Below are 72,089 nucleotides of genomic sequence, written 5' to 3' on the forward strand. Positions count from 1 at the left end.
AGGAGGAGAACGCAGGTATTTGGAATTCTGAAAACAACTCTGCTTATGAACTTCTATACACTTCCCTTACGTGAACTTTGGGGTTTGACTTTCCAAAACTTATTTTTACCTGCTTTTCAGAATATTGTTGCACTTCTGTTCTAAAAACAAATACTGGTAATGTCCTCAATGGATCATTCTTAAAAATAGCACTTCCTTGTACTTTAGTTTTCTTATATGGTTCTCTTGCAATTACAAAGAAAAGATTTCAGTAGGAATTTCATTTTGCTACGAGTTTTTGTTTTCTCTCTGCGGTTGTCATTTAAAAAAATATTAATTTGTTTATTAGAGAGAGAGAGAGAGCACAGCCAGGGAGAGAGGCAGGCTCCTGGTCGACAGGAAGGCTGTGGCGACGCTGGACCCCAGGACCCCGGGACATGACCTGAGCTGGGGGCAGTTGCTTAACCCACCGGGCCACCGAGGCGCCCCTGCTGTTGTCATGTTAAGCAGTACTTACTTCTATCTCTGGGATTTTTCTTGCGTTTTGAACTGTGGTCTGAGTTTTCCAAACAGAAGATGCATTCCTTTTTTATCTCAAGAAACATGTTAGCCTATTGCATGTAATGAAGAACAATTGCTAACTCTTATTAATATATGCCTGGACTAACTTTTGCTGAATCTGTTATAGGGTTGGCATTGGCACAGACCTTGAAGCTCTCAGGTCTTTTGGGACCTGGTGTGATGTAATAAATCAGCTGCGTGTTAGATAATATAAGGTACGTGGGAATGAAGTCCCCCAGCTCTTAATCGATTATTTATGGTGCCTGCTAGGTACAGAGGACAGTTTAATTCATTTAACCACGAGGCTCTTTTCCTGACTAGAAGATTTATTTTTAACACCTTTAAAAAGGGTGAAAATAGGTATCCAGTTGCTAATACCAAAATCACAATAGCCTACAGCAAGGGATATAAAGGTTTCTTCTCGAAGTTTATTTCCACTAACAAAATACTAAAAGTTTACCAAAGTAAATTCTTTAAATTTAAAGAAATACGATGAATAAATAATATAGTGATCCTTGGGGAAAAAAAACAGGAAACATTATGTGGCATTTTTTCATAGTTAAAATGCTTTCTGCCTTTTTTCAAGGCAGCTGGGAAGATGGTGGAAATGAGAGTGAGCGTGCCTACCAAAGACAGCCAACCGTCTTTCAAGAGAAGACCATGGTCCTGCTTGGAGAAACTGGCCAGGAGAAGCCCCCTTGACACGACAAAAGCATCAGTCTGGGCTTTCAGAGGCCCAAGGAGGCCAGGGAAGGCCGCCATATTGACAAAAAATGCCCATCCTGGAAATGTCTCCGTCTGAAGGTGGATCTGTCTGGCGTGGCCACCAAGATGACGATGCAGAAGACCACTGTCGTCCGGGGAGGCTACCTCCACTGTATCTGAAGGTACAGCCACAGGAACATGTCCCTGCACCCACCCCCTGCTTCAGGGATGCCCAGACCACTCAGGGACTGTCACAGGGGCAAGTGCTGGCCCTTGAGCAAGACTGTGTGCTTCCTTGTGCTCAAAGTCAAGAAGGCACTAAGAAGTGGTTCCAGAAGTTCTGAGATGAAGCTTCTGACCACACCTTCAAAGGAAATCAAGCTTTTTCCCATTAAAAAAAAAAAAAAAAGTTTTCCAAATGAAGCCCTTAAGATAGATTCGAGAGCTTCCAGGAGACATCCCCAACTTCTGTTCTCCGACCAATTTTATAACATTGGTTTCTGTGTTTGGTATTGCAGTCCACAATCCGGAAGGCAGAGAGGGTACAGTGAAAGTAGGGCATGGTAGGGAAGTGAATCTCTGCCTGCACGTAAATTAGCCCCAATTAAATTAGCCGTAAATTAGAAGTTCAATGTGGTCCTCTTGGCTTCTTTTCCAGCTAGCATGTTCCATTGACTGCACACACAATAGCCCCAAATCACAGCCTGATTAATAATCTCCACGTTGTATCTATTCAATCACGGATGGTAGCAGTACATAAAATGTCAACCATTCCTTGTTTTCGAGTACGCTGAATAATACAAATATTCTCATACTTGTGGTGATTAGTGACATCAGAAGAAAAACAGACACAGGTCCATCATTTAATCAAGAGTCCCAGAGCAGTACTTTAAGTTTTTTATTAACAAAGATTCTACGTTATTTAGTGTGTGCTATTGGTTTTCAATATTGGAAAAAAATATTACAATTGACTTCTACGTCTGCTATGTTAAATATAAGGAGTCTATCGAAAGTCTTCCCTAACCAACACATTTGAGCCATTATACTAAATTCTCAACAGCAGTCTTTTAGAAAAGAAAAGAGGACTATCTATTAAGGTAAGTGGAGAAAAAAAGAATAGCAAAAATAAAGAGGAAAGAAATATTATTTTCTATTTTTTCAATCTTTTTGTCATCAGAATATGTTCACAGCATTTTTTTTTTTTAATGATCTCGTTTGTTGAATTTGTCCCTGGGGTATATATCAGTTTGATCATGCCCCCACATTCCTCTCCACTCAACAGTTGGAGGTGAGGTCAATAATAATACTTACCAATCTGGCCAAATGTTAATGTAGGAACAATTGTAAGATTCAAGGTAGGGCAAGTCCAGTCTTTCTGTGGGATGTTTCTGATGGGACTAGCAGCAAGAATTCTCTCTTCTCTGTGGGCATCAGTACGAAGTGTATTTCCAAGAGTTTCCTCGGGGCCAAGTCTCCTATCATGTGAGAGAACCCGGGAAGTGGAGTGGAACGAGTCCTGGAGGACCAAGCCCCCAGTTCTAATCTGTAGAGCCTTGGAGATGCCTTGTTCCTACATCCCTTCATTTAATTCTCAGAGATATTCTAGATCCTTCCAATCTACCCCAGGTTTAGCTTTAACTATGTTGATTAGGATTTCCTTCACTTGGAACTGAAAATCTCTGCCTTAAGTTGCATGTTTTCAAGGGAATGTCAGAGGATACTGTAGCCGCTCGTTCTACAACCCTCTTTCCACTCTTCCTCAATGACTCCTCTCTACCAAATCTTATATTGAAATTGGGGATCTCCATTCCACGGGCTTATTTATACCTATGATGTGGGTGTTATTGGGATTCCCCATTTACCTTTATCGGCCTCTGCTATTCAACGATGTAATCTGTGAGTGTGTGGGCATGCACGTGTACTGTGTTTACTGTAAATTCTGGATCTCTCCAGTAGACCCAGGAGGATTAGTTTTCTCAACTTTTCTATGTGACTTCTCCTGTTCAATTTCCAAATCCGTGTGATAATCACTCATCTTTTTCCCTGGTAGATCTCCTAAATTCTTTTGCAACTAGGTTATAATGTTTAACTTACAAAGAAAATTAAGAGGTGTTCCCAAGTTTCCTCCCTTGAAGGAAAATTATTTTTCCATATAGTTGAAGCATGACTGACTTTTTAAAAAGTTACTTTAGCCCTGTGGAGAAAATCTTTATTTATAATATTCACTTTACATCTATATCTTTTCAAATATCTATATAAATACTACCTTATCTGCTACCACCTGAAATTTATAATTTATTCACAAAACATTTTTCATAACTTATGTCTTCTCTAGATTTGTATTTTTCCATGCTTTGTCTGCTTTTTTCCAAAAGCGAAAAAAGAAACAAACAAAACAAAACAAAACAAAAAAAACCAAAACACCAAAAACAAAAACAAACCATATGGAGTCTGAAGCTAATATACAATTAGACATAAAATTAAAGCAATACAAAAAGTAAAATATCCCCCAAATCTAAACATGTAGTTAAACCCTTAATATTCAGATGAATATCTTATCTTCAAAATTAAACTTTTATTCTGAGATCATTGTAGATTGATACGCAATTCTGAGAAATAACATGGGGAGATCGCTTGTGTCCTTGACCCAGTTTTCCCCAGTAGTAGCATCTTATAAAGCAAATGATCAAAGTGGCATTTCCAATCAGTGAAAAAAGAGACCTATTTAATATGTGGTGGTAAAGTAACTGGTTGATCAGAAAAAAAATAATAATATAGCTACGCTTTGTTTATTACTCAAAAATAAACTACATACAGAGCATATGGGACTGTAAAACTGTATTTCTAGAAGAACTAGAAGAAATATGGAGATGGGAAATGCCTGTCAAAAGTGAAATAAATGCCCCCAAATAAGACATAAGACTGAAGAATTTTCCTACATGGAAGATACAAACATCTTCAGCAGATCCTCTGTAAGTCCAGATCTCTGCAAGACTGAGAGCAAGGGGAAAAGGGGAAATTGATCCCATGCTGGAGGGAAAGAAACTAAATGCTCCATCTCCAGAGTAAGGAGTTACCGGGTCTTAGCCACATCCTCCTGTCCTTCTGTCCTGTGGGGTCTGCTGGGAAGTGTGCCCACCCAAGGGCAGCTTCGCCCCATCCAGGAGCCAGCAGGGCCCAGGGCCCAGCCACCCTGAGCGAAATCCCCTGGGGGGCTGCGTATCACACAGCTGCAGGGGGTTCCGTGCAGGTGTTAACCAGCCGACCCATCACCTGTACACTGCAATAAATAGCTTAGCACTACTAAATCCAGGAAATACAGAAGTGCGAGTGACACAAGTAAGAAGGAAAATGGAGTAGCTGGCCCCAGAAGGAAATAGCCTTTACTTGATGCCCTAAAACTACATGATCGGATTCTCAGAGAGGATGATTAAGAAAATACTGCTTCGAGGAATAATAAGTTGTTACGTGCAAGATTAGGAACGGTAATATCCTAATAATGATGTTACAGTAAAGGAGTAATCTAAGAACATGAACTTCATACCTGAAAACAACGGTATTGCCAGGATAAAAATAGCTCCAGGGAAAACTGAGAGAATTTAGGTATTAACTAACACCTAGAATTATAGTCTTTGAGAATAGTAGAGACCAAGGCCTCTCTGTAATATCTGTTTTTTCAACCACTGTACAAAATGCCCCCCGAAGCTCCTTCAAAAGTTAAAAAGAAAAAAAAAAAAAGGCTCTATCCTCAAATAGCACCAACACCTAAAAGAGGAGACGTGTGACTGAGATTTCATCCGAAGGGGTAGGCTGAGTAGCTCTAAAATTTATTTAATAGGAATATCAGAAGGAAAGGATGGAGAGAAAGACAATGAAAAACAAAATTTTTCCAACATTAAAAAAATAGCCCTGAATGCCAAGAGAAAATAATAAAGCAGAGCTTACACATTCAAATAAAAATGAAACAGACTATACATTCTCAGAACAACAACAACAACAAAAAACCCTATAGATTAAAAGTTCACAAAAATCTTAAATTTTTCCAACTAAACGCAGTTCCTGACCAAAGAGCAAAACTCTAGTACTGGACCTCTCCGTGACAAGAAGACAAAGGAGTCACGTGGTAAGAAGTCAACAGAGTGATGACGGCAATCTGAAATGCAAGAATATGTTTCTAGAGATTAGTCTCCTAGGAAATAATAAGACCGTAACAACCTGGTGTTTATGATATAAATTGGAGTATTTGTAAATTAATTATATATACCCTGTATGTGTAACACTCTCCAGGCTGATCAGTTTATAAAAGGCTTTTCAACCGCTGATGTGAAGAAAATACAACTTTTTAGCTTGTTAAGCAGCCATTGTGAGTAATGACCTTCCCCGAATTCATCCAGAACCCCTTCTCCCATCCCCTTGTCCAAATAACACACAGATCGTCACATCTCATTACTGTCACGTAGGGTAGCTGCTTTTAGTATGTATGATTGAGGAATTAGTAAGAACGGGGGCCTCTCCACTGTTCTGGAAACCTCACCCAATCAAGAGTTAGGCTTCAAGGTCACCGGGTCGGGGCAGCCGGCTCCACGGTAAGAGCATCCAAAAGGACTTTTGTCAAGATAAGGGTGGACGGAGATCCCTTGGTGGTCTCCCGCATTATCCTGATCAACTGGAAGTCCAGAGTGGCACCAGACAGATTTACTACTTAGGAAAAGAGGTAAATCACAGACGGCACACGTACCTTCTCTTTCAGGAAGACCTCCTTCAAACGATACAAACCTCCAGTTACAAAATACATCAGTTCTGGGGGCCTACCGTACAGCCTGGTGATTACAGTTAGTAATAGGGCGCTGCACATTTGACAGTTGCTGAGGGACCAGATCTCAAAAATTCTCATCACAAGAAAGAAATCGTAACATGTATGGGGATGCATGTTAACTAGACCTACTGTGGTGGTGATCTGATGATATATGGAAATATCAAATTCTTATGTTATGTAAACTAATATAATGTTAGTGTATATATATAACTAATACACTATTATATGTCTGTTATACGTCAACGAGAAAAAGATCTTCCCTACGCCCCAGGCTGCATCTCGGGAATGAGAATCGCCCAGTGAAACAGATACATCCGATTTCTGGTAAGAATCCCAACCGATGAAGTAATGACATATTTAAAAGACTTAGAAGGCAATTTGGGAAGACTGAGTTAAGGATTTATTATTATTATTGTTACAGGGTTTTTTTTTTTTATGGATTGTTGATTTTTTTTAACTTCTAGAGAGGACACCACCCCTACCCCAAGCAGGTGACATATGCCTCAATACTAGTAACGTGGCTTTTCCTTGGTATGAAAACCAACGACAAAGCCCGCACTGTCTGGACACTGCCCTATCACCCCCGCCTTCGCATCTTTCAGTGCTGCCCTCCAGAGGTCAGGGCACAATACGAACTAAAGAACAACGCCGTCAATATTGATGCTTATTCCCACCTGATTTTCTACCCTTTTTAGATGTGGTCTGTGTATACAATGGGATATCCCTCAGCTATTATACCCACCATGTGCTTCGACGTGGATGGACCTGGAGGGTATGATGCTGAGTGAAATAAGTCAATTGGAGAAGGACAAACATTATATGGTCTCATTGATTTGGGGAATATAAAAAGTAGTGAAAGGGAATAGAAGGGAAGGGAGAAGAAATGGGTAGGAAATATCAGAAAGGGAGACAGGACATGAGAGACTCCTAACTCTGGGAAACGAACTTGGGGTGGTGGAAGGGGAGGAGGGCGGGGGGTGGGGGTGAATGGGTGACGGGCACTGAGGGGGGCACTTGATGGGATGAGCACTGGGTGTTATGCTATATGTTAGCAAATTGAACACCAATAGAAAATAAATTCATAAAAAAAGAAACAGACAAACAAAAGATTCAGACACCTTCACACCTACACCCAGCTCTCTGCCGACACCTTCAGCTAATAATATGAGCATCCGACTTATTTCACATCAAAATATAAAACCCTTAATATAGCCTATTGAGATATGACATATTATATGATATTGATAAAATATTTAAATAGAATATATTTTTAAAAACTTTCTTATCTCTCTTGTGTTTCATATATATATATATATATACTTTTATTCTATGTAATCTTCTTAGAGTTGAATACAATTATTGCTAAGATAACTCAAAAACTTGGCCTAAGTCTTCCCTGAGGTCTCCTTGTAGCTCTATCAGGGATCAGACGGCGGATTACTCTGCAACAGACAACCTCGTCCATAACTCTTTTGCCCACTTGCCCAGCTGGAGTTGCTAATACCTAAATATTAGGTATTTAGGTATTAATAAATACCTAAACCGACTGGCAACCACCTTTCAGGCAGGTTATGTCACTTTCATTACATCATTATTTTGTAGATGAATTTTTTAAGTGTTTTACAGTCCTCAAGTCTACTTTGCGCTACTATTCCTATTGCTCACAATTTTTTTTTTATAACTGAACACTAACGTTGCTGAACGTCTATGTTTTTCTAGCATCGATTTTTCAAAACCTTAAATAAATGTAAAAGTGACAGGGCAGGCAAGATGAACTGAGACACTTTTATAGGTTATATACCTCAATTTGCTTTCCAGGCAAAGGCAAAAAACAAAAAAAAAACAAAAAACAAAACAAAACAAAGCAAAAAAACCAAAAAACCAAAAAACAACCCAAGACACCAAATTAGTAATGATTCACCTCTAGATACCATATCTTACTTCCTAGTTTGAAAATAACATTGCTCCCTATTATTATCCCTTTGTTACTGTACTACTAAATATAAAATCTGTTTTTATACACGTTTTCTTCCTTGTGGCTTCAATAATTTTAGCCCAAGACATGACAACCTAACGAAATACAATGACTGTTGCACTGAACTCTTGTGGGCCAGGATTCATTCTTCACATGTTGCCTTTGAGTGTTTATTCTCTCTCAAGAGAGTGGGGCTCTAGGAACAAATGAGAACGGCGTGGTGTGATGGGAGAGTGGGTGGGGGATCTGGTGAGTAAACGAGCTCTGACAATTGAGGGCAGTGAGCACCACGAGGGAGGAAAGTGTGGTGGGAAGAGCGCATGTGGGGAGGAAACGAACCCAGGGCGGTTACCAGTTTCCTTGGGAGCTATTTCTAAGTATTTACAGAACACAGGGTTACTAAATCAGTCACATGTTAAGTTGCTCACGTATTTCCTTATTCGGGCGAGTATCATGGGCAGAAGCCAGAAGGCAAAGCAAAGAATTTTAAAAACCGAAGAGTTGATGAAAAGGAGGATGCCATATTTAAGATTTCCCAGGAGCTGGAAGAAATGAGGCAAGGTGGCAAATTGTACGAGGGGTGAAGGCCCCGAAGGAGTTGAGAATGACAAATCAGGCTTTCTAGCTTAGGCCGCGTAACACATGGCCTGGTGACTGGGATTTATTTGCACAGAGGAGTTTGGGGGCCTAAGAATGGAAAGGACGATAGGTTGAGGGTTAAGGTCCCCGGCCTTGAGGCGTCTGGGGCCATCAAGGGGAGCTGCCCAGGGGTCGGAGGAACAGGAGGTTTGGGAACTCAGCGACAGCATGAGGATGGACATGGACAGCAGAATCCTGAGCAGAAGCACAGCCGTCATATTTGGAGCCACGGGAGCGAAGGGAGTTGTTCCAGGAGAATATGAGGATGGGAAAGGTGAGTTTGGACTAAAGATGAAGGGAACCACGTGAGAGAAGAAACCTGCAAACGCACATTATGGAAGATGGCCAGAAAAACAGGGACACGCACGAAAAAAGTCTAAACCTGGCTGTGCTTCTAAAACCAACGTATCCTAAACTGTTCACTTCACTCGTTTTTTGTCTTTTTAAAATAACAAAGACGCCCACATGTTAAATTTTATTAATTGTATGACACTTTAAAAAAGAAAATAGTGCATGTTATAGGCTGAACTGCGTCCTCCCCAAATCGCTAGGTTGAGGTCGCAATGCCCAGTACGTCAGAACCCATACAGGCTTGAGGCCTGGAAGTGTTTTCTGGGTTCCACCGGCTTGAGCTACTGCTCAGGGCCTGAGACGGAGCTGTTGCCCGGGGTTGCAGACACAGGGGCTGCTCCGGGCCTTGAGACAGCAGAGCCAGCAAAAGATCAGTCCTGATGAGCCTCAATATCTAACACAATCTGCCCTGCTAGCTGCCCTAGTCTTGCTTGGGGCTAGGCACCCCTTCTTCTATCTGATTCTCCCTTTCGGAATAAGGGTATCTACCCTGTATCTGCACCGCCATTACAGTTGGGAAGCAGAGAGCTGACCTGGTTTCATAGGTTCACAGCTAGAGGGAAAATGTACCTGCAGGTGCATCTCACTTCAATGTCGTCCACACTTGATTTAGGTTATAGTTGGAGATCGTGGACTGAGACATGAAGCTGTGATGGGCTAAGACTTTTGGGCTGTTTCAGTGGGAATGAGTGTGTTCTCCATGTGAGAAGGTCGAGCATTTTGGGGGATTCAAAAGGTCGAGGGTTATGGGCTGAATGTTTCCCGTGAGATTTATATGTTGAAGTCCTAACCCCTAGTGCCTGAAAACATAAGCATATTCGGAGACGAGGGCTTTAAAAACTTAATATTAAGTTCATAGGAGGTCTTTAGGCCTAGTCCAATGACTGGTACCCTTGTAAGGAGGGAAATTTGGATGTAGAGACCCATCAGACATGTTTGCCCACAGAGACAACCACATGGAGCCGGAGGGAAGAGACAGCCATCTCTGAGCCAGACCCCATAGATGGCCTCACGGTGAAACCAATCCCGCTGACACTAATCTTGGATTTCTAGCTTTCACAGCTGCGAGGAGATACATGTCTATGGTAGCCAGCTAGTCCGCAGTATTGGTTATGGTGACCTCAGCAAGCTAATGAAGCTCACGTTCTTTTATTTCTAACAATAGCATGACACAGGTCTTACTTTGTCTACTTTAAAGATGAAACAGTTGAGATTTTGTGAAACTCAAAGTGTAAATGGAAGGAAAAAAAAAAAGACTTAATCTTTGGTCTTATGAAAGACCCAGTTCTTTCATCATACCAGAAGTGCTACTGGGTCACAAAAGTAAAGGTGTGTATGTAGAACCGCATTCTCACAACACTCTTTGCTCTCTGATTAAATATCTATAGCCTTATATTTAAATACGCATACATTAGGTACAATATTTTATTCACTTCTTAAGAATTAAAGATAGATCATAGAAACACTAGATTATAGAAAGTTCAAATGGAAACTGAAATTTTGTTTCATTTATATTCATTTATGGAGAGTAAAAAATAAAGTATTTCTAAAGGAGTTATGGCTGGTTGACTGCTCAGGTGGGAGAGACGGTTGGCTGAGTGCCCACTATATGTCAGTACTATTAATACTTCATTATCTTAATGCTTACTATGAAATAGTCAAATTATCCCTCTTTTAAATGAGCTACAGAGGTTGGACAACTTTCTAATAGTCGTTTCTCTAATGAGATACGTGAACCCAGGTCATTTGGCCCCAGAGTCTATGCTCTTAACCACAAAACCATAGTCCCATTTCACAGCAATTTGTCCAGGGTGTAGACCTTGTTTTGACAAATCATTAGAGAATACTTGTCTAGTCACTGGAGTATTTGTTCCCCTAACACAAGAGTCTTTCTCCTTCAGTAGTGTCCTATTAATTATTTTCTAGGATTTGTGCAGGCAACTCAAATTCGTTTTCAAGTGGGTAGAGTAGATTTGAATCTGGTAAAAAATATTTGGGCTGTACTTGCCGCTACAAATGTGAATAACAATGAATTTTTTAAATAAACAAAAAAGTTACTAATGCTATACATTTTAAGAAGGCAGGACATTCAGGTGTTTAAATGTTTAATTATCATATAGATAACAACTACAGAACTAATTAACTATGGGTTGTTTTGTATCTGCCACGGAGGAGAAAAATAGTAATTTTTAGAAACCATCAATTATTTTTCTTTGCAAAAATTATGGGAATAGAATCTGCTGTAAGATTACCTTATAAAATTTTAACATATTAGAGATCTACACTTCTGTGATTATTAATTTAGCTAAACAAGTATTTAATGAGAAGCAAAAATATGAGTTTCCATTACCACAGTGATGAGGGGAAAGAGTGTGCATGAATGAATGGTAAAATTACAAGGATACATTTTCAGGACACACCCAGATTTGATAGAAAGATCTCAGGAAAAGACTAGGGAAGTAAGTTCACAGAAGGAGAAGGAAAAACAGACCGTGTCGTGGATGTTAAGGGAAGAGTTTCATTGAAAATTGAAGATATTGTCAATGGAAATTGAAAAGGTAGCTTAAAATGTTCCAGAGGGAGCAAGGAGCTGGCCTGAAAGGCTGCTGCCGAGAAAGCCTGATGCATCAACCTAATCTGTTCTTTTCATTCTCTCCTTCCTCCACAAACAACAAAGGAAGAGATTTTGAAGAAAATAGAGATGGAAAATCACAGCATTGCACCTACGCTGAGATTATGCTTATTTACATATAGCCTGGATTTTGTGTTTCATCCATTTCTTCATCCTACAAAATCTCATAAATAACAGTGTTCAATCTCCCTCCTGGCACTGAATGAAGACTCTTTCGGGTGCCCGGGGGGCTCAGTCGGGGAAGCGGCCGACTCCTGCCTTCAGCTCAGGTCGTGATTTCAGGGTCCTCAGATCGAGCCCCAGGTCAGGCTCCCCACTCAGCCTGGAGTCTGCTTGTCTCCCTCTCCCTCTGCTCACTCTCTCTGTCTTTCTCTTTCAAATAAATAAATCTTAAAAGAAGGAGAAGAAGAAGAAGAAGAAGAAGAAGAAGAAGAAGAAGAAGAAGAAGAAGAAGAAGAAGAAGAAGAAGAATCTTCAAGGCCAATGTTCCCCCTTGCTAATTCTCTCTTATAACTTCTATCAGCATCTGCTCTGTTTTCTGGACTTCTACTGTTTTCACAGTCTTAAATGCCCTTAATTCTTTAGATCTTAAAAAAAAAAAGCAAGAAAGAATGCAAAGTTCAACAACAACAACAGCCCTTTTGACCTTGGATTTTCTTCTGAGTAAGCCAGGATATGAAGTTTTAGCATTTAATATGGAAACCCAATGGCATGATGATAAATACTGAGTCTGGAGCCTTTTTGTTTTAGTTTTTATTTCCAACTGTAGCACTTGTGCTACTTCAATGCCTGAGTTTCCTCATTTCACGGATACCCCCACCTCTTACGGTTATTGTAAGTACTGAATGCGTAAATGTTCATGTAATAATTAACAGCTCAGTTTGTGTTAACTATTATTATCCTTAACATTATTACCTTTCAGTGTTTTCTTTGCCTCACTAGGGAGATTGCCTGTAGTGTCTCTCCACCCCATAGTGTCTCTCCACCCCACCCCAGGAGGAGGGCGAAGATCGAGCCTTTCCAGACCACACAAGAGGAGAAAAAGTCTTTAACTGATTTTGACTGAGTTTAATGGGCTGTTAGTTTGATATTTCAAACAGACTGAGTTTAGAGAGGCATGGCATAAAAATGGGGATCATATTGGAAGAAGATAAAAGCTAGAAAGAAACTTATATTTTAAGTCAGGATAAACAATCATCTCAGGTTGGTCTGGCTTTAGTGCTGAAAGTCCCACGTGCTGAAAAAAATTCCTCAGTCTTGAAGCAAATTGGGACAGTTAGTTGCCCTTACCCTTGATCACCAACTTTTTTTTAAATCAAAGTTCAACATCTCAAAGTCTAACTAGTATGCTCTTTCTCTGAGATGCATTCTCTGATCTCGAAGGCAGAATTATAGAATTCCTCCTCTCTACGTTTCTATAAGAGACACACACACACAGAGTGACTTGAATTAGGTATTCGTATAAATACATAAATGTCTCATCTCCCCAATTAGCTTGTGAGGGCACTTACAGCCAGGAGCCAGGTGTCATGCTGTTATTTCATCCCATACTCTGCTTGTTGCTTTAATATATTCCCATTTGTGTGACAAATGAACAAAAGCAGAGAAATACAGGAGTGCTAAAAATCCCTGCAACGAAGCGGGGCTTTTTAATTGAAGAAACAAAAGCTGCTGTATTTTTGAAAGTCACACCATCTTCTCCCTTCACTATAGAATTCATTGTTAGGCTTTCACCATCAGCCTTGAACAGCGTGAACTAAAATAAATCCAAGTGACACCAGAGAATTTGCAGGATGCTGTTGGGGAAACCAAAAAAAAAAAAAAAAAAAAAGAATATTGTACAAGTGGCCTTTGGCAATTTTCTCTGTCTGCTGTCATTAGTATGAGGCTGAATTTATTTTTCTGTTCTGGCAGATTTACGTGTAAAAAATACCATGTCAACACGAACAAGATGAAGTTACATGTTGTTGTTTATTAAATGGCGTAATGAGTTAGGAGGACGTAGACACAATGAACTTAGTGAAGTATTCAATGATGTTTTAGCTTCTAGAGTTTCAGTCCAGAAGAATTAAATATGGGATGGTACTTCAATTATAAACCTATATGTGATCTTCAGTCACTATTAATCCCCCTGAGAGGCTGATGAAAAACTAGTCTTCAGCAGGGGACTGAGACCCGGGAATTTCCAGAATGTTTTCTGAAGTGCGCTCTGCCCACAGGAAGACTCATTCGAAATAAACGTCCCTGTCTCTAAATCAAGTTTGTATCATCGATAGATACGTGGGTCTGTATGGTATTACCTCCACTGGCCATACATTGAAATAATTAGGCTAAATTCATACTGATCTCTGTCATTTAATATTCATCAGTTATTTGCCAAACCTCCTTCTTTGTCCTCTTCTCCAAAAGAGACAACAAATCAGGAAGGATCAGAAAATGCCAACAGCTTGTTTTTGAGGCGAGGTTCTGATCGTAATTAGCCGACAGAGCCTCCAGACGGACTGCATGAGAACCAGGGCTGCAGTGGGAATGTAGAGGGGAGAGCTGAGGCCCGAGCCCTGAAAGCAGGAAGAGCCCAGCAAAGCAGGAAACCCAAGCTTCCTGTGCTCAAGCTTGGCGTAGGAGCAACAGAAACATCTGATTTCAAGAAGTTGTGTGGCTTCGACACTGATTCCAATACCACGTATTTTAGATTACCAAAAACCCAGGAGAAGAGACGACCCTATGAAATACGATTTTGGCTCGAATCTGCTAACAAATAGGCAGTGACATTGAGTAGGTGTTGAGATGTAGAGAAATAAAGAGGGTTTTTTATTGTTTTATTTTTTTTAGTAATCTCTTCACCCAATCTGGGGCTTGAACTTATGATCATGCTCCTCTGACTGAAGCAGCCAGGTGCCCCCAGAGAAATAAAAAGTTTAACAGATGAATTTCAGGTGTGCTCCACATAGCTCACAGAGGTACAGAGAGATATTTGTAAAGCATCGGATTTATCTTCATCATCCATAGTTATTGAATGGACTTGTGACTACATTGCTAGTTTGGGACTTTCTACTTCAACTGTAAAATACATTTCAATATCTAAGGTTGATGATCATCTTAACTGGATGATCAGGACCTAAACTGTTACTTTTCCCTATCTTCAGAGAATAAGCTAGTGACCTTGGTGTAAATGGATCTGGCCTTGGAAGACTTTATGATACCCTAGGATTTTGGAATCTTGATAGTGCAACCAGCACACTTCAAGCAAAATCACAGCTGTTGTAACTGCCTCTGATGCCAGGAGATACTTATCTCCAAGTATCAGGGAGCAAACAGAACAGATGGTCTAATACATCTCCAACAAAAACTTTTAGAAGCAACTGCTAAATTTTGCTTATGGGCATCAGAAATGAGATACCTAGGTTGAGGTTAAAAAAACTTTTATTCGCATTATTAAAACAGAAAGAAAACTGTTTTACACGCAGATCTCTGAAAGACTTAGACCCTGTTTATGTAATCCTAAAACAACTACCAGATGCAACGGTCCTTGTATGAAAACATTATTATTAAACATTACATGATCAAGCCAAACAGCAAAAAATAAAGCCATGCCCATTTTTAGAAGCTAAAATTCTAGACTCTACAATTCCATGCTTCACCACTTTTATTGATGACCTTTTTTATGGAGTTCCAGGACTGTGACTATACAATCTACTTGGATTCTCAGTGTCTCTCAGGAGCACCTTCTTCCTAGAATCAACAGTACACATCATTAACTTTATTGTGCTACACAGTCCTCAAATGTCTAAAACGTTGGATGTTTCTGAGAAGAATATTGTGAAGGCAGGTTCCCAAAAGTGTCAAAAAAAAAAAAAAAGGTGGGCTTCCATTTAGAATCATTGTTTATTTGCCCATTTATTAACACAACAAACATTTTTTTAAATCCCTATGGTGTCAGCTGCTGGGATACAAACTTCTGTGTGTGCGCGCGTGTGTGTGCGTGTGCGCTTCCCAAAACTTTTAATGATGGTTACATTTTTTGCCAGTGCTTAATATTTAATGTTAATAGCTAGTCCATTAATTTTGACTGTTCGTATTAGAAATATTATTATAGAGATAGAGTGCTGAGTGGGACTAAATGGGGATTTTGACAACATATCATGGGTATATCTACGTACTTATTTTTTCATGATGTCTTCAGTGGATATCTGTTGTTTGTATCTATCTGTCTACCTATCTATCTATCATCTATCTATCTATCTATCTACTATCTATCTATCTATCTATCTATCTATCTATCTATCTATCATCTATCATCTATCAATCATCACCATCATCATCATCATCATCATCATCATTCCACCTTTGGAAAAAAGCATCCTATCTTTCCTAGAGAATTCCTCACTATACATGATCAGCTGATGTGTTTGGGTGGGGGTAGATATGCGACCCTTAACCATCACCTCTTCTTGGGCCACAGGTTGAGCACTCACTCAAACCTAGTCTCAGAGTCAAGAGGGTTGAGTTGCCACAAAGAATAAATGTAAGCATAGAGTTCTGGAAGCCATCTTGGTTCCACGAAATGAGATTGCAAATGGGATTGCTAGAAAAGAAAGCTGAGCTGAGAAAAGGAGAGAATAAGACCATATTTTATGACATCATTTGAGTCTCTCAATTAAACCATTTCTACAGACTTTTTCTGCACTGGATTTTTTTAGTCAGTTAAGGCTTAAAATTATGTGCCACAACCTATATTTGTGTCCTGGACTGACATTTAATGGTTATAGAACATCCATCAAACACTAGGTCTCACAGTTCAGCATCTGTAAAATAGGAATAAAATAATAGTTACCTCTTTGGACTGTTGAGAGTATCACATAACCCAGCACAAATCAAACTCTGATTTCCTCCTTGTAAGCTGTCCATTCGAAAACTATATTTAAATAAATTATAATTCTATCCTTTTAGTTATTATAGGGCAACACAAAGAACTGTAATACTTAAACTCAGATAAGACTTTCTCTTTTATTCTTCACATGCAATTCAATAGTAAATCTGTTCAACTCTATTTAATAAACATCTAAAATACAGTTATTTCTCAGCTCCTCTACTTTTACAAGCCTGATCCAAGCCATCGTTATGCTTTGCTTGAATCACTGTAGTAGACTCAGAACTGGTCTTCCTGGCTCTTTTTTTTTTTAAGATTTTATTTATTCATTCATGAGAAACACAGAGAGGAGAGAGAGAGAGACGCAGAGACCCAGGCAGAGGGAGAAGCAGGCTCCATGCAGGGACCTGGCTCCTTTCTTGTCTTACTATTCTCAACATGGTAACTACAGCAAACCTTGTAAGGTATGTCAGGTCAGACTAGAATACAAATGTTTAGCAAGGCCCTATTCCTTTGGCACTGTTCTTGAAGAGGAGTTCTGAAAAAGTATGGGGTGACGGGCACTGAGGGGGCACTTGATGGGATGAGCACTGGGTGTTATGCTACATGTTGGCAAATTGAACTCCAATATAAATAAATAAATAAATAAATAAATAAATAAATAAATAAATCCTATGTTCTTGCCATAAAAAAGAGAAAACTTTATTATCACAATAAACAAAGATAAGGTTCTTCTACTCAGGTTTATTGAGCTAAATCTAAGGATCCCAGAAATCTTGCAATATGTAGGATATTCCTGAACTGCTCTGTCCCCTTCCATAGTTTTCAAATGGAATAGCAATTTCATAAAAATGAAAAACCTGTTTATGTTTCTGGGCTTAGAAACTAATTCTATTTTACATATAACCAAATTATTTTCTAATAGTTTTCATACGTCGAATTTTCTAAGATCACCATGATTGGACTGTTTAGGGAAGATGATGTGATACTCAGTTCTGTTTGATCATTTGACAAGTGATGTTTACAGCTTTAGAAACTCACATCCCTGTAGTATCTCAGTTGCTAAAACAATCTTGTTTGCATCCGTAGCTATTATAAAGAAAGGGGTGTTGAATATGACAGGGTCGAGGGCTGCTGCCTTATGTGATCTCAATTTGTCCAATATTCACTCTTTGCTTTCTCTTTAACATCAATTTCTGCTTCTCCCTCCCTCGCTTCCTCTGCTCAGCTCCAGTTACACAATCTTCCTTGACTATGCCAGGCGTCGAACCTTTGCCTGGCATGCTGTTACCTCATTATCTCGCACTCTCTCATCTCCTTCAGGGCTTTGCTCAAATATCAACTTCTCACTATCTACTTTATACAAGATTGTACTACCCATCCCACTTCAGAATTTCCCATTCTCTTTGCCAGCACTGATTTTTCTCAATAGCATTTTAAAATGTCTAATCCATCATAAATACAAATATCTGTTGGCCAGTTTCACTGAATAGAATGTAAGTTTGGCGAAGGTGGATGTGCAAAAGTTTATCTATTTTGCTCATTGCTGTACACCGAGCACATAAAATTAGCACTAATAAAAGTCCTTCCTCTAAATATTATCCCTTTAATAGGTATTATTAGCTAATAATAATAGCTATTATTATTATTCACTTAATTTTTTGAGTGAATAAGTAAATTAATTATTATTATGGCAAACAAAATACGTAGAGCAGTATCCAGTACGTAGTAAGGTCTCAAATGACATGCTATAATCAACAACAAATTTCATTTTGCTCAAGTCAGATTGCCTCCGTGTTGTCATTTCTACTGACATAGACCTAATCAACAAAAAATCCAAAATCCAATAGATCTAATTAAGTAATATGGCCGTATGACAACAAAGGTGTTCTCAAGAAATCGTGTTGTAGATGCTTCAGAACTGTGGGCTTCATTAAGTTCTATAGCTTAATTATATGAAAAAAGTCTGAGATACAACCTGTTATTAAAAATTATTCTTACATGCAAATAATAAATAATGAGAGCTAGAAGAAACTTTTGGGGGTGACGGATATGTTTATGGCGCTGATTGTTGTAATGATTTCACAGATGCATACTTATCTCCAAAATTATCAAGCTGTACACATTAAATATGTATAGCTTTTTGTACATCAACATATCTAAGAATGGTCTAAAATGGTCTAAAAATAGACATAGGCTTTTGTATCAATTTAAACATTTCATGAGTTTAGTTTTTTTCTGTAGATTTTAGCACAGGAGGCATATAAAGTATTGGATAAATTAATCCATAGCCCACATGTTTATTTAGCAATATTTAGTAACTACTAATTATTAAGAGTTATGTATGATAGGTAAAGTGAAAAATTCAAAAACATTATTATGACATGGAGTCCAGATATTTAAGGTCTTTTTAAAATCTTGCTGAAGGGGGCGCTGTAAGAACTCAAAAACAAATTAAAGACAGATTTCGGTTTCTGGAGGTATGGTATACAGACTCCCTAAATAAATAACCTGCGTTAAAGCAGGTTTTAACCTATTAAGGTCTCTAACAGATTGTATAAGGTTTACTCACATGAGGTGAGGGGGGCATTCTGCTATAGTCAGTCTACCTGAATGTTAATCTCATCCAGAGACAACCTCACAGACATACCCAGAATAACGTTTAACTAAATATCTGGGCTCCCCGCGGCCCCTGTCAAGATGACACATAAAACTAACCATCACAACTATCCTTTGTCGACTTGGCACCCACACATATCTCCTCAAATCATACTTAAGCTCCACAGACAATAACCAGACCATAATTCTGGTTAATTCAATAGAAATTTCCAACCTAAAAAAATTTCCAGCTAAAAAAGCACTAGCTCCTTCCCTAGAAGAGGAGGTAATGTCATTGTATGGTGTTTACTCTTCCTGATATCTAGTACCTTAAATACTATAATGTAAAATTAACAATGCGTAAATATTATGAAAATAAGTCAATACATTTTGTGTTACATTTAACAGGAACAGATTCATCTCCCAAGGGACGTAATGAGAAAAATTAGAGTAATATAAAAAGGAATGTATGTATATCAGTGCAAAATTAAAATAGGAGAAAGATAAAGAAGTCCCAGAAGTCAAATGAAAATATGAGACAAAAATATGAAATAGAAACCATGAGGAGGACTTGGGGCATCTGGGTAGCTCAGTGGTTGAGTGTCTCCCTTCGGTTTAGGGTGTGACCCCGGGGTCCTGGGATGGAGTCTCATATCGGGGTCCCGGGATCGAGTCTCACATCGGGGTCCCCGCAGGGAGCCTGTTTCTGCCTCCTCCTGTGTCTCTGCCTGTCTCAGGAATAAATAAATAAAATCTTAAAAAAAAAGTACATGAGGGGGTACGCAAGTCAATTTTATCCTTATGCTGAAAATAATAAATCATAAAATTAATTTAAAAGGATATATTTAAACGTAAAACAAAAAGTAGTACTCTTAGGAATAAATCTAACAACAAAAGGTATACAATCAATAAAGAAACTTACAAAATTTTGATAAAGGACATGTAGAAAGTTGTAAACAAATGAAAGAAACTATTCATTAGTTGGTAGAAAATATATCAAAGGTACAAAATCTTTCTAAATTGACCTATAGATTCAATGCAATTATCAAATTTTTACAAGATTTCTCATAGATACCTACAATACATATAATAGCAAAATATGAAGAGTAGCCAATACTTTGTAAAGGGAATATGAGGAGACCTGTTTTCTCAGACAGATAAACACATTTGATTCAAGAAAAATATATTTAAAATAATAATAATAATAGTAAATTTAAAAAAAGAAAAGAAAAATATATTAAGATCGTTCCTATCAGCATGTTTTAATAGCAACAAATACTCATTGGTATCCACTTATCCATGACCCAGTTCTTTAGTCGACATATTGACTAATGCTTCTCTTTGAGGATGTTTGGCACATCTAGTACTCCAGCAAATTCCTGATAATCATGTATCCGTTTAACCGTTATGGATAAAAGGGTCATGTGTGTCATGTGTGTTGCTTTCTTAGATTATACAGTGTGTGCTCTTCTTGACCTCATCACCTCTCTGGATGTAGCCATCTTTCTGCTATGTCCCCCAGGGTAGCTTCTGGGCATATAGCATCTCTAGCACTTTGTCATCAAATATTTTGTTGTTCAGAAATGTTACGAGTATGTATAGCCTTTGCTGAATTTTCCAAAGCACACGGTACTGCTTCAAGTTCTTTATTGGTAGATGAAATGTGGAACATTATGGAATGTGATATAGATGGCATCGCAGATTTTCTGAGATCAACAAGTGAATAATGGCTTAAAGATTGGGCAAAATGGAAACTTGAGTATAATTTTCAGGGACCTATAGTTGGGAATGAAGTGCCTTTGTACGTTGACCTCACTGTGAGGACATGGTACCTTCAGCAACAGTGTTAGGTAACTCAGAAGTAGGCACATGGGCAAACACGCAACATAAACTGAGGAAGATTCTCGGTCTAGCAGATTGTATAGGTACTCATTTAGGTAAGCATGTCCCATAATTAATGATATATAGAGTGACTCCTGGAGAAAGGAACACAACAAAGGTGAAATCCGAGAAACCACAGGGTTTCTTGATATCCATTAAACAAGGAGTGTAAGGTTGAAACATTGGAGCCGACAATTTCCAAGTGTTTAATTGGAACAGCAGGGGTAAGTGTCCTGGTAGAGCTGTATTCTTGGTCAGAGTGTTCTTCAGGATGATGGAAGCAAAACTGGCTTCTTCTCTCTCAATAGCCATGGGAAAATAATTTTAAAAATCAGAAATGCTTTCACAACACAACATCGAGAAATGGAAGTGAGGATATGGCAATATTTAGAAATATTTTCCTAGACGGAGAAAAATAAAGATTATTTTATGATAATGTCAAAAATGTATCTACTGATGGAAAAAAATGACTGAGTTAAAAGATGTCGCCTTGCAGATACCCCTTAGCAATGTAGAGTAGGTGATCCAAACACAGTAGACGTGTTTTTGTATTTGCGGGGAGAGGTACAGTCCCTGCCTCATAATCTCAGTTGCATCAGGATCTTTACTATGCATAGTTCTGTGTTTATTGATCTATACCCAACAGTTTATCCAATCCATTGGGTAATTATATATGACAAAATATTATCCTATTCTCCCCTCAATATTTTGAGATCTTATTATTATAACTAAGAAGGTATGCTCATGACAGTCTATAAAAATTCCAAGTAACTACAGATTACATTGTGTTAAATGTTCTACATTTTAAATTTTGCTTGTTTATTCTGAGGTTCACCTCAGTTTCAGGAAATGGGCTTTCTTCTCAAGGAGTGTATTTAGTATTTATGATAGTGACTGAATGATGATAATTGTTTAAGCCAGGTGTTGTAGAAAGATACTGGAAATCAATCAAACAAACAAGTCTACCAAGATCCGTACAGTTCTCAGGGCTCAGTTTAAGACAGCTTCTATTTTATCTTGGCTTCCTGTTTAGTGGTGTCCAAAATTTGTGCCAACTCCTCAGAGAAGTACCTTAAACTGTGATTTTAAAAAGGCAAGATAATTTTAATCACTCCTTTAGGACATAAGCAATCTTCAAATTATTTTAATGAAGTTCTCATTACGTAATATGTTAAACTTTTTCTTGTTTACTTTCTTTCAATTTATAATGATTTCTTTTTATATTTTACAAGATGGAAAAAATCGAAAGCTAATGATTACTTTGATCTATTATTGACTAATTGCTACTTGTCTTACCCAGGAATGGAACATTTTTCAAATTATTTTTAAGATGCTGAGTCATATCAATTTTTTACATTTTATTGACATTTATATCATTTCACGCTAATTAGTTTTTTCCTTCTTGAAAAACAAATTTGCTGAAATGCATGCATCATTTCTGGAGCTGTCACTCCTAAAGTAATTGCAATATGAACATTGTTTCTAAGGCAGCCTGCAGACTCTTTTCTATTGTATTGTTGGCAATAAAATTAACTGCCTTCTTTCAATAAAGACTTTGATAAGTATTTGGGGGACACCTGGGTGGCTCGTCTGCCTTCGGCTCAGGTTGTGACCCCGGTCCTGGGATTGAGTTCCACATCGGCCTCCCTGCAAGGAGCCTGCTTCTCCCTCTGCCTGTGTCTCTGCCTCTCTTTCTCTGTGTCTCTCATGAATAAATAAATAAGCTATTTTTTAAAATAAGTATTTGGATTTTTTTTTTAAAGGAACTATGTCAGATTTTAATTACTAAGATTTACCTCTTTTTAAAAAAATCTTATAGGGTTTCCTAATTATTTCCCATTGATTTATTTAAAAGTTTTCTGAGATTCTAATAAGTATTAAGATACATCAAGACAATTAACTGCAAGGGTCTGTATTATGACTTGTTTTGACTTTTGACAAAGGCTGTCTCTCTCTTAGACAAACATGAGTCAGTCTCCTCTGAGTCCTCTTTCTGACTAATCCCTAACCTTAGGCTTTGTTGTTATCCCAATTACTCCATTTTTAGGAAGAATCCTATTATATCGGGTTATTGATAATCCCCCTTCCTTGATATCCATCTGCTCACACTCCTCATTCCCACCCTCACTGTCTTATCACCCTGTCCTACATTCAGCAAGAGTCCTGCTGAGCTACCAAGAATGCCCCTGGCCTTGATGTTTCCTTTAATAATTTCCATCCACTGATCCCCATCCTTCTCCTTGGCTACAGATCTCTACTGTCTTTATTTTTGTAGGTGAGCCCAAACTCTCATACCTACTACAAAACCATGTGATGGTAGTCCTCTTGAGTAAAGTCTGCCTTCCTGTCCTTCACAAGTGTCACAATGATTTTTTTCTTTAACGTCTCCAAGCGATCTTAGGAGTTATAATTTAAATACTTGCTTACTACACTATGCCAACAATTGTTGTCTAAAGTTTATTTCCTACCTTAATTTCCCTCTGCCTCACTTTGACCACAAAATCAGTTCACTATTTAATGTAAGTCTTATTCTTAGTAACAGAAGATCTTCCTAAGTGGGGTGTCTCAGTGAAATGTGGTATGCAAAATACTTTACAGGTGACTTTGCTTACGGTCCAACCCATTTTGGTGTAGGGTCATAGCTCCAACATCCTCTACTAAGTGAAAACTTACATTTTAATAGCTCCCCCCTTGGATTTATATAGACATTAAGTTCAAGAAATACCGACTAGGAATGTGGTTCTCAATACTGACTACATATTAGAATGCCTCCAAAAATCTCTCTAAAGTTAATGCCAATGCCTAAAACTTTTTCCATACCACCGAAATCAGAGTCTTGGAAAATGGTAGGGCCTTTCTTTCTTTCTTTCTTTCTTTCTTTCTTTCTTTCTTTCTTTCTTTCTTTCTTTCTTTCTTTCTTTCTTTCTCTTTCTTTCTTTCTTTCTTTCTCTTTCTTTCTTTCTTTCTTTTCTTTCTTTTCTCTTCCTTCCTCCTCCCTCCCTTTCTTCTTTCTTTCCCTCCTTTCCTCTCCCCCTCCTTGCATCTCTCTATCTATTCATTCCTTCTTTATCCGTTTTACTTTTATTTTTTTTAAAGATTTTATTTATTTATTCACGAGAGACACAGAGAGGGAGAGAGAGAGGCAGAGACACAGGCAGAGGGAGAAGCAGGCTCCATGCAGGGAGCCTGACGTGGGACTCGATCCCGGGTCTCCAGGATCATGCCCTGGGCCGAAGGCAACACTGAACTGCTGCTCCACCAGGGCTACCCTTCTTTATCCCTTTTAAAGCTTCTCGGATGGAATTCTAAAACGTAGCCAGAAGAGAGAACAATTATATTATGGGAATATCCAGTTTCTAACTTATTTACTACATATGCCACTTGCACAAATTAATTAACACTTTTGGTTTTAACTAACTCATCTATTAAACTAGAATAATAATATCTGTCTCAAGAATTAAGCATAGTGCTTAAAACAACATGTCATAAATAATAGCTCTCACAAAGTGGTAACTGTAATTACTAAAATTTTATCATGCTTATTTATTCCATATATTTGGTGTATCTAAATAAAGAGATGACTTGTTTTTCCTCAATCTTCAGAGCTTTGCATCATTTAATTTGGTTTTAAACTCTAAGTCTTGACTAAACCACAGTTCTCACTCTCATGGATTCAAAGAACAATCTTACAGTTTCCTATATAGCTTCAATATGTGATATTTATATGATTTTTTAAAAAATAAAAAAAAAACATTGTAACACATTTTCTATTAATCTCAGAAAAAGGCCTTCTTTTGCCTACTAAGGGCTCTTCAACCTTCAGTATCTATTCCTGATCAGTTTTCTGAGCTTTAGGACTTTGTCTATTTCTTTCGGTTTTGGATGAAATAATTATAATTGTATATGTTATATCTTTAGCAGCTGCAGGGACAAGTAGATTTTCTGCCTATTTTAAGGAAGGGACTGATTTTACCATACTGTAAAAGAAAAAGTGCTTTTCTCACAATGGAAGTAAGACAAATACATATAAAATTACCATTTAAAAGGTATCTCCTTAGTAAATATCTCCAAGCGGGACCTAATAAATTTGTTTTAGATAAAAATTACTTTAAGAAATAATCTGAAAAACAATTATTGAAGAATATAATTTAACCTAGTTTTGGAAAGTCAAAATGGCTTTTTTTTTTTTTTTTGCCTCTTATCTTGGAGTACATGTAGAAAAAGACAAAACTGAATAAACATATATAACAAAATGATAGGGGAGGATGATCAACAAAGGATGGGGGATTGCAAAGAAATTATGGAAGAGAAGTATGGTTGAAGATGAAATGGGCCTAGATGTCTGCATCCCTAAACACATTATGAAGAACCTATATTGGAGGTGAAAACAGCAGCTCTGGGCTCAGAGGCAGCTAAGTTAGATAGGAGTGCAGTGTGGAGCTTTAAACAGAAAGATTAATTTGGGTGTGTGTGAAGCTCCACCCTAGAAGTCAGTGTACCCCTACATTGCTAACCCACAGAGGGCAGCAGGCAATTAGCTCTTGAAGAACAGAAACTGGGGTCTCTCCTGAAATTAACAGTTCTCTCTTGAACTATACAGGCATTTAGTTAGGGGACCAGTTCCCACCCCTTGCCTTTTTTGTCCCTCACTTCAAAGATCAAGTAGTGAAAACTCCTGAGAGAGAGAAATGATGTAAATAAAGACAAACCCAACTAATACAAAAGTTACCTATTGTTTTCTTTAATTTGAACCGGACCATCAAGAATCACTGGAAGCATGTGCAGATCAGTAGTATGGGAGACAAGACAATGGCCACCCAACGTAAAGTAGTCAAACTCATAGAAACAGAGAGTGGAGTGGTTACTTAGAGTGAGAGAAATGGGGATATGACATGTTGGTCAAAGGGTGCAAAGTTTTGGGCTGTGAATTGAATGAATTCCAGAGAGCTAGAATATAGCCTGGTGACTGTAGTTAAACAATACTGTGTTCTATTCTTGAAACTTGCTAAGAAAATAGATCATAAATCTCACCATAAACACAGACACACATATACACACACTGGTAACCATGTCGATATGATGGATATTAACTTGATTTCAATGCTCCTTCACCATACACACACACACACAGTATCACATCACATATATATATGATATATATGTATATATATCAAAACATTAAGTTTTATTTCTTAAATATACACAATTTTTATGTCAAAGATATTCCAATAAAATTATTTTAAAAAAAGAATTGTTCCACCAAAAAAAAAAAAAAAAAGACAGTGGACACCCCAACCAACTGTTCTAATAAAACAAACAGATGATTCAAGGAAAAGAGTGATGGTTATCCTCAGACATGAGAGAGAATGTGGCATGTACACAAGTGTGGAACTATGGCAACTACAAAAAAGGAACAAAAAAGAAATCACAAAGAGAATTAGGTTTAAAAGTAAGAGCAGTGATATTGAAAAGAAATACTGAAGGAATACAAAATGAATTCAGTGGATATCTCACAGTGTAGGATAGAGAAATAAAAAAGTTTCACATAGTTAAAAAAAAATTGGCAGAAATTTACATGCCCAGGAAATTTACTATCAGACTAATAGAAATAAAAAAAAGAGTACTAAAGTGATAGAGGGTAGGAAACTATCAAAAGATAATATAATTTCCCATTTATGAAGGAATTATGAGTCTTCACATTGAAAAGACCTGCCTAATATCCAGCTCAATGAATAAAAAGCCATCCATCTCTACTTGAGCACATGACTGTGGAACTTCAGAATACTAAAGACAAAGAGAAAAACTTGAGAGTTTCCAGAGAAGAAAAAAGAAAAATTGCTTTCAAAAGAACAAGAATTAAAATGTTCTCAGGAAGCACCTTTTCATTAAGATTGGATACTAGAAGACAATCCATATTTCTGAAGAAAATTAAATTAGAACTTAGAATTTTTACCTACCCAAACTCAATGAAGTATAGTAGCAAAAAAATAAATAAATAAAATTATTTCAGACCTGTAAGATTTAGCAAGTAAACCTTCCGCATACTATTTCTATGAATATCTTGAATAACAAGATGGCTCCAGGAAACTAGGTCAAAGAAGGCATGAGAGGGAAGGCTAGATGGAGGCCTCAAAAGTGACCCATTCAGATCAGATCAGCAGGCCACTGAGAAAAAGTAGAAGAATCTATAAAATAGATTATAAATCTATAAAATAGATAAAGTAGTAAAAACAGCTGAAAACTAGGGGCTTCATAAAGTCCACATAAAGGAAAAACCAAAAACTTAAGGAAGAACAAAGCTCTTTATAAGGAATTCATAGTCCAAATATAAAGCAATGAGATATAGCATGATTTTAAGTAACTGACTTAGTAAAAAAGGAAGACTACTCAACCTTGAGCTAGAGATACTCACTTTCAGGTAACATGAAGTTGCATGTGACCCCAGACTCCTAGAGAAGAAAATGCAATCCTAGAGTAAAACTTGGCTATGTGGTGAACATTTACATATTTATTTAAAAATGTATTACAAATATTAAATAATTGGTTTTCAATTTATAAATTATTATTAAGACATAGATACAATGGAACAGAATGTAGAAATAATAGGATGCAGACAGATGTTGGGACAGAGAAGAGATTATTCTATCCTGACATTATAATATGAGAAGTTGAGAATGGGTGGAACAATAAAGATTTGAGAAGAGGATATAAAAATATTTAAATAAATATAAATATAAGATATAAAATAATTATCAAATCTCTACAGAGTTGAGAATATGTGGCAAGTAGAGATCTAAAGTAAGGGAGTGAAATGTTCTTCATAGAAAAAAATATCATGTCTTCTGAAACCAACAAAGTAGAATAATATGTATATAATTTGAAGTTTTGCTATAACTATCAAAAATATTAATAAATGGCTAAAAGTCTTTACAAAGTAGGAATGGAATTGATAAGGAATGAGGCCATTTATTTTTTATATCCTGACCTCTGTGTATTATTTTATTGGCTATTGTGTTCATTAATTTGTTGTCATACAAAAATCCAAAAAGTATTAATTTGGGATGGCCCAAAATGACCCTCAAAACTCCAATAAAAAGTGAGTGAGTACCAATAAGTGAATTTGGAAAAGTCTGAGGATACAAAATTAATATCCAAAAACTATTTTATTGTACAAACTAATCATGAAATATCATGGGAGATAAATTTAGAAAACATTTCCATTTATAATCACACCAAAAAGAATAAAATACCTATGAACAATTTAAACAAGGAGGTAAAAGACTGTATACTGAAAATATTGATGAAAAAATATGAAGATGACACAAATAAAAAATGTGTTCCATGTTCCATGTTCATGGATTGGAAGAGTTAATATTGTCAAACTGTTTATTAATGATCAATTAACTTATGACAAAGGAAGAAAGAACATACAATGAATAAAGAACAGTCTCTTCAATAAATGGTGTTGGGAAAACTGGACAACCACGTGCAAAGGAAAAAACTAGACCATTACCTCACACCACACATAAAAACTAACTCAAAATGGATTAAAGACTTGAATGTAGGACCTGAAACCATAAAATTCCTAGAAGAAACATTGGTGGTAAACATCTGAACATTGATCTGGGCAATGATTTTTGAGATACGTCTCCAAAAACAAAGATTAAAAAAAGGAAAAATAAATGACTGGGACTACATCAAATTAAGAAGTTCCTGCACAGAAAAGGAAACCATCAGCAAAGTGAAAAGTCAACCTACTGAATGGGAGAAAATATTTGCAAATAATTTATCCAATAAGGGGTTAATATCCAAAATATATAAAGAACTCATACACTTAAAAACAACAAAAAAATGAAATTAAAAAATAGAAAATCTGAACAGACATTTTTTCATGTGGAAATATGCATATGGCCAACAGGCACGTGAACAGATACTCAACATCACTGATCATTAGGGCAAGGCAAGTACAAATCACAACAAGATACCACTTTACACCCATTAGAATGGTTATTATAAAAAAAAAGACAAGAAATAACAAGTGTTAGTGAAGATATGGAGAAGAGGGGACTCTTGTGCACTGTTGGTGGGAATATAAATTGGTGCAGCCACTATGGAAAACAGTGTGGAGGTTTTCACTATGGAAAACCTACCACATGATCCAACAATTCCACTTCTGGGTTTTTATTCAAAGAAAACAAAATACCAATTCAAAGCCATACCTGTACTATTATGTTCTCGCAGCATTATTTACAACAGCCAAGGTAGGAAACAACCTAAACACCATCGATGAATGAATGGATAAAAGAAGCAGTGGTGTGCGTGTGTGTACATACATATATGTAGTCAAAAGGTACAAATTTCCAGTTATACAATAAGTCATGGGTGGGGGGCGTCTGGGTGGCTCAGTCATTTAAGCATCTACCCCTGCCTCAGGTCAGGATCCCGGGGCCCTGGGATCGAGCCCCCACCCACCCCCGTTGGATTCCCTGCTCAGCGGGAGCCCGTTTCCCCCTCTTTTTCCCCTCCTGCTCACGTTCTCTCTCTCAGTCACTCTTTCTCTTTTTAAATAAAGTCTTTTAAAACATAAAGTAAGTCATGGGAAGGTAATGTAAAAAATTATATATCAATTGGGAGATTTTTAACAAGAATTTCTAAGTTATGTAAATAATTTCTAGTTTTGGTAGCCATTCTCTCTTCAGTTTGTTCCTATATCTTTTTACTTTTCGTACTGTACTATATACATCTAATATCCTGCCCCTTGCTGGTTAACTATTTGCAAAAATATTCTCATTTTCTTTACTTTGAATATTGATTATAGGCTAAAACGGCATTTTCATAATCCTCCAGGTATACAGTACAATATGAAATGAATAATCATAGAACTGAGTAATTTTTGGTGAAGTGTATCATGGACAATTTAAACAGTATCCTTACCGTACACTATTTGGATTTCAAATGGTTTTAACCCAAATGAGTATTTATTTTTAATGTGGGGTAAACTGCATCTTTAACAAGCCTTTATGCTAATTTTAAGTGCATTTTTTGAGTCCTGTAAAACAACCTATTTGAAATAAGAAGTTAAATAGTAATTTTCAATTATCTGATTTACAGAAATCAGTAGAAAAAAAAAACGATAATTATACCTGCCATTTTAGTGAGCAAAGTCAGTCAAAATTCTTTGCCTTAGACTGTTATTAGTTACTACATATTGATACTGATCTTTTATTATGTAAATGGTCTTATATTAAGCATTAATGTAGAAAGGTTTTCTTAGGAAAACTTTAAGTATTTAATTAAGCCTGCAAGTTGAACCATGAAAATGAAAAATAAGAGAATGTCAACTTTAGTTCGAGGTGTTTGGTATTTGCCTGCACTTATCCATCTCCTTTTGGGTTCATGTTTCTGCCAGTGAGAAGGTATAGTAGACACTCTGGGTTGCCCAAATTACAACAGAGCTCCTCCTCTTCACAAAATTCTGTTGTTATTTTATGTTTCCTACCAGATATCTGCCTTCGTACCAGCTCTAGAGAGTCACCCTAGTTACTAAACCCTCTGAGGCCGTGCATCCTCCTGGTGATCAATGTAGTCTGTCCCAAATTAAAGACATTAAGGGAAGGACTGTCGGTTCACCGCTGGAATGGAGTTTTTCTCTCCTGCTACACGCAAACAAGAAAGCACGGCGCCTCCATGACCACTGGCAGGCACTGGCAATGGCAGAAAATAAGCCTGAGCACAAAGTTGAGGTCAGTGAGGGTGACGGGAAGGGCCGACTGATGAGAAGATTCACAAGGGTGGAGTGAAGGGTAGAGTGAAGTGAGGCTCCTGACCACAAGCTTGAAGGAGATACTCCACACCTGCATGACCCTAGTCGAGGCCCTGACTCACAGGACCCCAAATGGCAAGGCCTACAAATCTACACTTTATTTCAGAAGAAAAGACCCGATACAGCAACAGTATTAAGCTCAAGAGTTTCATCACAACCAACGGCTTCCTCAAAGCCAGAGGTCACGAGAGGCCAGGTTCAAACTCAAATTCTCCTCCATGTGCCTTCCCTCTTGGATCAGGAACCACCTGACCTGGGCCTGGACCCCCTCAAAAGCAGTGTCCCAAGGAGCTTCAGTAGGGGAATCCTGACACTCTGCTGATCACCTGAGCACCGCCTTGGTGTGTAACGGGCTCGGCGGGAGAACTTTCCAGGAGTCCCAGGGCACCTCGTCAGGCTCCAGACCAGATGCACGCCGTCGATCCCACTGCTATCTCTCAACAATGCCTACGAGCCGGTACAAACAATCAGAAATCATGGTTACAAAGCCACACTCTTAATCAGGATGTTTCATGTAAGCCACGGAGGCCAACCCCGGGCTTGCTGGAATGTCACACTGGCCGTAGACGGACAGACGCCTGACTCTGTGATGACCTCACCGAGCAGCTAACCAACCATCTCTGGAGAAGCTCCTCTTTCCGGTTTTCTTATTAAGAGACAATACATATATTTCATACTGTTCACACTGTATAAAGTACCCTAACTTACACAGGAGAACACTCCTTTATCCGCACTTATTTGGAGAAAGATGGGTAATAAGGCAAAGTATTCATCAAGAGAAAGGCTCTGTTTAGGCAAACATTGGCCCAAGTATTGCCAAGGATTTTTGGTGCTCTTGTACCTAGGAGAAGGATCTTTCTTTAGAGGCAGGTAGATGTGCTTCAGAAATAATCCTACCACAGGCACAGTGCGTTAGTACGACGCAGCGCTTGGTTCCCTGAGTAGGTTTTGTAGAAGGACATACTTCAGTCCTGATGATCTTACATCTTTTATCTCAACTTACTCCCTTTTTTTACAGTTCGATTTTGATAATAGTTTGCATTTGGTTTCACATTACTAATTTCATTTTTCTTATAGAAATTGATCATTACACAATCGTTTAAGCAGTTCTTTGCACCCAGCAGAGGTCCATACGGGGACATCTCTACATTTAAGTGACAATTTGGTTGAGGAACTACATATTCACATACTTATGACCTCCTCTGAAATCAAACTGTCCTTCGATTTTAGCCTTTCATCAACTGAACTAATTTAAATATTGAATATTTTTGCCTAGTTTTCTATAGCTGAAACTTTCACACTTGTTACTTCTTATGATGTAAGCTATTTCAAACTTTATGGTAAGCAAGAACAAACTAGGAAAGATTTTTTTTTAAAAAACCACCTACTCAAAGTCTAGACACAAATATTTTATAAGAAGGTAACTCAGTAAGCTATGCAATGTCTGCCTGTTAGAACTGAGCAGCTGGTGGACTGGACCTGTGAACACCAGAAAGCAGGGAGGTTTGCAATAGCTCCACTGTCAGGATATTTTAATTTCCCTGTGTGACCATGGTTTTGGTTGAAAAAAAAAAAAAACCCTCAAAATTCTTTTAATGGATCTGGAATATAAAATAATACATAGAGAGATAGGGAAGATGTTGGCACTAAATCCAGACTGGGTTTTAAAATATAAGATCTGTAAATTACACCGCTTCATGAATTTTGAACTCTCAGAACTTGCCAGAAATTTTGGCCCCAAATAAATGTCATAAATTAAATTTTAGTTAGAGCTATTTTTTATCAAGTTGATTCGATGCCATTGTTGTAAACTGACCAAATGTTTCTCTTAGAAACACCAAATGTACATGAAATGAATAGAGATATTTGAAAAAGGAATAGCCAAGTGAATATATAAAAATAGTATGTAGAGCAACATATTATCAAAGTTTTCAAATTATGGTTATAATTGAGATCCGATTTCAATATGAGTGTATGTTGTATTACATATTCTGAACTTCTTATTTAAATATCAAGAGTAGGATTTGACTATTTTAAACTATGATATTCAAAAAAAATAAAAAATAAACTGTGGTAGTCACATATGACATCTACAAAACTCTTATAACTTCTCTACTTTATTCTAAAAAATGGTGACACATAAGAAGGTATTCTTTTTAAGTAGGGAAAAAAGAAACTGAAGACCCTTAAATCATGCTGGAAATAAAAATAGGTAAAAAATTACTTGGAAAGCACCATGGCATCATAAAATATGGTACTAAATTACACCTCAAGGGGCACCCGGGTGGCTCAGTGGTTAAGCATCTGCTTTTGGCTCAGGTCATGATCCCAGGGTCCTGGGATAGAGCCCCCCTTCTTGGGCTCTCTGCTTAGTAGGGGGCCTGCTTCTCCCTCTCCGTCTGCCCACCCCTCCACTCATGCTCTCTCTTTCAAACAAATAAAAATCTTTAAGAATAAATACATACATAAATAAATAAAACCTCAAAAACCTGGTTTTAGCCTAGCTTTTCCAGTGGCCATGTGATGTTGGGCAAATTATATTATTTCCCTAGAATTCATGTTTCATATATTTCCCAAAAAAATGATTTGGCCCAGGTATTTTTTGTCTCCTTCAGCTTTCTTTTTATTAAGTCTTAGCTTTTATTATTTATACATGCCTGAGATTGTATATTTCACATGGATTTTGACCATTAAACTAGCCTCATGATTACGTTCACTTTATAGGTATCAATTTCTCAGTTATTTCCTATCAAACGTTGCAGACTAGCCCTGACTCTCCAGGCCTAACATCACGGTAGAGGCTACTCCTACTATTCCGGCTAATACCCCAACATTGATACTGTTGTTTCTGCAATTATTCAATTCTGCCCTAATGTCCTTGACTCACGAGATTAATTTCAGATTGAATTTCCAACTGATGCCCGTGGTAGAAGAAGCAAGGTGGAAATGTCCCTCTTGCTGAGCCCCAGGCCCGTAATGGGAGAACAGCTCCCCACAAGCAAACCCCAGAGCTCCTGGAAAGGGGGTCAGATACTAAGTGTTCGATACTGGGTTGATGTCTTCCAGAGTTCACTCCATTCTTTTGAACGCCAAAACTCTGTTATCTTAATAGAAGTGCATAGATTCCTGTTGTTGCTTTGGGAGGATTAAATCTGAAAGTAGGTTTGAATTCATACTGACACTGTGTTCTAAATGCATCTCCCACATGTCTAACATGTGACCGCACCATGGTGCAGCAGCTCCAAATGCAAATGTGGAAGATGAGCATGAAAAAGGAAACTACAAGATGCTATGGGGAGCACAAGAGAAACGATGACCTCCGCTTTGGCAAGTTAGAAAAGCTGTCCCAGAGGAAGTGACGTTGGGGTTGGAATTTTGATGAATTTTAGCAGCTCAACAGGTAGACAAGCATTAGGTAGGTCACTTATGGGCAGTAGAGACAGCATGTGCTGAGGCTGGGGAATCTGATATGGCTTGTTGGGCTTCAAGATAAGGAAACTCAGAATGTGTGGGAGCTGTGAAAGGGAGAATGAACGGGAAAGTAGGAGTTGGAAAGGGATTAGGCTGTGACTGGGATTTTTGTGTCACGCCAAAGAATCAGCACTTCATCTTTTAAGGCATGGAAGGTCACTGAGACATTTTAGATGCGAGAGAACATGATGTGCTTTGCATTTCCCAAAGAGCATGCAAGGATCTGCCAATAAAATTCTTCACGACGCTGGAAGCGTTCCTGAAAACTTTCCCTTAAGGGATAAAAATCAAGTTGTAGATATCTTATTGATAAAACATGATGTGAAAATTAAGAGGTGGAAAATTTACTTATTTAGCAAGATTTGGTTGATTTAGTTACGCCGTTGATTCTCATTAGCTGCATTTGTTATGCTCTGAAAAGTTGCTGTGAACATGCAGTTAGCGAACACTGAACCATGGCTCCTGGGGAAACCGAAGGTTAGACAGAGGTTGATGAAGCCTCCGGTCACACCAACCGACCAATCAATCCATCACCTTGTTTGAGAAGAGTTTCTGTTTGAAGACACCTCACTGGACATATATGATCGGTTCATGAATATTGAACTCAGCGCCAGCAGCACCATACCTCGTGCCCAAGCAAAGCTTGTCGGACACACACATCGTCTCCGTAAGGCATCAGAGCTTTCAAGTTTTTAGGAACCCGAGAAAGACAGAACTTCGGCATTATGCCGGAGGGGTATTTTAAGTAGTGAAATCACTAACAAAAGCGCAAAAATAAAAAAGATGGCATGATTAGACTGCACTCGTTTATTATGTGGGAGCCAAAAAAGAAAGCAGAGCTTTACCTTGTTTGACCTCAGCTGGGACTGTGCATATTGCTGCTCAGCACATGTACCTGAACGGTTGCAAAAGCACTGCAAAAAATGATTCTGGTATTATAAATAATTTTAGCAAGAAGGCAAATTTGCAAATATGGAATCTGTGAATAATGAAAATAGGCTGTATATTTACGGTGGCTAATTTTAAGTCAACTCTATTTAAGAAAGATTTCTTTGAATTCACTAGGTAGACTCTTAAAGGACATTCCTGGAACTCTTGCTAGGCAAAAATTACTGTAAGTCTGCCAAAACCTAATGTAGAAAACATTGTGTATTGATTCATAGGAAAATATACGTCTAATATAAACAATCTTAAAAAAAATGAAGGATGAATTTTCACTCCTAAACATCGAATCCAGTTTTCATGACAAAACTTGATATACTCAGCATCCAAATTCAATGATATATGACAGAGTTTTGTCCTAGACAAAAAAAAAAAAAAAAAATCTTCTGAATTTTTTTTGTATGTGGTATTTAAAATAGACTAAGAAAATTATCACTGAGCATTCTCTTTGTATTTCTGAAGTGAAAGAAAGAAAGACAAAGGAAGAAAGAAATTAATTCTGAACTTGCATTTTGAGTAAAGAAACATACGTCACTAGTTGATGACCTGTTTAGTTAAACTGATTCTCAGAAGATTAATAGAAAGTGAACAATGGGTTCCATTAATGATGTTTCAGTCTCCTTTCTCCTGCAAGGGCTTCTTGTGGTTGTTAATCTACCCAAAAATGGCTTTACTGAAATATTCTTGCTCGGAATAATAGCTTACTTCTGTCAGCCAAGAAGTCAAAACAGTAGGAGCATGAATAATACATGTTATATATGCATTAGTATCAAGTAAGCAGTGCTCCTAACTAGGGTATCTTTCCCTCATATGCTGTGAAAGCATTTTATTCCCTTTAGCTGTCAAAAACATTAACATTTCTTGAAGTAATCGTCCAGCTTTGTGAAATTCAACTTAAACTTTAGAAACAACATAATTCATTTATATGAATGAAAATTCTGTGATAATTTTTTCACAATTATTCCTTTACACGTTCATTTATAACTTATTCTTTTGGTCTAATAATGATGCCAGCCCTCTCACAAAGGTAATTATCAGCACTAGAAAATAAAGAATTGAGGAAGTATAAGTGACCCATGTTTAGGTTTTAGGATTATTGCTTTGATTGGGTTTTGCATTGAGCTTTAAACTTCAGGTCCAGAAAGGGAAACACAGTAGTTAGATCACTCTTATTCCTGTAAAGGAGTGAGCATCCTGGTTCTTCAATAGATATAAATATCTTCTTATAAGTAAATCCATAAAGGGATGTCGCTGGGGAGCCGACCGGCTCAGTTGGTAGAGCATGCTGCCTTTTGATCTTGAGGTCATGAGTTCAAGCTCCACGTTGGGCGTAGATCTTACTTAAAAAAAAAAAAAAAAAAAGTTAAAAATCTATAAAAGGATGTCTCAATTGGGTTTTCATATCAGGTCATTGAGTGTTCTCCATAAAGCATTTATTTATTTAAGAAATTACAAAAATAGATTCCATATATTTACTGTAATAAAAAAAATCTCAGGGGAGTAGAACAGCACAAATTCAGTTTCTCCTAAGTATTTCACCTCTGATACCATCATTTCACTCATTATACTCCTCAAGCACAAAATTCTATTGCCCCCGCTCCTTTGTATTTTCAGTCCTACCATTTTCACTTTATTCTTATCAGAAAATCCAATTCATAGATTCTCTTGCTTTTGTTGTTGTCGTCGTTGTTGTTTCCCCTCCCTATTGGCACTTCTCCTGTTTTCATTCTCTGGGGATGCATTCTGATCTGGGGGGTTCAGGCTTGTGAACTGTTCACAGGATCCTTCTAAAAAACACTATAAAGATATAGGGTGCCTGGGTGGCTCAGTTGGTTAAGCTTCCAACTTTTTAAATTTCTGCTCAGGTCATGATCCCAGGGTGGGGAGCCCTGAGGCAGGCTCCATGCTCTGGGCAGAGTCTGGGTGAGATTCCCTCCCTCTGCTCATGCGCTCTTGAAAATAAGCAAGCAAATAAAACCTTTAAAAAAATAAAAATAGGATAAAGCTATAAATCACAAGTACAAAATTGCCAGGGTTGTTTGTGGGGCTTTGGCAAGGACCTGCACCAGGGAGGGAACCTGCAGCCCAAGCTTCACCAGCTTTAAGTCAGCATCTGCTGGTGCCCCTTCCTCTCTAGGTGAGAACTGGGGTTTCTCATTCAACCACGGTCTTCTGGAATCCAACCCCCATCTCCTCAGGACCCACCTCCAGGTAATGAAGCAAAGACGTAGCAAATAGTATGACCTTGTCTACTGTCACCAAGAAGAGAATGATCAATAATCCGGTCTGAGTTCTCCCATCCAAGTACTAACCAGGCCCGACCCTGCTTAGCTTCCGAGATCAGACGAGATCGGGCGCGTTCAGGGTGGTATGGCCGTAGACTTCAGGGTGGTATGGCCGTAGACCCGGTCTGAGTTCTCAATGCCAGTTGAGAATTTTACAACATCCCCTTAGGACCTTCCTAGTCTTCATGAAGGCCTCTTCCACCATTCTCAGTAATCCTCAAGCCTCTGATCCTCCTGCATTTCCCATCAATCAGCAGAAAATCTTGCCTCTTATTTTATAGGAAAAAGAGATGGTAAGACATCTCTCAGTTCCTTTTTACCATACCTACTGACATAGTTGCGTAGGCCTCATTTTCCTTCTTGTTCTAATAGTGAACGGAGACCCCCACTTGTTCCTTGGATCACTCCCCCTTCTGTCTTTAGGATCCACGCTTTCTCCATCATCTCTTCCCTCTCCTGAATTCTCAACTTCTTCTCTTCTGGCTTTTTCCCATTTTCTATTCAAATGGGCCTGTCTGTATTCTTCCTTTTAAGATCAATTTCTTGACTTCTTGAAAGACGTATGAATCTTAACTACACTTTACTTTTTGTCCAACTCCTTTCATCTGCTATTACCAACTGGTTTTGGTTTTGACTGCTGCACTGAAATAGAATTATTTAAGTACTTTTGTCACTACATGCAATGAACACTTTGATTTGTATCTTAGTTACATTTTTGGAACTCTTTAATATTTCTATTTAATGTTCTTTTGCCTGAACAGGGAACCCAATTAAATCCTAAAATTTAAATCTTAAATCAATCCTGTGGGGTATTGATCCCAGGACCCTGGAATCATGACCTGCGTGGAAGGCAGACGCTTAACTGAGCCACCCGGTGCCCTAAAGAAATTCTTAGATTGTTGTATCTCAGAATTAAACAATACAGTAAATCCATATCTTGAAGTAAGCTATGCGTGGTGAAAAAGACTGTAGTTTGGGAATGTGATTGACATGATCTATTGCTGCACATTTACATAAATTCATCTATGAGTAAGCTGTCTTGATTTTTTTGCATATAGCATGAAAATTATATAATGACTAAAAATTAGTATTTGAAATTGCTTCCTACCTTGATTCTTTGAGATTTAGTTTTCCTAAACATTTTGTAATGTTATGACCAGGAGTGGGGACTCTCGGCATTTACCTCAAAGTCAAAATTTTCCAAATTATTTCCCCTTGAAAATTTAAAATCAATGATAGTTACGGACAACTTTGATCTCTGGGAATAATTTTATTTTATTTTAATTCTTTTTATGGGATTAGCTTTAAAAATCATTATGAAACTACTGAATATGAGTTCTGAATAGCATGGGTGAGATGAGAATGTTTGTTCATCTCAAATCAAGCTAATAACATGCTTATTTTTTAACAATGTGATCCAAAACTAGACAAAATATGACAGTTCTTCTAATATTTTCTCCTTATCCTATTCTTTTAATACTTGTGTGACATTGGACTAACAACATCTTAAGTCTTCTAATATTGATCATAAAACTGAATATAATTTAAATTATATTGCATTCTCAAATTATATATTTTCTCTTGTGAGATTCTTTTAGACAACATAAACATAGTTTAACCTTTATTCAGGCCATGCAGTATAGTGGCTGAAAGTAGATGTTGTTTTTTTTTTTTTTTTTAAGATTTTATTTATTTGAAAGAGAGAGAAAGACAGAGATAGAGGGAGGGAGCAGGAGCAGTGGGGAGAGGGAGAAGCAGACTCCTCACTGAGCCAGGAGCCCGATGCAGGGCTCGATCCTGAGGGGTATCGAGCCCAGGACCCCACAATCATGACCTGAGCCAAAGGCAGACGCTTAACTGACCGCGCCACCCAGGTGCTCCTAAAGGTAGAAAGAGATGCTGAGATTTAATTTCCCAGCCCAGCACTCAGCCCTAGTTTTGAAATCTTGTGCTAGATACTCTTTTCATGTGTTAAGAAAAGGATACGTAGCTCCTACTTTTTTATATGTGGTTGAGGAATAAGTGAGATAATTAGGTAAAAGGCTCTGTTCCCTCACTGACATACAGTTGGTGTTACAAGGGGGCCCAGATTAGCCTTGTTATCAATAAAGAATGTTATATGTCAACTGTACCTCAACAAAAATAAAAAAAAAAAAACAAAGTTGATGTCGATGCTATTTTCCTAAAGTTATAACTAACTGGAATTGATCAATGACCAAAATGTGTAAATCTACTACCAGGAGTGAATATTTTCTTGCATCACACGTTTACTCTCAAGCCATCTATCACCATTGATTGTGTCTGGGTTTACGACTCAGAATTTTAAACTCAGTGATGATTTACTGACGGCTGTTTCGTACCCAGCAGTGTACTCGTCTGCGGGAACAGAGTGATGAGATCGACGCTGCACCTCCCCTCAAAGGCCTTGCCCTACTGCCTCGCCCTCGTACCTACAGTAAAAACACCGGCTTAGAATTCCCTCCTTTATGCAGAGACAAATGGAGGCATCAACTAAAATGAATAACCGATTTATTGAAGGAGTCTGATCCATTTATATTATTTATATCCAAAGTTTCTTTCACAGCCTTGACTTAAGTGTTAATAGCAACTTCCATATTTCAACTTTCATGGAAAGGAACAAATTTACAAATTTGGCTATGGTGGTGTCTGAAACCCAACACCTGGTGCAAGTCGAGGGCTAAAAACGGTTTGACTGTGTCCCTCAAATACTGATTATGCTCAAGGTAGACCTGTGCCTGTGGAAAGGGAGAGCGCAAGGAGCGGTGACCCGAGGCGCTCAGTGCGCTGGGAGTCCGTCACCTGTCCTGCTCAGTGAGAAAGGACATAAATCACTTGCCGTAAACCCTTCACTATCAAAAAGTTTGATTGTGTCCCTCAAATACTGATTATGCTCAAGGTAAACTGGTGCCCGTGGGACAGGACTCCAGGCTCGAAGGCTTCACCAGGCCGCTTTTCCCGTATCTGCTACCCACGGGACCCTAAGGGGCAGAAGAGCTTCACGGTTTTCTTTGCACGTTCCCAAGTCTGTCGTAAAGAAATTAAATCGTGACAGATGCTTAATTTCAAAATTCAGCCAACGAAGGCAGTGCTTTTGTCCAGTGCTTTTGTCAGATTCTCCAGCGTGAGTGTGACTGACGTGCTCTGGGCCAACACCGGGTCAACCTCATTGACCTGCTGACCCGCTGAGCCGCCGAGCACCCACCTGGCTCTGGGGCTGGAGGCAGCGTGGGGGCCTCTCCGGACTGGCCGTGGGCACACTCCAGACTGGGGCCCACTGGCCACGCAGCTCGTCTTTCCCATGGGGATCAGGGCCACTTCTCACCCGCGTCAGCTCACCAGGCCTGGGCCCCACCACAGAAACCCTACTCCTCAGTTGCTTCTTTCACAGCCTTTTGATTACTTGGGGTCCCGGACATGGAGTGAGAGGGGGAGGCCTGCTCCCTTCACGAGGGTGGTTCCATCGCGGTGGCACAGGACCGGGAGCCAAGACGAGTGACCCGTCTAGCAGGAGGACCGACTGGCACCTGCTGGCCGTGGCCAGGGGAGTCCGCCGGCCTGGGTGCTGGTCCCGGGGGCCACTCATCGGGCTGAAGCAGCAGGAGCATCTTTCTGTCCTCGTGTGAGGGGTTGACAGCTCACCCACAGGAGGGACGCCAGTGTGGCCGTGTTTCCAGGGGGGACGAAAGGCTGGGGGGCCTGCGATTTGAAGGTGTAGGATCCTTCTTTCCCCTTTTGGAAACTTAAGCAGGAAAACGACACATATTACGAAAAGACACATGTGTCCCAATAAAAATAACAGCATATTATAGGGACAGTGGATGCATAGTCACCCCCCCCCCCACACACACACTCCTCTTGGCCTGGCGCTGGCAGTGTGATAGCCGGTGTGAGCAGCACACGGGATGCCATCCCTCTTACGCTCCCTTGTCAACGTCTCCATAGGCCTCGATCAAGGCCACGCAGTAATGTCCTGAGTCGGCCCTTACAGTCGCCAGGTTGCCTCAAGGTTTCCACCGTCACGGCTCTTGCCCCCCTACTAGGCCACAGACGAACATCAAGGTAGGTGTCAGTTGGGGGTCGCTGTTGCCAAGCCCTGGACGCGCGACTTTGGGTGACTTAGTGAGTCTTCTCACCTGTGAGCACGGGAGCTTCCTGCTGATCAGGATGGCAGGGGGGAGGACCCAAAGCCGGGAGGCAGGCGAGGCCACCGCTGGGCATGCCTGTCACCACTGCCACCAACCTAGGCACACGCGCGGCCCACACGTCAGTCCTTGCTTCCACTTCTGACCTCCTAAAATCGATGAAAACACACATTTTACGGAGAACAGGAGGTGATGGGCTGCCATAGATTTTTGAGAAGAGTCACGAGCACACATCATAACACGAGCTGCCCATTCTTGAGCCGTCATTTTGCAAATGGATTTCTCCAACTTAAGACATCTGAGCTAGGAGTGGTGGGTGGCTCGTGTTCGGGGGCTTCCAGTGCCCTGGTTGCACTAACGTCCTTTGGAAATGTGTGAAGAAGGAAGGAAAAAGGGTAAAAGCAATTTTAGGAAGGAAAATTTGGAGTTTGAAGGAAAAAGGATAAAAGCAATTTCCAAAATTAAGCTCAATGGTGGCGCAACGCAGAAAAACAGACTCCGCTTAGTGTCAGCTCCCAGCTGACGTCGATGGGACACCCCTCAGAAAAGATGCACATGTCCTCGTCAGAGGGTTATTTATAAAGCTTATTTCACTCATTTCGAACATGACTTTTATAATCACACCTGGTATATATAAATCTTATTGTAATATATATATATTATAACTATATAACTATATATATATTTTTTAGTTTCTGTGGGATAATGGTAAATAAATGAAATGCTTGAGATCTTTTCAGACTCACAGTAATATATTCATATTGAAAGGTATTATGGTTATAGACGTGAGTAACTCAAATATCTTTTCAAATATAAGTTCTTTTTTAGAAAGAACAGTTATAAAATCTACTCAGTAAAAGAATCGTGGTGGTAAACAAAATATTTTTATGTCTGAGGTAGGTTAATCTGTATGCAGTTATTATTAAATGATATGTTCCTTAAAACATACATTTTAGGGATACTACATGTGCCGATTAAATCTTAAAAACGAGGCTTTGCTTGAAATCTTGAGGCTAAAAATATGACTTGCGTAGAAGTCACTGGTTATCACGCAGACGTTATGCTCTCCTACGGTACGATAATCACAACACCTTCTTAAGAAGAAACTGGACTCCAACTGCAAAAGGTTGGGCTGACGTCCGTCCTTCCCTAGATGAGAACAGAATGGGTTGCATGGTGCACTGGCCACCGGCTCCCTGCGGGCCCTTATTTTGCACATGACTCCCGCACACGTAGCATCTCTGCTCCTGCTCCCCTCCTGCGGAGAAACTTTGGGCTCTTCCTGGGGACCCCCCTCAGACACCTGAACCTCCTCTCTCTCTCCTTTCCCCCCCAGGTGGTGTCTCTTCCCCTCCCAGGGAGCCAAGCCTTCGTGATTAGGACCCTGCAGTGGTGTGAAGTCCTGTGTGTGTTTGAAGTGAAAATGGGAGGGGAAGAAAGCAGGAGCACCCTTACAAATAGCTTCCCACTTTTTTTCAAAAGTTCATGCACACCGTCTTGGTATCTCTTAAGCTTGGATTTCCTTAGAGTTTTATTTTATTTTATTATTTTATTTTATTTTATATTTTATTTTATTTATTTTATTATTTTATTTTATTTTATGTTATTTTATGTTATTTTATGTTATTTTATGTTATGTTATTTTATTTTATTTTTTCCTTAGAGTTTTATGTAAGATAATTTATCGCACAAACTTGGACACTTTCAGAGTAGAAGGAGGTACTTACCACAAAGAACACCGGGGAAATGGCATAAACGAGGGCTGTCTAAGCAAACTAGGACAGGTGCTCACCCTGCCGCGGACTTTACATTTGCTTTTAAAAATTAATAAGTTAAAACACATAAAGATAATAACCTCCAAACTCAAAGGGACTGTTACAATTAATGGTAAAGCGATTCTGAGATGACGTCAGTTTGCCCTAATAGAAAATAAATCATCATGGTTATTCAATTTCCTACGGAAGAGGGCAATACATCTCATTATTAACGTTAATAATGCAAAAGGCATCTGAGTAAAATCAAAGTCTTAGGGAAACAGTTAATAATGTTGAAGCACTGAGAAAGAAATCATGTATGTATTCTGTGATTTTGAGTTAAGTAAAATTAAAGCTAAATGGATTTTTGATAGGTCATTATTTTAAAGTCAAAATCTGTGGAACTACTATATGGATTTTTGTTAGTTCTCGCAATTATATTACAAATTCTGTTTTGACATGTTACCACACTTTACTTAATGCATTCATATTGAGGCCAGAATATTCTACTCAAGTAAGGGAAAAATAGAAAACTGTTTAATAATACATACAGTGCAAACACTGCATTTGTACTTGAGATATGTGGTAAAATATGATTACTTTTAAAATTGATCTTCTAAATTAGATATATTTTATGGTTGCCAACTTAGTCTATTTTTGTTGATTGATTGATTTTTTCCAAATTTTTCCTTTCTTTAACTTTTGTTTTTTAAATGTTTAATGATTAGTCTAATTTAGCAGCAAGTGTTTACCATTTTTGACCCAACAGTGCATATGTAAAAGGCATTTTTGTTGATTTTTGAGAAGCTCATTGCCATGACTTGGTCTCTCTACAATCTTACCTGTGGCACTTGTAGAGAGAGCACACACAGTCCTGGAACTAACCCTGACTTTTCCATTGTCTCTCACCGGAGACCCTTCTGGTCATTTATTCACCATGTAATTTTATATTATTATTATTATGTATTATATTTTTAAATACTATACCCTTGGTGCTCTGTATTCTGAAACAACCTCTTGCTCTGAAATCACTACCACATTCTTTTCTTATTACTTCCTAAAACCACTGTTTAATGATCAGCAAAGTCCTTTACAACTTCAACTTGTACCTATTTCATCTCTCACTTTCTGTGTAACTTGGGATCTGGAAATGTGGTTGGTGTCTTCTGGCTCCTCACAGTTTTTTCTAGACCATTGTTCCTCCTTTGAGGAAAAAGCCCTTTGCTGTGTCAGGCTCAGATCGGCCTGATTACGGTCTCCATTCCTCATTACTAAAGCCTACTGACCTCTCAGTTAAATCTGGTGGTTGCATTATAGTATCATATTTTGGGTTAAAAATGCATGTTCCTGGGCAGCCGGGGTCTCAGCGGTTTAGCGCCGCCTTCAGCCCAGGGCCTGATCCTGGAGACCTGGGATTGAGTCCCACGTTGGGCTCCCTGCGTGGAGCCTGCTTCTCCCTCTGCCTGTGTCTCTGCCTCTCTCTCTCTCATGAATAAGTAAATAAGTAAATAAATCTTTAAAAAGATAAAAAAAAAATAAAAATACATGAAAATGCATGCTCCCAAAGCCCAATGAAGCACATTTCATGTATGTAGTGGCTATGTGTTGACGCTATTTTATGAAGTGTTTGTTCGTATCATTTACCCGGTTTTAGTGGAGTGTTTGACTTCTCATCATTGATTGTGGGAGTTCTTGATGTCTCATGAATGCCAGTTTTTTCTTAAATATATGCATTACATATATTTCCTTTCATCTATGCTTTGTCTATCCATTTTCTTCATGATGTCTTTTGAGGAGCAGATTACTCTAATTTTGGTAAGGTCTAATGCATTTTTCTCCTTGTATGGTTATGGCTTTCTGGGATACAATTTGTGGAAATAATTTATTATGTTTTCTTCTAATAGCTTTATATTTTAAATAATGATACCCTTCTTAGTTTACTTTTTGTGTATTGTTTAAGATGTGGGTCAAGATTCCCTTTTTTCCTATGTGGATATCTAATAATTTGTTGAATAGGATTTCATTTTTCCATTGAAACATTTTGGCATTTTGTTGACAATCAAATAACCACACGGTTCTATTTCTGGTTTCCCGTTCCATCTCATTCTTCCATCTTTTGATCACTATACCATACCACATTGTTTTGATTACTGTAGTTTTGTATTAAGTCTCGGAGTCAAGTAGTATAAGTCTTTCAACTTTGTTCTACCTATTAAGGTTGATTTGGATGTTCTAGGTCTTTTGCATTTACATGTAAATTCTAAAATCAGCTTCTTAAATCCTAAAAATAGTGCATTGGGTCTTTGGGATTACAGTAAATCTATAGACAAATTTGTATAGTTTTCATTTTAAAACTAATTATTTTTCCAATACATAAACAAGGTATATCTCTTCATTTTTTTTGATACTTTTGAGTTGCTTCCATTTTATTTCTTGATTAGTCTAATAGATGTCTTATCAATTTTGTTGATCTTTTCAAAGAACCATATATTTGCTTTATTATCTTTATCTGTTGCATATTTCCTTTATATCTGATCTGGTCTTCATTTTTCCTTCTTATTACTTTTTCCAGTTTCTTTCAGTGGTCTTCATTTTAGGCCTTTGTACTTTTCTTATTCCCCCCCCAATTTTTCTACTTGTACTTTTCTACATCTTCCTCTAAATACTGTATGAACTATATCCAACAAATTTGCTATACTGCCTTTTATTATCATTTGTTAGAAATATTTTATAATTTTCTCTGAGATTGATTCTTTAATATATGGATTATTCAGAAATGTACAGTTTAACTTCTAAATATAGGGGGAATCTACCAATATTTTATTATTTTTTCTACTTTAATCTGAATGTGGTCTTAGAATATATGGTTTCAACCAACTGACATTTTTTGAAATTTGGTTTATAGCTCAACATATATCTATATGGTAGACATATGATGTTCAAAGGGAAAGAATATGTATTCCTCTATTGCAACACTTAGTGCTCTATAAATATCTATAAAATCAAGGTGACTGATGATGTTCATATTATTTGTTCCTTTCTTTTTAGTGTAACCGATCTATCCGTTGTTGAAACAGTTATTTAAAATCTCCAACTATGATTGCAAAGCTGTTTTTTATCTTTTTAATTCTGTTTTTGTATATATTTTGAACTGTTTTTTAGGTTTATATGTATTTATTTTTATGTGTTTTAAAGCATTATTCCATTATTATTATGAAATATCCCTCCTTATCTTTTGGAATGTCCTGTGTTTAAAATCTGTTATACCTGATGTTAAAATAGTGACTCCATTTAGTGGAGGAATCATGTGATATTCTACAGAACGTCAAAATGGTAATGTTTTCTGTGCACTCTACTGTAGCAGAGCAGCAGAGTTAGATTGTCTTGTTAGATACTTCAGGTACGCTTCTGTCCTTCCTACGGAAACCGAACTGCTTGGATGACTGTACTCTTCACATTAGTAGCTGAATACTAAGTTCCAGGACTGTATTGATCTCTCTCTCTCTCTTTTAAAGATTTATTTATTTGAGAAAGAGAGAGAGAGAGTGCACAGCAGGGGTGGGGGGCAGAGACAGAGGGGGAGGGAGAGAATCCACGAGCGGACTCCCCGCTGAGCATGAGCCCAATACCAGCTCAATCCCTGGACTCTGAGAACATGACCTGAGCTGAAACCAAAAGCCAGCTGCTTAACCAACTGAGCCACCCAGGCGCCCCTGTGTTGATCTTTTCTCTTAGATATCACAACCGGCATGGCAGGTGAGCATGAGGCTACCACTAAGTTAAATTATAGAAAACCATCATTATCCATCATAATCCATTTGGATGTTGCAAAGGTCAACAGGAATCGAATGACTAGCACCTCTATCTACTCTTCCACTCATAATGACTCTGAGGGTGGCACTAATTTCTCCCATTCCATCTGGGATACAGTAGTGTTTCATTTTAATGATATTGGTCTCCAGGGGAGGTGGAGCAGTTGTAAATACTTTTGCTTAGCCTTTTCTACCTTAATAGCTCTTACTCCTAAAGTCAGAGAATGTGGCAATGTGAAGAAAGCTTTTGTGCCACCTGCTGTGACATATGAACTCAGAGACCAAGGAAATGATAACTGGGGAAATCTGAAGACTTCTTATATTTTAGTGTGAGATCATCTTGGGTCAGGAGATCATTTATCAACTGTCTTCTGTCACTCCCACTTAAACAAGTTTTTTTTTTTTTTTTAAGATTTATTTATTTACTCATGAGAGACACAGAGAGAGAGGCAGAGGTACAGGTGGAGGGAGAAGCAGGCTCCATGCAGGGAGCCCGAAGTGAGACTCGATCCCGGGACCCCGGAGTCACGACCTGAGCTGAAGGCAGACGCTCAACCACTGAGCCACCCGGGCGTCCTTGGAACAGGGTTCTAAGGTGATAGTCTGGATTCCTGTTACTAGTGTCCTCTTGGATTCCATACCCAACAAGCAAGCCATCAAGACGTATGGATATTCTTCTTCCTTCAGTAAATGGAAAATGGTCATTGATGTCTTTGGGGAAAGACTAGGGGGATGCTTATTTTATATTCTATTAGAGGTATTGCTGTGTCCTTCCTCAAGGGTACCCAGCATCCTCTTCAATCAGTGGATATTGAATCTGGGCAGTGACTTCTGTCTGGAACTTGGATCAAAGAAAATTGTAACTTTCCATTTTGGTGGGTGACATCAGCCTTCTGCTTGCCAACACACTTTTTTTTCTTGTTCTGCAAGTTACATAACACCCTCTCAGCTGTGCCTGGAACAGCAGGAGCTCTCAGTCATCCCACAGATCCCTGAGGGTCAAGGCACCCCACCGCTACCCTGATCTTGCTGCCCATTATAGTAATTACATCTAACGTGCCTTTGATGGTTAAGTACTGCCACCTGGCCTCTGACATTCCAGAATTCTGAGAAAGGGACGATGAGTTGTATCTGCTCACACCATCTGCACAGGAATCCACTACTGAGCGTCCTAAAGATGCCCGTGCCTCTCCTCTAGCCTACTCCCGACACCACCTAGGAACTCTGTACTGACTTAAAAGGGACCATTCCATGGAAGCCCCTGGAAAAGAGAAGTAGACAGTGAGGTGATGGGTTTTCTGGTTTTCCATAACAAGTCCATCTTAACTTTCTCTCTTCTCTGGGCCTTCTGACTTCTTCAATACCCTACCAAGGCAGTTCTTGAATCTTCCCCTTAGGTACAGTAGGCTATTACTGCGTACAAACTTGAAGAGGATTATCCTAGCATGGTATTATGATTGGCTCTAGCTGTCCCTGCCAGTTTACTGACTATCGAATCAAGAATGCATATTCTCACGTTATTAAATGATTCCCTTTCCAGTCTTACGCTCTTCCTCTTCTGGTCAAATGCATTTCTTCTAGCTCTTGCCTGTACACGTTAGCCAGATCCTACAGCTTCTTTGGGGACTTTGCCATTTACATCTGGACTTGGACACACATCTTTCTTTTCAGATTGTTTAAAGGTATACAGACAACATATGGCACGGAGAGACAGATACTGGGGAGGAGAGGCAGCAATTTGTGAGGAATCTGCTTCCGGTAAGGTATCCACAGTGCTTCCAAACAAGGAAGGCTGTTCTGTCCTTGTAGAGGAGGAAGCTGTTTCTGATAGCCTGACAAGTTTGGGGTCCCACGAAATACAGAGTTTTGAGTTCTCAGAATTATCCATCTGAAGTCTCCACCCCAGATGTCAAGGTCTTACTCTTTTCCTATGAAGACACTGACTTGGAAATTGGGAACCTACTGAAGAAATAAGCGCCATGTCCTTTGTAGCTCCCCCTCCCTTCAATGTAGATCTAGGCCTGATTTCCAGCACAGTCTGACCTATGACATAAGGGTCTCTCCAGATGTCACTATCACTATAGAAATTTTGTCTTTCACTATGTTCTGTGCACTGATAGTGATTGAACTGCACCTGCCATTTCCCCCCCAAATTCTAAAGCAACTAAAAACTTTAAGTTACTGTCGTCTCCATACTACTTATATTTCAGAGGTAGTACATGCCTTACCACTTCATACTGCAGGGACACCCTATCTCACCTTCAGTGATCTTAGTAACTGCTCGTCGGGGGTTAAAACCACGGCCCTACACCAGAAATGGGATCCTTATTGCCTAACGACCTAGGTCCAAAATCCCATCTTAGGGATTCAGTTTTTAGCCCACTCCATCTAACTAGTTTAACCAAGATCCCTCTGAAGGTAAAGCCCGAGACACAAGATGACTGGAGATACAGGCAGTGGAGCAAGGGGTAAGGGAAGGGACACCTGGGTGGCCCAGGGGTTGAGCGTCTGCCTTCAGCTCAGGGCACGACCCTGGAGTCCTGGGATCGAGTCCCATGTCAGGCTCCCCGCATGGAGCCTGCTTCTCCCTCTGCCTGTGTCTCTGCCTCCCTCTCTGTTTCTCATGAATAAATAAATGAAATGTCTAAAAAACAGAAGATAAGGGAAATAAATGCAAGGGAATCAAAGGAGACTAGTGCTCAGTCACAACAGGAGAACCCGAGGAGCCTCAAGAAATGTATCTTGTAACTGTACAAGATCTGTACAAAATACAAGAAATGTATCTTGTATTTTGGGGGGCGTTTGCCATCGTCCGGCGTTGGCCCTGTGGACATCACCTCCCGTGTACTTGGTCCCGTGCAGTCTCATGCAGAGAAGCGGGCAGTCCACTGCGTGGGGTCAGGTCAGGGCACTATGGGAATAGCTGAATGAAGCTGGCCCAAGTCTGTCCCCAGGGGGCCGCGACAATGGAGACGGGGCCACTAAGTGGAACTCCGAGAACGTGCAGTAGTGCCTGAGACAGACCTGAAAAAGAAGCATGTGTTCTACATATGTTCTAACTTCCTGTAAAATCAGTGTTCCTCTGAACGTGCTTAAGAAACGCCATTAGAAAATACTACCTAGGGAAATGTTTGTGTTTTATTATGTTAGGCTTTGCTAATTCAGGTACATGATGACTTTTGTGAAGAAATTGGTTAATGTGACTTTAGAATCTTAAACAATACGACGCATCCCTCCCTTGTTGCTCATTCACGGATTTTAACCACGGATATAAGTTCTTTCTTTGGCAGATTTGAGACGTTGTTGATTTGTTGATTTGTCTTTCCTTTCCTTTTTTCCCCTGCCTCCTTTCATTTACATTCGAGTTAACAGTTTTTTCATTCAGATTAGTTGGGATTTTCATATAAATCTTAGAATCAGAGCATTCAGAGACTCAACCCTAGTCCTTCAGCAAGTAATTGTCTGAAGGACTGGGGTTCCATGCTTCCATTTCCCTCTTCTTTGAGGATAGACACTGCTAATAAAATCATGGTGTTTTCCTTCCCATTGACTCCAGTTCTGGCCTTCCACTCTTTTTCAACATAATGTTCCGGGGAGTCTTAGTTGGAACTAGAATGAAATATAACTGCTATTTTGGAAATCATTTTTAATAGAAACTCGTATCTTCCTTTTTCTTCCCTTTCTTCTCCATGATTTCTAAAGATGGAAATACCACACACTTCTCTCCAAAATATCCTAATATGTAAGGGCTATAACTTCTAATCAAATAAAATATATTCCACCATTTATTAGCCATAATAAATTTGTTTTGTGCTGTATCCTATCTTCCCCAAACATTTCTAAAATAGAAATGTTAATTGAGTCATTCTTAAGCAACAATATTTTGGAAAACATTCTGTTTAATTATTTGTGAATTATAATGTAAAAATATGGGCCAAATATTAAATAAAGTGAGCTATGTAGGCTCAATTAGAATTTTACTGACGTATAGCAGTGCCTTTGACAAACCTCCCTGAAAGGCTAAACGGCAATTCCACTTTCATAAGAAATACTTCTTTTTAGAAATGAAGAGCTGCCTTCAAGTTGGAATTAACTTTTGATATGAACCCTTATTTAGTTTTACTATAAATGTCATGAGAAATTTTTGAAGCCTATGATACACTCAGTAACGTTTTTAATGTGGACAGCCATACAAACTTGAAGTAGGAGGTTGTGTTTGAAGAAATAATAGAACTCTGTGGGATCCAGGCCAGTAGACTCTTGGGGCATACAATCCCAAGTCAGGAATTTAGGAATCATTGTATTGAATTATGTACCCTTTTCTGAACTTTGGCACAGTTTCTTGAAACATACACTTGGGAAGCATTTGGAATGCTTTTTTTAACTGCTCTCAATTACATAAGTTCAAGACGGATAAGAGGTATGTCATGATTAATACTCTTTTACTTATAGTAATGTGATATTTCCTCCTTTTTTCCTAAATAAGATTATCAAGAAAATAGCATACCAATGTGGGAGAGTATTACTCTAGAAAATCTCCTTAAATCTTTTTTTTGTTTTAAGATTTTATTTATTCATGAGACACAGAGAGAGAGAGAGAGGCAGAGACACAGGCAGAGGGAGAAGCAGGCTCCATGCAGGGAGCCCGACATGGGACTCGATCCCGGGACCCCAGGGTCATGACCTGAGTCAGAGGCAGATGTTCAACCACTGAACCACCCACGTGCCCTGGAAAACTTTCTGGTATAAATAATAAATTTTACTTCATATCCATTGCCTGCCCACAGTATTTAAGGCACTATTTCCAAGGTCATTCAGGAAGAACAGAAACCCACAATTTTATCTTTGATGATCAATTCAAAATGAAGCATTACATTTCATAAATCACACCTATAGGCACCAACTTGGTTCTTAAAAATGAATGGAAAAAACCAACCAATCTGTGTTTTAAGACAAAAATGCCATACCAATCATTTAACTTTAGAAAATAATCTTCAAAATGTGTTAAATTTATTTCCATTTACATCTGGGGAACATGCTATCCATATATAATTCTATTGCTCTTTATCTCTTAAAACAGTGGCAATATATAAAAAAGCATTTGCTTGTATAAATACTTTGACACGTATTTCTTTCAAGTTGAAATAACGGCTAGGTCTTGACATTTGTTAATTGGTTTCCTTTCTTTTTAATCAGAAAATTTTTTTTTTTTTTTTACTTCATTCACAAACCCTTAAAGCTGATTTAAATACTCTGTCTTTGGGTCACTGGATTAGTTCAGAGAACAAAAGTTCTTAAATGTCAACTCCTGGAATTCATTCCTTAGATCAGTGAATTTTGGGGCTTAATTTTACTTAGACTGACCCTGGTCTGTACCCTCATGTAATTAGGATGAGTGTGATGACCCTTTTTTTGTATCATTGCTATGAAATCTAGTTGATTTATGTGCTCCCGCCTCCTAATAAAAATTCAGGGAAAACTGAAGGAAGAACAGCTCTAAAACTACCTGAGCAGGGGGTTGACTTTCTCTAATGCCTGAGATAAGGAAAGGGTACTAAGGTTACCTTGTGAAGGAGCCAGGTGGTCTTTCCAAGAACCGCTTCTCCAGGTGCAAAAAAAAAGTGAACAAAACCCTCAAGACAAAGAGGCCCAAGGAGGTCCAGAATCCTCCTTCCAGATAGTTTGAGATTATTTGAACTATAGACACGTGGGCTAGCCAGCAGAGGAGCTCTCTGGTCTCACGTCTTACAGGGTGGACACGGAGGGGTCTAGTACCTTACTGTGAATCCCTGGACGTATTTTTAAGGTGCTCAAAGACGTTAGAGGGGCCATGAAAAAACTCTTTACTAAGATGGCCAAGAAGATTCCAGGTGATCTGAAAATCACAAATTTAGGATGTTCCCCAGAAAGCCACTTGAGCTTCAAAAACTCCAGTAAATATCTTAGTAGAGAGTAATACAAATAACATGTCAAAATTGGAAGAGTATTACTCTAGAAAAATTGTCAAATTAGGAAAAATATATGCCCTTTCGGCCAGTGTTCATAGAAGTGTTGGAGAAAATTTTTGAATGGAATTTGATTCTTACTCTAAAATGTTAGCTAAACCTTCTTGTTATTGATATGTAAGGGGAATGTACTGACAGAGAAGTTTATGGTTTGGACTAAGAACATGCAAAACAGTCTGTATCAATTTTAGATTAAAGTATAAATTTATTGTATAATCATTATCAATGTTACCCAGCAAATAGAAAAAGGAGGACTAATCCTTTTCTCTCTTTTCTCTTTTCTTCTACTTTAATTTTTGAAAAAACATAAAAGGTGGAGCCATAAATACAGAAGTCATTAAGTAGTACGACTCCTCACTTTACTGTTGAGGAAACAGGGCTCACTTGCTGATTTGCACTGTATTGTACAGACATTCTAAAGATCTCAAATTTCTATGTAATTGGCTGAATTGCGTCCATAAGAGGATTGCTCATTTTCTTTCTTTCTTCCTTTCTTTCTTTCTTTCTTCCTTCCTTCCTTTCTTTCTTTCTTTCTTTCTTTCTTTCTTTCTTTCTTTCTTTCTTTCTTTTTCTTTTTTTCTTCCTTCCTTCCTTCCTTCCTTCCTTCCTTCCTTCCTTCCTTCTTTCTTTCTTCTTTCTTTCTTTCTTTCTTTCTTTCTTTCTTTCTTTCTTTCTTTCTTTCTTTCTTTCTCTTTCTTTCTTTCTTCTTTCTTTCTTTCTTTCTTTCTTTCTTTCTTTCTTTCTTTCTTCTTTCTTTTTTTTTTCTTTTTTTGGCTTTCTTGTTGTTGTTACTGTTTACACTCATTTTTAAGTCTTAAAAAGTAGTAAGAATTGTACAATCTCTGTGTTGTTTATATTTCTAAAATAATTTTTGTATAATAATCTGAAGAGTTTTTATATTTAAGTCATTGAGTTAGTCCACATCCCATGAATATCTAAAATTGACTAATAAGCTTTCAACTTCTTTTTAAAAATTTTAAGAAATTTCAGGACTCAATATGTCTCAAATATGACAACTTACACATGGTGAGTTAAATGGCACTATGAAGACAGATCCATTTTAAGATAATCTGAATGGGAAGTAATAATAGTTTTGATCAAAATATTGCCCTGGTGTAAAAGCTACTGCTTTTATTTATTTTTTAGAAAAGAATAATTTAATTGTCATAATGATCTCAAAGAAATAGCATAATTTAAACGTGTCACCGATTTCCCTCCAACTATAAAACAATAATTTATGGACTCCCTTCTCACTAATCAAATCAGGCTCAGTCATTGTTCCTCATTAATTAAGAGTTCATATAATTTAGCTTAATGAAAAGGGTCATTAAAGGGTGCCAGAGTATTAATTATTTCTGATATAAATGTAATTACTTAAGTAACTAAGAACATTATAAAAACGATCTTACCTATTTTGATCTATGGAATTCAGATTTGTATAAAAAGGAATCTGATTATAATTAATTATAATTGATTTGGAAAGACTAACTATTCCATTCTAACCTTGTCCCAGAGAGAAGCAGAGGCGCAGGGTGCTGGTGACTTAGCAACAGGGCTGGTGCCCCAGGACAGACAGGCCCACCACTGTTTCCATTACACGTCCCTGTGCCGTATTTCACAATTGGAGGCCTCGGGAGAAGGCAGGTTGCCTGAAAAAATATTATGAGAATATTTTATGACAGTTGAAATTCACTAAATGTCCCTGTCACTCTTAAATGTGACCACGATTACTGTTTTTGTGAAAATTTGCCTGGCTGGTAGTATGAGTTATTTTTTTCTATAATTTCAATAATATTTTGAGTTAAGTTTTAAAATGCAGAAGGTACAAAAGATATAATTACATCACTTAGTTGAACTGTTTCAAGATTATTCCACTATAAAATGATCTGAGAATATTTGGTTCCTTAAGTTTTAAATTACTCTTAAGTTTTAAGTTACTCTTTGAGTTTTAAATTATGCTATGAAAATATTTGCAGAGTATCTTGTCACTAATAGTTTATTATTTACTACTAGTAACAAGATGTTTTTGAAATGAGAACATTTAAGTCCAAATAAGAGAGGTTGAAATTAGTATATGGGTCTCTCTTTGCTTTATTCCTGTTTGGCTGAAACTCGGAGCAAAGTAAAAAACAACAACAACAACAACAACTACAACAACAACTTCTTATGTGAAGAAAAATTAACTTGATAAGTAAGAATATTGATATTCAGACAGTTTGACAGTTTTTCAAACGTATGGTGAGAATGTATGATTCAAAGATGTCCACAGCTAACATTAGGGCTACTAAAGTGAACAGAACATGATTACTAGAATCATAACATTAGAACCCAAATAGGGAAAATAGCCAAAAAAAAATAGGGAAGCCAAACATGAAGAGAGATGTATGTTAAAAGATAATTTGTTGGAAGTATAAAGTAACAGAAAATACAAACAATAAATGTTAAGAAAGAGGGAAGTCAGCTGTAGAAAACAATGTACAAAAGGTGAGTACAACTATATTTGATAGAGATGAAAGATCCTATCGGACACAAGCATAGTACCTGGATCTTAGAGTTTGTTTTTTTATTTTTGGGGGGAATCTTGGGTTAAAAGAGACCTTTACTTGTCTAAGCCTACTGCTACTCAACACCATGATCCCACCGCCATAGCTTTTTAAGATCTTCTAAGAAAAGTCTGTAAAAACGACTGTGGGTAGTGCAGTTACCTCAAGTCACTGTCTCAAAATCTTGGTTTCTACCTTAACTGTTCTCTTCACCACCACTTCCAATATACAGCCAATCCTATTTATATTTCATTCCCCTTTCTTTCAGTAAATGCTGAAAGAAGAACTGTTGTTCAATTGGCAGTTTCAACAGTTCTCGTTGGAACCCAGCCTATGCTTTATTGCTAGATTGAGTCCTTGAAGGGGGGGAGTCCGGCTTATGTTTGACTTTGTTCACCAGTGAAGTTTAGATACATACAGTTTTACCTGAACAAAGTCAGTGAGAAATCATACGGGTAAGTAAGGAGCGATAGTCGAGGCACAGCATGTTTGTTCCTTACTTGAAGTAGTTACTTTCACAGCCTTATTCTTTTCCACACTTCTTACAATCTTGAGGTGTTTTTCAAAAAAAATTATTTATTTATTTATTTATTTATTTATTTATTTATTTATTTATGAGACAGTAACAAAGTGAGGGGGGAGGCAGTGGGAGAAGGAGAAGCAGACCCCCCTGCTGAGCAGGTCTGGGGAGGGGGAGTGATCAACATGGGGCTGGATCCCAAGACCCGGGGATCATGACCTGAGCCCCAAGGCAGATGCTTAACTCGCTGAGCCACACAGGTGCCCTGCTTGAAAAGGTTTAATGATTCATGTAAAGTGTGAAAATATTTGCATTAAAATTTGTATCACATACTTGGTGCATAACACTCACTGATACTTGTACTGTGTTTCAATCTAACTTATTAAATTTATAAAACTAGTAAGCAAGACCGAGAGATCTGATTCTTATTAAAATATTAAACATGGGCTACAAACCTAATTAAATGTATCTTAATAATTCAAGTAAAAATCATATTTTTATATGACTGACTCATTTAAACACACACATGAAAAACAAAACATAGAGTAAATATATATTAAGAAACTTATAATTGAAATTGCATCTAAATAAAAAAAAAGAAAATTATACTCGGATTTGTTGTTTTGTTTTAGATTTTTATTTAAATTCTAGTTAGTTGACATATAGTGTAATATTGGTTTCAGGAGTAGAAGTTAATGCATCATCACTAAAATATAATGCCCGGTGCTCATCACAAGCTCCCTCCTCAGTACCCATCACCCATTCAGCCATCCACCACCCACCCCACTCCATCAACCCCATTTGTTCTCTATGGTTATACTAGAATTTTTAATACTAATCATTACAATTGGCTGGTTTCATTTATTTACTGGAGACTTGTTTTATACGATGGCCACAGTAATTCTTATTTTGGCCAACCAGTACTCTTATCAGACTGAAAGGAAAACAGAATATTATTATAGCATAGGCTTAAAATTTTGGATTTTTGACCAATCATTTTTTGGTGAAGGCATTTTAATTGAATTTAAAGAAATGTATCAAACTTGAGCTGTTGGTCACCGAGCTAATCCAATTTTTATTGTTGTATCTACAGATTTTTTCAGTTCATACATATTATATAGTAGTTGAGGGAGTGAAGAGACGAATTTCAGAAGTCAGGAGGCCAAAATTATATACTGGGTTTCTGAGAAAGGAGAGGTATGATCTATTTTCTGTTTTAAGACCTTCATCCTCGCTGCTGGGTACAGAAGTAAAACAAATGGGAATTATCTCACTTAAAAAAAAAGTAAGAGTAGCAGTGAAATAACAGTAATAGTAAGCTGAAGCCACAGGAGAAGGCCCACACAGACTGAGTTGGAGGAAGATTTTTCAAGTTTTTAGAAAAAGAGAAAGATATAAGGATAAGAAAGATTAAGGATAATTTGTAAGAAAAAGAACAAAAGTTTACTGTAATTATGACCATTGATATCCCCTTTTGGCGTTCTCTGGGAATTCCCTATAAAGATTTAACTTGCTTTTCAAATATGTTGCTTTCTCACTGGTATTCCTTAAATGTGACTTCAGGTTGATTCAAGCTGCATGGAACTTTCAAACATTTGGAACTTGGAGGTCATTGGCATGAGACTGAAATACTTCATTCCTAAATAAATATTTTGGAAGATAAATTTAAAGCAGTACAAATAAGTTCTCTTTTCACTCTCGTGGCATAAATAAAATTCTTGATATTTAGCTGTTTTCTTCTACTTTGTCATTTTCTATGGATCCATGGATTGTAATGGGACTAGATAGTGACTATTTAGAAATTTACACTAAATTTCTACTTAGAAATTTAATGAAGTGAAAAGACTATAATAAATATTTCAATAATAAGTTTATTTCAAGTTTCACTACAGATTTTACTGTAATAATGTCAACTGGCAATAAAAAGCGTAAGATGAAGTCAGCAGACAGACAAAACAACGTTCCAGAAGAGATACGTCAGTTGTAAGTGCTGGGAAAGTAAAGAGTCAGAATAACTTCAAGTTTATAGCCTGCATCCCACCAAAGTATTTTGTGAATCTATTGATATTGTTTAAAAGAAGACTTCTACTAGATGAGAGCAGAAGACCTTTCTGATTCCCGTTGGTCCCTTTTTACACCTACTTCATTCACATTCTGTTCACCAGGGGTGACCTCCCTTAACAATTTACTATGACTTTGTTGGTCCCTTTTTACACATTTGAATACACTCGTGTGCTTCTATGTCTATATTTCGTATAAGCCATCCCACACTGTGGAGTGGTCTGCGGCAAGCGCTTCTGTGTTACTAGATCTCTTAGGGTTTCTGTCATCGCTGGAGGGAACAGGGCCCCCGCGGGTGGGGCCCATTCTCACTGACCACTGCCCCCCAGAAGCGACTCTCTCCAGTTTGTGTCTGCACCACACCAACGGTGAAAAACTTAGAATAGGATTAAACTGTTTTGGCTTTTTTTTTTTTTTTTTTTTTTAAGATTTTATTTAATCATTTGAGAGAGAGGGAGAGGGAGGAGGGAGTCCGATGCCACCCAGGTGCCTCCTGTTTTAGACTTTTTAAATGAAGACTAGATTACTCCTTTTTTATACTTCTCCTTTCCAGTTCCTTACTTACTATATTTGGAATTTTGAAGTATAGGGATGATATAGAAATATAACTTTATTTTGTTTAAAAAAATACCCAATTTGACCAACACTATTTTTGAGTAGTCCAAACAAGTAGCATCACTTGTTGATTTGAAATGTCATTTTTAATATATAATATGTTCTCATGTTCATATGGATCTGTTCCTGTACTTGCTACTTGATTGATTTATTCATCCTACACAAAAGACAAAACTTAGTAAATTTTTAAGATTGCTATAGCTGATACTTTATAAAGAAAATACCTATTCATTGTTCTTTTTTAAGATACTTTCTCAAAAAATAAAATAAAATACTTTCTCTATTTTTATTTATTTCTCCTGATAAATTATAGACAATACTTGTCCATTAAAACAAGATTGCATTAATGATTTTATTACAATAATAATTTATTTATAGTGCTTAGGAACATGATACGTATCACCACTTACATAAGTCTCCTCTTTTAATGACTTAGATTATTGTGAAAATACTATACTATACTATATACATGTATACATATGATTCCTTTGTTCCCTTTTTAATATGTTTGCACAGATATATATTCTACTATATATTTTACATGAATTATGACACACATGCAGTGGTCTGTGATAAGTCTTTTGAGCTTTCATGTCAACTAGTGAAAAAGATACGGCCAGAAAAGAATGTGCCCACACACAGACACACACACGTAGGCATATCTATATCTAACATCTATTTATCAAACATTAATCCTGCATCACGAATTTCTGAACTTTGTTTTCATTTTTAGTTTCTAAATTCTTATCTTGTGGTTGGTTTTCTTGTAGTTTCTAGGTAGGCATTGATAACTTGGAAATACGGCAATTTTTTTTTCTTACTATCTCATTTTTTTGAACATTTTAGTTCACACTTTAAAAAACTATTTTAATTCCAGTGTAGTTACCATAGAGTGTTATACTAGTTTCAGGTGTGCAGCACAGTGATTCAATAATTCTACACATTGCTTAGTGCTCATCATGGTAAGTCCACTCCTAATCCCTTAGCCTGGCTTCACTCGTCGCCCCACCCACCTCCCTTTCTGGCAACCATCAATTTACTCTCAGTAGCCAAGAGTTTGTTTGGGAGCTTTTTTTTTTTATTCTTTGTTCGTTTTGTTTCTTAAATTGCAGATATGAGTGAAATCAAATGGTAATTGTCTTTCTCTGATTTCACTCAGCATTATACCCTCTAGATCCATCCATGTTTTTGCAAATGACAAGATTTAATTATTTTTCACGGCTGAGCATAGTCTATCATATACATGCACCAGATCTTCATCTATTCATCTATCAATGGGCCCTTGGGCTGCTTCCCTATCTTGGCTACTGGTAACGATGCTGCAGTGAACATACAGGTGCACACACCTTTCAAATTAGCATTTTCATATTCTTTGGGTACATACCCAGTAGTGGAATTACTGGTCATATGATAGTTCTGTTCTTGATTTTTTGAGGAACGTCTATACTGTTTGCCACAGCAGCTGCTCCAGTCTGCATTCCCACCAGCAGTACCCGAGAGTTCCTTTTTCTCCACATCCTCGCCAACACTTGTTATTTGCTGTTGTTGGTGGTGGTTTTTTTAGCCATTCTTACAGCTGCGAGGTGATACTTCACTGTGGTTTTGATTTGCATTTCCCTGATGATGAGTGACATTGAGCATCTTTTATTGTGTCTGTTGGCAATGTGGATGCCCTCTCTGAAGAAATATCTGTTCATGTCTTCCTCCAGTTTTAACTGAATTATTTATTTCTTTGGTGCTGAGTTGTGTAAGTTCTTTATATATTTTGGATACTAACCCTTTATCAGATATGTCATTTACAAATACATTTACAAATACAAATACATAGGTTGTCTTTTAGTTTTGCTGATTTTTCCTTTGCTGTGCAGAAGCATTTTATTTTGATGTAGTTTCAATAGTTTATTTTTGCTTTTGTTTCCCTTGCCTCGGGAGACAGAGTATCTAGAAAAATGTTGTTACTGCTGATGTCAGAGAAATTACTGCCTGTGCTCCCTTCTAGGATTTTTATGGTTTTAAGTCTCATATTTAGATCTTTAATCCATTTTTAGCTTATTTTTATGTATGATGTAAGAGCGTGGTCCAGTTTCATTCTTTTGCACGTAGCTGTCCAGTTGTTCCAACACCGTTTGTTGAAGAGACTATTTTTCCCCCATTGCTTATTCTTGCCTCTTTTGTCACAGATTAATTGACCACAGAAACATGACCGGGCTCTCTGCTCTGTTCTACTGACCTCTGTGTCTATTTTTGTGCTACTATGGTTTTATACGGTTTTGATCACGATAGCTTTGTAGTATATTTTGTAACCTGGGGTTGTGATTCTCCAATTTTGTTTCTCATTTATTTTTTAATAACCTCATTGTTTTTTCTAGAACTTGCATTAGAACTTTGAATGCTGGCTATCTTAATAGGCATCCTGAAGACTGTACTGATTTCATGGCACTTTGTTTCGAGTTTCTTATGACTAAGAATAATGTACACCTTAAGCTAAGGACATTGACTTCTTATCACAGCTTGTGGACGTATAAATGTAAATATATACATGGAATCCTTCCTTATGTCTTCCTAGTTTCTGGTGTCTGCCGACGACGCCTTTGATGTTCCCTGGCCTGCAGCTACAGCACTTCCAATTCTGCCTCCAATGTCACATGGCATTTTCTGATTGTGTATCTGTGAATTCACAAAGCCACTCCCTCTTGTGTCTCTCTCCTTTTTTTTTTTTATAGACACCAGAAATACAGGATTAAGAGCTCATGCTACTCCAGTATGAACTCAGACCAATCACATCTGCAAAGACCTTATTTCCAAAGAAGGTCACATTCATAGGTATTAAAGATTAGGAATTTAACTTTTTTATCTTCTTCTTAAGTAGGCTTCACACCCCACATGGAGCCCAACACGGGGCTTGAATTCACAACCCTGAGATCAAGACCTGAGCTAAGACTAAGAGTCGACACCTCACCAACCAAGCTTTCTAGGTGCCCCAGGAATTTAACATATTTTAAGGAGACACAATTCAATCCCCAACACCTGTTTTCTTTTCTTTAATTTTTTAATTGAAGTATAGTTAATATGCAATAATATATTAGTTTCAGGGATACAATAGAGTTACTTGACATTTATAGGCATTATGAAATAATCACCATGGTAAGTTTAATTACCACTTGTCACCATATACAAATATTACAGCAGTATTGGCTATATTCCCTATGCTGTCTTTTAGATCCTCATGACATGTATTTCATAACTGGAAGTTTGTACCTCTTTAACCCCTTCACCTATTTTACCCCTTCCCCTACTGTCTTCTTTCTGGTAATTTCCTTATTTTTTGCATAATTTTTAAAGTTTTTCATCTAATGTGCATATAATTTTGCAGCAAAACCACCATATTATCTGAAAAAAATGTTTTAACTTCACCTTGTATTTTTTCTTTCATTAAATTGCTTAGTACTGTAAAAAACTTTATTTTAATGGTGATGTCTGTTGTTTCTATTTTTAATGTAGCTTTTTAATAACCCTTCTTAATGTCAGGGCACCTGGTGGCTCAGTCAGTTAAGCTTTCGACTCTTGGTTTCATCTCAAGGGTTATTATCTCATGGGTCCTGAGATCATGCTCAGCAAGGAGTCTGAAAATTCTCTCCCTCTGCCCTGTCCCCCCATCATGCATGTGCATAATGTGCATGTGCATGTGTGTGTGCTCTCTCTCTCAAATCAATAAATCTTCAGAAAAAATAATCCTTCTTAACGTTAAAATATCATAAAATTAGAGATACATTTGCAAAACCAAAGAAAAAATAGTTTGTTAAATGTACACACATATTTATTTCTATGTAGACTCACGGCAATCAGATAGAATAGATTTAGGAGAAAGTACAGATAGTCAGCAGCACTATTTCTTCAAAGCAGTGACATTATAGCTAACTTTCATTTCTTTTATTTTCAAAATTAGTATTTCTGAAAGGAAACAGGGAGTAAAAGTGGTAATATTGTTACCTAAGTTACATTATTTACTCTCTCTTCAATCATAAAATACAAATATGAAATACCAAGCGCGCTGCCTCATACAGGGTGTTCAGCATTTAGATCGCTTCCTGTTCCAAGTACTACCTTACTTCCCATTTAATCTAAGCAGACATTCTCCTTTCACGGCTGTGGCCTGTCTTGCATTTGAGTAGCTGAAGATTGTTTTAAAGGACTTTAAAAATGAATTTTCTGTGATCATTACTCTGTAACCTCAAACCGCTTAGCTTCTTAGACCCCCAGTTTCCTCATTTTAAAATGAAGACAATACAAGTTACCTCACAGTGTAGTTTTTATGATCAAATGAGATACAATATATGATGCTTTGGGGAGAGCATTATGTCGGTATACTAATCAGTAAATAAAATGCAACTTAAAAAATTACTTTAACTTTTAATATTAAGAAGTAATCATTCTGCTTTTCTTTTCCCGTTAGCATGCTGTCAGATTATCCGTGTCCTCCTTTTGTTCAGCAAATCAGTAGTGTCATTTTTATTTCAACTTAGACCATTAGAATGATTAATTTTCAGACTGGTAATGAATTTAAAAAAAAGAGATTTGTACCTAATTAATTTAGTACTCAAAATTAATTTTTGTTCTTGCTAATTTTTTCCTTTACTGTTATGGTTCCATTACTTTTATATTATCCCCATTTTCCACACAAAAGAGTTGATGAAATAAATCCCTCTTGGGCAGAATATGATAATGATGCAGACATGCTGTTCATCAAATTGAATTTCTCAAGAGGCACTGGAAAAATTGATGATTGCATGGCAAAGTTTGTGACACTCTGGAGCGTACATATTGTAAAAGGAGGCACATTTGGAGCTTTACGTAAGAGACACTTGAATCACACCACTTGGGAAACTGATACTCATCATTAATTAAGCTGGTGAAGTCGGAAAGACTGTTAAGTAACAGGGGAGAAATTCAGGGGAGAAAAAGAGGTGGGGGGACAACCTAAGAGGAATCCAGAAGCAGGTATATGTGAAAAGGAAACACATTAGAACATGTTGGGTTTAGATACCAAAAAAAAAAATATTAAGACTACTTTAGCATGGTTTTTGTTTTTTGATCACTGCAAAAGCATTGGAGTATGTTCACATTAACGATTTAAAGGAAATACTGCTCATAGGTCAGCATATGCACACGTGTACACACCCAAAGTATACTCTCTCCCTCTCCTCTCCTCTCTTTCTCTATAATGTACACGTATAATATTGTTATTTAGACCCGGAAACACTATTCTCCATCGTAACACTCATAACCCACAGATGCTCTCTGCATGTAATCAATTTGTTTTATTAGGAATAAAATCTCTGGGATACTAAAATATTAGTGTAAGAAAAGTGAGCTGTGACCAGGGCAAAAGTATAAATGTAAAATGGACTATATCTTCCTTCTACCAATCAGAAGGCAAGCTACTCTTTTTATGCAAATAATTTATTAGAGCATGTATTAGGGTTTTTCAGGGAAACAATAGGATGGATATCTGTGCATCTCCATAGGATGGGTGTCCATGTGAAGGTTGAGACATATATATAAATATATCCGTCGGGATATAGAGATTGGGACTTGTCAGCCTTCCTTAGACCGTGAAAGGGATTAATCAAAGGACTTGGCCCACACAGTTATGGAGGCCAAGTAAGTCCCATGACCTGCAGTAGGCAAACTGCAAACCGGGAGAGCAGATGGGGTAGTTCTAGTTCAAAATCCAGCAGCCTTGAGACCCAAGGAGAGCTGATGTTTCAGGTCAAGTCCAAAGGCAAGAAAAGCTCAGACACAAGTTGGGCAGAAGTTTCCTCTTGCTTGGATGGGGCCGCTCTTTTCTTCCTATTTAGGCCCTCAGCTGATTGGATGACATCCATCCACACTACGGAGGGCAATCTGCTCTACTCAGAAGCCACGCTCAGGGGCAATGTATTAGCTAACCGGGGCATATCTTCTGAAGACTTGCTACAAGTGTACGTCCACCCCTCCTCAAATTCTCTATCAAAGCAGGACCCCTGGGTGGCTCAGTCGGCTAAGCTTCTGCCTTCTACTCAGGTCATGATCCCAGGGTCTTGGGATTGAGCCCGAGTCTGCTTCTCCCTCTGTGCTCCCTCCCTCTCTTTCTCACTCTCTCTCTCAAATAAATAAACAAAATCTTTTTTTTTTTTTTTAAATCTCTTTCAAAGCAGAATATCGAGGAAAAAAAATGTTGTAGAAGTCTTCTGAGAATTTAGGTTTATGTGTGTTTGGGGACCGTATAATAATGTGTAATGGACCTAAAGCCATTGTACAGCAAAACCTCAGTGAAGCCTCCCTACTTGGAGAATAAATACATTTACATTCGGAGCTCAGGTGGACGATATTCGAAAATAGGAAGGTGATACAGAAAGTAATGGGTAATGTGGAAAGCTTTCTGGGCAACAGGCAGATATAACTATCATGTTTCAAAGTCAAAGCCAGAAAGATCTGCAGGTGCCCTTTGCCCCAAACTGAAGCCACTGTGACATTTTGTGGTAAGCATCTCACTGACAACATGCCCTGGTTTCAGCAAAGAGTAAACCAAATAGTACGTCTAATACTCCTGTCGCTGTGCAGCATACAGTGCTCCCCATGCACATGCTTAAATACACAGCAGGGAAACCTTCGTGCTTGAGTTGGAAAGTCTCTGACCTATGAGGGCTGATGTGTGAATTAGTGAAGACAAAGATCCTGAGAACCCTGCGCTTTATGGTGCCAAGACTAATGCAGAGGGCCAAGGACACACGGATGAGCATGTGTACAGTAAAGAGGAGTAACCGGACCATGAGGGGAAAGGAAATGAAACAGTGTGAGGACAGAAGCATCACGAAGGCCAGTTTGCATGATACCACATTTACAGTGGTCTCTTTTTTTAAAGATTTTATTTATTTATTTATTTATTTATTTATTTATTTATTTATATTTTTATTTATGTATTTATTCATTCATTCATGAGAGACATAGAGAGAGAGAGACAGATGCACAGGCAGAGGGAGAAGCAGGCTCCATGCAAGGACCCGGATGTGGGACTCAATCCAAGGGCCCTGGGGTCATGCCCTGGGCTGGAGGCAGACGCTCAACCGCTGAGCCACCCAGGCATCCCCACAGTGCTCTTTTTAATAATTCTTTCTTTCTTTCTCTTTCTTTCTTTCTTTCTTTCTTTCTTTCTTTCTTTCTTTCTTTCTTTTTCTTTCTTTCTTTCTTTCTTTCTTTCTTTCTTTCTTTCTTTCTTTTTCTTCTTTCTTTCTTTCTTTCTTTCTTTCTTTCTTTCTTTCTTTCTTTCTTTTTTATGAGAGTACATATAGATCATCCTTTAGTAGGAGTTTAAGATTTTCTCTACCTTTCAATATTTTTTTTCTAAAAAACATTTTTGAGTTCGAAGACCCACCTTAAGTTTTGTTAAAGGGATGTAATTTTATGGAGTCATAAAAGTCAATGACTATAGGAAGATAAAGCTGCCTTGATAATCACCATGTTGGGTCTCAGCATCTTCAGTGTATTAGGCAGCCTTCCTTCGAGGGTCATATACGTTCAGGGGCTGTTTCTAGTCAGTTGATTTAGCCCTTAACTCCATTTAAGGCAATACGAAACCTCCCTAAACTTTCTAGCTCTTAACTCAGCTACCCTCAGGCTTGAGTTAAATATACTAATGCTGATTTTTCTTAATCCTTAGATCATTCTCTGAGTATGAGTCTTTTTCAAAATGAGGGCCCTCATTTAATCCTTCATAGTGCAGTGGGGTTTTTCATTTATTGCATGTACTTTATGGTAATGATATACTATAGTGCTTCAAATACTGTGATTTATGGAGTGCAAGAAATTCACAGGTGTTTTCTCCAGAGTCTACATATCTTGAATGTTAAAAAAAACATAGGTGAGAATACATATACCAAAGATTTGAAACTTGATCACCCTTCTACTTGACAATCTATTACATAGCCTCATTGTGTCAGTTTTAATTAAATTTTAAATTGAAATAGTATGCTACACAGAAATGTATTCAATAGTGAAAAATAACAGATTTTTTTTTTTTAAGAAAATACAGCTTACTCAATATATTGTTTTCTTTTGTATCCCTGTCTTCTTGATGTGGATTTTGAAACGCCATGGTAGCTTCATAAGGAAGGTATGAGATGAGATGAATATTCAATGAAAATGGAGCTCATAGGCTCTGTTAAATTATGTTAGAATATTTGGTACTGTTCCATGGAATTCCAAACCGATTAAAAAAACAGGTGAAGCTTGCGATGCATACTAATAAATGCAGTGTTTTTGTAATATATGGGTACAGAATGATACCCAATTATTTGATTTGTCATTCATTTAACCAAACAACTGTTTTTTTTTTTTTTTTGCTGGCTGGCCAAAAGGTAAGTTATTAACAGTAATTATGATGATTTACAAAAGTTTCACTTGTGCATTTTTATAAAACAAAGAGATGTATTGGAGAATAATTGCACTTAGAAGTACAGGAGTCACATACTTTGGCACCCGTGTGCACAAGACACTGGGGAGGAACATTTCTCTCTTGACATCCCTTGTAAAGGATAATTCACAGAAGACATGAGCATGTTAGCTGCCATTTAAGGGGCTTAGAGACTGAGATACTATAAGGCCACCACAAAGGATGCATTTACAATTCGGTGTATATATAGCAAGAGAAAAATTATACCGAGACAAAAGTTTCTTAGTTGAATGATTTTTTTTTTTAAAAAGAATTATGGTTATTTAGAGCAGAAGTGTGAGGCTCTTCTAGTAGGAGCATGGTCACATAGGAGGACAGTGGGGTGTTTTAGTTTCTAAGACATTTCAAAATTTGGATGTCTTTCATAGCAGAATGAAGAAATGGTCACAAAATTTTAAGCTCTTTCCCTCAAGATTTATAATCTGCTTGTTTTGGGCAACGGGACATTAGCCCACATGAAGAAGCTGTGATTTGCTCAGTATTTGGTGATGAAACCCGACCTGTGCTTGCCATAGTGAACGCCAGACCTGTGTGGGAGGCCATCCGGGGACAATCAGCCCCTGACTACCTCCAGCAGTCGTGCATGTGTGAGCACAGTAATGTCAGCGGAAGAACCACCCAGATGAGCCCAGACCTGACAACCTACAAGACTGTGATTTATTAATCATTTAACCCACTAATTTCCGGGATGGTTTGTTACACAGGAACAGCTAGGGCCTACCCAGGCTAGGTCGACACGAGTTTCCTACCATCCATTTTTAGCACACACATGGCTTCACGCATTTATGTTATTACCCGCCTTCTGTATGCATTTCATTTCTGGGCCCGTGCTCTAACTCACTGAAAATCTACTCTTTCAAGAATGAAGCATGAACGCCTATCGCTGTTCATTAATGCAGGAGGCACTGAGAGTACAACCACGACTATTGCCTATTAATTCTCCTGAAGGAATCACCGAGTGGTGGGCTGCCCCTTAATCATGCATGCAGTTAACACGGGGCAGGTGTCAGGGCCTACGGGTACAAAGTCGGTCACCTCCAATTACACATTCCAGACCAGACCCCCCCCATCCCTGTGATTTCAGCAGACTCTTCTGTCTTTTTCAGTGGTCCTCCGCTATTCCTACCCACGAGCTCCAAGGTGTGCGACGTGTAGTTGGGAAACCGTGGAGTCTGGCTGTGCTGATGACAGGGAGGCCTCTGGTGCTGGCCCTGGCCGCCGGCAAGAGCACGAGGGAACCCTCCACGGCCTCGGCCTCCTTGGGTGCAGCCCAAAGCCAGCACTCCCCAGGCAGGGCCTCAACTACTACTAGGGCTCCCCAAGAGGAGGCTCGGGGGTCCCAAGCTGCGCTGGGCTGTGGACCAGGAGGAGAGGACCCCCAGGAGGTCACTCAGGTGCCCCGCTGGCCAGGGCCGCGCTCTCCTTGGCTGTGTGGCTGGCCAGGCCCAAAGGCCTGGTGCTCCCAGGGAAATAAGTCACCTGCTGCTCTGACGGCGGTGAGAGCCGGTGGCCTTGAGCTTTGGCGGCCGCTGAGCTGCGGATTCTGTCACTCAGGCAGGTGCAGCTGCAGGAGCCCTGCCAGATGTCATAACCAGCCGTGTTCAAGCACCGACTTTCAGAGACCACGTCATTCCTTAAATCTTCCTGTGTTTACCGAACCATTGCTGTAGCGACTATTAATTTCTCCAGACCACGATGGCTTCCTGTGCATAAATCGAAATCTTTCTTTTTCTCCAGTGTTTAACAGTAAAATGACCCAGTGTCTCCATCACGTGTTACAGCTCATTTAATTCCATCCCTCTTCGTTTCTCTCTTCTATTTCTCTCTCTTACACACACAGATACACACACACGTACGCACCTCCATATACACACAGAATTCATAAGAAAATGTTTAGCTTAATTATTTAACACATTACTTTCATACTATATTTTCCACTTAAAGAATCACAGGGTAAATTTGAACTGTCTATCTTGTACGGTCCAGAATCAAGATGTCTTGATTCCTGGCCCTTTGTTCAGTGCACTGATGCACACTCTTTCTACTTGTTGAATACACGCATGAACTTCATTGTTCCTTCCTTTAATCTTCCTGCTGTGGTAGATCAGGGCCAGACATGCTGTGCTTGGTCCCACCCAAGCCTTGCAGCAGAGGAGACAACCAACAGCCTATATTGATGCTGCAGAGTTGCAATCATATTGCATAAGCTGTGAAACTCAGATGCTATAAATTTTTGTCAATATACCATATGGCATTGGTCGTGTAGCAAAAGATTATACTTGAAACACAGAAGGAGATGCAGAGGATACGCTTTCTTAAAGGCATTGTGACAGATACATAGGCAATTATGTTAAAGTTATGGAATATAAAGACCTCCTGGAACCTGTAAAGACCTCACCCCAGCCGAGCAAAATGCCAACACTACCATGGCCAGTGCGAGGAAACTGGGGAGACTCCTCCTGACTTGTTGAGTTACTACTATCAATTTTGGTAGAAGGAGTCAAAAATAGAAAATATGAGGAATTCTTGAAGCCCAATGTAAAGAATTCATCAGTGGAGGTGCGTGCTCTGGAAGCTATAATCATTTTCTAAGGGAACCATATAATTAGTAGCAATCTTTGGCGAAGAAGCTAAGAGAGGAGAGGAGGAACTCAAGATTGCTAAGGAAGGATAATGATTCATTTTCAAAGACAGTGTTAACAGTTGCATGATATTTCACCTTAAAATTGCCCTATATTTAACCTATCTGCTATTATTTGGCATTTATACTGCTTCAGGTTTAAATTATTAGACATAAAACTATAGGAAATTCTTACGGCATAAATCATTAACTGCAAAACTGATAATTTCCTTGAAATAAATTCCAAGAAGTGAAATTACTGGATAAAGATAATAAGCTTTTGACATATTCTTTTTCCTTTTTTTTTTTGAAAAACAATTTACATAAGGTTGTCTCATAACATAATTTTGTTCTGTTTCAAGAGTTTTTAAATTTTTTCTTATTTGACTTCAGTTTGCTTGAGGGCAGAACCATGGTGTACGTTGTACATAGTATTTGTTTTTCTGAGCACTGAGCACATAATGGGTTCAGCAAATACTTTCTGAGTGACATATTAATACCAATTACTTTTACTGTTGTATGTTGACAGATAACTAACTCACATATCAGCTAATAAGGTTTTGATATTTGTAATTGATATTTCATATATTCAATTCAAATATTTGATATTTCAAGGAAATTTAAGAAATTGCAAATATCTTCTGAAATGCTTAGGCTTGCTGTTTCTGAAAGGAATTGTAAATTACTATTCCCTTTACTTGTGATCATTTAAGATTTCCTTCTCCTTTAGTATCAATTCCTCAAAGCATGTTCCTATCTTCAAACAGCATGCTCACAATTTTAAAAATACCGCTGTAGTGAATGAGGAATCCAAACACTTCAGCCTTAATGACGCTAAAGAGATGTAATTGGCCATGTGGAAAAGTGGCTGTTGCCTTAGCAGATTCTCACTTCATCTATGATACCTTGACAAATACCCCCAAAACAAATTTTGGCTTATTCCAAAGAACACGGTACTTATTTAAGACATAATTAAGTTTTGTTTTTGTTTGTTTTGTTTTTTAATATGTTGTGCTCTTCTAACAGCCTGGTCTTTGATGAAGAGTTACGCTAATTCATTAGTGCACCTTTGGCCATACTGACAGCATGCTGCAAGTAGGTAAAAATAACTGACGACAAAAAAAAAAGAAAAAAAAAGAAAAAAGAAAAATAACTGATGACATTTAGGGTTATTTCTCATCTCATATTTCTTTGAATTAAAGTGATTTTATTTTTCAGTTTGAATTATTTTATATTGACAAAGACTATATATAATTGGAGTTTAATTCAGTTTTGAAGCATACACTCACACTTATACATACTACATATTTATAGTGAACAAATGGGAAGCACATTTTATTAAAAGTATTCAATTTTACTGTTCTGCTAATATCCAAACTTCTGCGTGAGATTTAGTTCACAGTTTACTTTTATTTGACTGTTTAATTAATTTTGTAGTTAGATATCTAGATATTAAGTGACTCTAAGCTTAGAATATATTCATTAACCCATAAATTATATTTAAAATTATGAACAATTAATGAATGCTCTGAGCTATGTTAAATGCTGAGAATATGATAAAGAATAAACATGATAAAAAATAGAACACAATCAGCTTTTTGTGTTGTGTATAGAACTAGATAAAAAGTAGGGAGGGGCCTAAAATTATGTATTAATGATTACTGTAAAAATGCAATCTCTAAAAATACTGAGTTGTTCTTCTGAGAAAACATGACTGTGGCCAAATATAATTATGTGTAAGTATTTATCAGAATACTTGTAGTGAAATCTAAAAGGTGTGGTCGATTAAATACTTTACATTTTTAAATACTTTATGCAGTGAAATTTATTTTAACTGAGAAATGTAGTTTTCCCCCTTTCTACAGCCCACAGTAATGGTTAACTTTCCTAATATGCCCGACTTCAGACTGTTGATCAGCAGAACGTAACTCAAAGTTTTATGTCTTCAATCGATTGTGAGGGTCGGGGGGGCTCCGG

At 38.0% G+C, this 72,089-nt stretch overlaps 1 long non-coding RNA gene across 1 annotated transcript; it reads left to right on the forward strand.

Annotated features, from left to right (window-relative positions):
• Nucleotides 1-3,621: 3,621 nt before the first annotated feature.
• Nucleotides 3,622-32,447, forward strand: LOC140624133 (uncharacterized). Its single transcript, XR_012023661.1, has 2 exons — nucleotides 3,622-6,385; nucleotides 30,510-32,447. It is a non-coding gene; the product is annotated as an uncharacterized lncRNA (long non-coding RNA).
• Nucleotides 32,448-72,089: the final 39,642 nt, after the last annotated feature.

The sequence above is a fragment of the Canis lupus genome, chromosome 34 (genome assembly GCF_048164855.1).
Source record: "Canis lupus baileyi chromosome 34, mCanLup2.hap1, whole genome shotgun sequence".
Classification (NCBI taxonomy): Eukaryota; Metazoa; Chordata; class Mammalia; order Carnivora; family Canidae; genus Canis; species Canis lupus.